General features: G+C 44.7%; 1 protein-coding gene across 1 annotated transcript; it reads right to left on the bottom strand.

Annotated features, from left to right (window-relative positions):
• Window positions 1–14,054: 14,054 nt before the first annotated feature.
• On the bottom strand, window positions 14,055–51,809 carry LOC118626244. Its single transcript, XM_036255641.1, has 5 exons — window positions 51,749–51,809; window positions 49,598–49,715; window positions 17,881–18,094; window positions 16,133–16,212; window positions 14,055–14,325 (listed from the first exon to the last, which is right to left on the bottom strand). Exons 1-5 carry the CDS (start codon window positions 51,807–51,809, stop codon window positions 14,139–14,141), a joined length of 660 nt encoding a protein of 219 aa, XP_036111534.1. The 3' UTR covers window positions 14,055–14,138.
• Between the last annotated feature and the right edge of the window lie 20,280 nt (window positions 51,810–72,089).

The following is a 72,089-nucleotide window of genomic DNA, read 5'->3' as shown; positions in this document are numbered from 1 at the left end:
CTGGGAGCAAAAAGAGAGCAAGTTCTGCGGGATGAGAAAATGAGTTTAGTTTTGGACATGTGTTAGAGTTGCCTGAAAGATCCTGGTGTGATGTGTCCAGCAGGTGCCTGGGAAAAACAGTCTGAGCTCAGGAGAGAAGTCAGGGTGCAGCTATTGGCATAGGGCACGCTGTGGGAACACTCTGAGCCAGTGCTGAGAAAGCAATGAGGCACGGGAGAGGAATGGGACGGAGCAGAGACGTGAGATGGGGACCAGAACAGGGAAGAGGTCAACAGAGGGCACTTCCATGGGGAGGGGGGGGGTTGGGGAGATAAGAAGGAGAAAAACCCTTCAACAAATCATGGCAGGGATCGATTCTGCCTCCTCCTAGATGCTCGAGGCCACCCGCATCTTTAGAGGGGTTAGTTCTCTTATCCATACTTGTCCTGTGACATTCACTCCTCTAAGATCGCCTGAAAAAGTGGGTGAAAGAGAGAAGCATGAGGACGATGGCTGTTGGCTGGCAGAGAGCCCCGGACATGCCTCTCTGCACGGACGAAGCTTCTCTTTGTTTGCCAAAGAAGGAAGAACGAGAGAGCAGGGTAGCTCCTTAGGAGCCCCTTCCCACAAAACCTTACAAAAGCTCTGCGATTACAAACATCAGAAAGAAGTCTAATATCCTTGTTCATGGGTTTCTCAGCAGCGAAGCCTGGCCTATCGAACTCGGATCCTGCCAGGTCTCCTCCCGCCCACACCATCTGCTCCAGTGAACAACCTGGCCACCCCGTGCTCACTCTTCTTGAGTCATCAGAGCTTGGCACAAGCTAAACCACGCACCTGGAGCAGCCCATTCTTTCTGTAAAATTTCTACTGATCTCTTCAAAATCATGCTTAAGTCTTACCCAGTCTATGAAGCCTCCCTTCATTTTCTTAGTAAGAACTCAACATACGGCTCACACCTACTGTCCTCTGACTGTAGACTTGGTCTGTCCCCCCCCCACACACACACACACACACTTTCTTTTTTACAGAAATCACATTATTTGTCATAATGATTTAGGGGAATAGCAGGTTTTTCTGGATAACCAAAGCTCTACCTCTAAGAATCAACATTTTCTTTACGTCATTCAATAGACACTGTTTATTGAGCACTTACTTGTTATGTGCCAACAACTCTGCTACATGAAAGAGATTTTAAGTAAAGGAAAGTAAACAAAGAGAAAGCATTCATTACACAGGCCAAGCAACAAGCCTGGGCCTTCTTCAGGCGACGGCGGTTACATCTTAACTACTCCCCTCCCTGCCTTGTTGGATAGATCTTACTTAAGTAAACTATCTTCCTCCTGCCTTCTTCAACAGAGAGGAATGAACAAAATCTAAAACATTTTTGTTGATTTGGGTGCCTCAGCTTGTACATTCTGTTTTAAAAGAATAGCTTTTTTTTAATTAGAAAAATAATATGTTTCTTATGAAAAGTTGAAAAAATATTCTAATCCTCCGTAGTCATACCATCCAAACAGCAACCACTACTAATACATTTGTGTATCTCTTTCTAGGCTTTTCTCTAAATACCTTTTAGGGAGTTTTGCCTTAATCAATATATAATATATTGTACATAAAAGTTCATAGTTTGCGGTCTTACCAATTCATATTATCGTATAGACATTTTTCTAGTAAATGTGTTTTGTTGAACAACGTCTTCGTGGCAGGGTAAATGAGACGCTCCCTTCCCGGGTCCCTGCTCCATCCTCCCCACACGGCCCTACAACCAGGAGATGCATCCTGGGCCCTCAGTTTCTCCCACTCCTCTTCCCCTTCTTGCCCCAGCGCATCGGAGCAGACCCCACCCCGTTCTCGGCAGACGCTGGAGAGAGCAGGAAAATGGTAGACACGACACAAACGTCTGAGGCTGTAAAATTTGTAGGACTTAAGAATTAATTAAGAGGTAGAGTGTGCTTTATTTCTATAGAAAGAAACTCCAAGTCTCAGAGAGTGGGTAGGACAGGAGGTTCTAGATACTGAAACAGGAAGAAACAAAAGGGTGACGCTGTGAAAAGCGATATCAATGGAGGCGGGGGTTAGAGGTCCAGGTCCCGGGAGGTGCCCACTGATCGGTGGTGGCGTCTGTTTTCCTTCAGTCACTGGCGGAAAGGAGCACCTCTCTGAAGACTGTTACTCAAATGCAGAAGGCTGCAACACGCCCATCTCAGAAGCCCACAGGTTTCTATCTTTCCCATATCCAGGGGTCCCTGGGTACAAACCCTTCGAGACAGAAATGGGACCTTTCATGTGTATGATGTTTGTAGTACAGTGATGCCTCCCAGGACCACCAATGACCGGGAAAGAAAAGCATATTCCTGCTACTGTTCAGAATATCATCTCACCTTCATGCATCCCAAGGAAGACGCAGGCTACGTGTAGAAATGGGAAAGGTGATGCCTCTGCACAAAATAGCTCCAGAGCACCATGCAATTAAATATCTGCTGTTCTTCCTTAATCTTCAGTCCAGTAACTCCCAGCCTTGTCGGCGTACTGGGACCACCTAAGTAGCCCCCGAAACGACCAGAACTGTGTCCCCCCTCTGCAGAGTGTGATTTAGTCCATCTAAACCCAGGCTGGGTTTAGAAATTATTAAAAGATGCCCAGGTGTGTCAGACAAGTTTGAGAACCACTGCTTTAACATCAAGTTCTTGAAAACTACTTCTCCTTATAGGTGGTCTGTAGCCATGGCCTGTAATAGCCCAGCTCAACTCTAATCTGGCATGTCTGGAAAAGCTATCTAGAATATACCCAAAATAAAGGGAAATGAATTTGGATCAATGCAAATAAAGTGCATGCCCTTTAGAATCATAGCTTTTGTGTGTTTTTATTTATTTTATTTTTTTAATTTTTTATTTTTTTATCCTCACCCGAGGATGATTTTCCATTTTTTGTACAGATAGAGTGGGAGGGAGAGAGAGGAAGGGGGAGAGAGAGAGGAAGGGAGAGAGAGAGAGAAACATCGACGTGAAGGGACACATTGAGTGGCTGCCACCCGCACGACCAACCAGGGCCGGAGACAAACTGCAACCGAAGTACGTGCCCTTAGTGGGAACCGAACCTGGGTCTCTCCAGACTGCAGGCCGACGCTCTAACCGCTGAGCCAAACTGGCCAGGGCAGCTTTTGTGTGTTTTTAAAACATGAATATGCCGTCTCAGAAACCTCAGCTCTCTTCCAGATAGCTGAGCTGGCTGAGGGACTGACCCCCGGACAAGCAAAGTTTTATGACATCTCTATATGTGTGATGGATTATGTGTTATATACGCATATGCTCATCAATCTTAAGCTAAACGTGATGAGTTCAAACTATAATGTCTTCCTGGAGAGTTTAAGCAACTCGAGAGCAGGTGTTTCTTTAACGTGTTATTGTGTGGCATCTCGAAGAGAAAGTCCACACCCAGCGAGTCCCCAGCTCACGTTCAGAGGGATCTGTAACATTCCTGTCGCTGATGATCCTCCTGGAGTCGGCTCCTGCGCCACAGGGCACTGCTTATCAAAGTGGTGTCTGGGGTCCTTCTCGGGATATCAAGTAAGACTTCCTCCCAATTAAAATACTACAGATGAAGACTATTACTTGCTCCCCAGGGAGGACACTGACTATTAGAGAGCTAAAAGCCATGAGTTCGCCTCACAGCTTCCCACTCAACTGCCCTTTAATGTGAAAACAATTATTTTAATCATTCTGAGCAGGAAACTGCCCAGAGCTAGAACAGGTTCTCGGAGGATCCCTGAGAGGCAGGGACCAGGGAGAGAGCTACTCCTTGGAGCTGCTGGATGATGCAATGTGAGGACATTCCCCAGAAGACATACTCCTCACTTCTTAGTTTAAGAAAATAAATTAAAAGTTTAAGAAAACAACCTTAAACATCCACACTAATTGACTTCAGAGACAAAAGACAGGTCTAGTCGGTAGTAGCTCGGCTCCGCATCCAACAAACAACAGAGTGGGTGAGAGCCTGGACCCCGCGAGCGGAGAGGAAGTTTGTTCTGCTGGCGCCCCCGCCTCCAGCACACGGCAGAGAAGAGCATTCGGGCCCCGGCCTTGTCTTTCTTTTTTAACCTTCTTTAAAAACCCTTTTTCCTCTTATAGCAGAGCCCTTCACAGAGGCTCTCTCGTGTGTTTAATTAACAGAGTACAGAGTCCAGTCTCAGTTGTGTTGCACCTCCGTGTGCTACAGGGGATCCCCAAAACTCTTTATAATGAAATAACTTAAAATGAATATTTAATATATTGGGGTCACTTTGATCTTAAATAAAATATATCATTTGACACATTTGGGGAGATTGAGCAATTGGTGGAGGAGAAAATGGTTTTCTAAAAAATGAAACAAATAACAGGGTATTGTAAGACTCCGAAGAAATCACAAGTGCGGTGGCACCTGACACAAACTACCTGTAGCCACTTTGTATGGAAAGATCTTCTGAGAGGAGCCACTTTGCAGAAGAAAGAAATCCTCTGACTGTTTTCTTCTGAATCTTCTCTTCTAAGGCCTGTCTAACTGGGCACTAGGAACCACCCTGTCCCCTAATGTTCTTGATTTTCGTAATACCACTCTCTCCTGGTCTTCTCCCTAACTCTCTAGATGCCCCTCCCCTGTCCTGCTCATGGGCACACCAATCTCAGATGCCAGCTCTTTGGGCTCTGTCCTTGATCCTTTCTCTTTTGCTCCCTGAGTGACCTAAAACACTCTCATCTGTTACCTGAAAGGTGATGACTTCCAGATGTATATCTCTAGCCAAGGTCCATATCCCATTATTTCCTGAACATGGATTGGCCATCATCAAGATTCCTCAAACTCAACATGCACAAAATGAAATGTGCACTGGTTCCTGAATCCCTCTTCCATTCTTTGCCTTTGCAACTAGCCCATTATCTACCCCGTCGGTGAAGCAAAAAATCAGTCCTTTCTCAAATCTTTTTGCTCAACCCCTCTATCCAGTTTGTCAACAGTTGTCGTGGTTAGGAATTTTTTTTGGCTACTGAATGGAAATGGATGAAAGTCGAAGTGGCTAAAACAAAGAAAGATTGTTTTATTGTTTTGCATATAGCACGAGGTTCAGAGCTAGACCACCCAAGGTGGTACACGGGGGCCCCCCCACATCATCAGGACCCTGGACTCCTGTCTTCTTTCTCATGCTCTTCACAAGTCTCCCATCCTTAAGAGCACATCACGGATACAAGATGGCTGTTTCCAAGTTCCAGGCAGAAAGAAACATCAGGCGGGAAGAGGCAGTTAAGGCACTTCATTTGGTTTATATCTCATTAGCCATAAAGAGAAAGGGTAGAATGGCTATTATTAAGGCAGGGTAGAAACCAGCGCCGCCCCATTCTACATGGATTCTGCTACATATTTGGTTCAGACCCTCACTACCTCCCCTGCGGATGACTTCAGGAGCCTCCTAATTAGACTCCTTGCCCACTCCCTGTGGCCCTCGCAGCCAACCTTCAAACTGCTGCTGTAATCATCTTTCTTCTGTGTGACTCTGATCCCTGCTTAAAATCTTTCAGGGGATCCCCTTTCGCCTTCGAGAGAAAGCCCAAACTGCTTTGCATGGCTTTAAGCTCTTCTCATCAAAACCAGCTGTGAGACTTCTCTCTCCTCTCGCTCCCCCCCACCCCCCAGCTCCAGGCACACTGACTACGTTCTCATCTCAGAACCTCAGTCATCTCATGCCACCCCGTCTTGGAGTGCCGTCACTCTGTCTACAACAAAGACGTTTCATGTGTAATCAACAAGGAAAGATGTGAAGAAATGCTCACACAGCAAGGCCACCTGTTCATACAGTGAAAAGTAGTCAGCAAAATATGTTCCTTGCTACACGTGTGTAAATATCACTCTTTAAAACCCAACAGACTTGCCTCCTCTGTCTCCAGAAATAATCTAGAGATACCTCCCCAGGAAGAAAGATGTGGGGGACGTTTACCCATCACTTCCTCAGTAGTTTAATTAGTCCGGATTTCCACAGGTCTAAGGAAAGAAGGGAGAAAATGCAACTTCTCACTTGAGTCTACCTTGTCAATCAAGACACCCACCTGTGTAGCTGAGAGCAGACCGAAGAAAAAGTGAATAAGAATTTTTAAAAGGGTCAATAAATTATGAAAGAAGAGCTGTACCCTAAATATATAGAAACTCCTGCAAAACACATTCACCAGCCTGAATTCAGACCTGAGTTCTGTGGCTTGTGGGCAGGAACAGAGGAAATCATGAAAAAGCAAGAGGCTAGTTGAAGCCCGGTGTGATGGTGCTTTTCCTGGTTTTCTCAATACTAAGCTTCTTTCTGAAGATAGCTCTCCAGTCCACTATCATTTGCTTGGAGGCTCTTTGCTGAGTAGTGAAGACTTGGATCCATCTCCATTAATCTTTGGATATGCCACGGTCATCGATGAAACTGCAATAAGAAGGAATGAGGAGCACAGCAGGCAGAGGCATGGTTAATCATGCATGCATCTAACAATTCTGGACCAAGACCAGGTGCAAATCAATACAATAGTAGATCTTGTGGGGTTTTGCTCTCCTCTGCAAGCTAGTCCCTACTGCGTATAGAGGAAATGTTCTGTAAGTGGAATTGTCCAGGGATTGTATGTGTTTGAGAGAAAATTTGTTACACTTTAGGGCTTTCTTAACTTTCAAGTTTCACTTTTGTCTCTTCCACACATTTAATCAAGTAAAAGTAAACTAGACAAATACTACCATCCCCAACTAGACCAGACAAATGGCCCTGCCCGTGTCTGTTTCAAAGTAAAAGTACCCACGAAAGGCCACCATCTCTTGATTCCCAGCTCCGAGGTGACAGGCCAGTGCTAGGTGGCAGACTGGGAGCAGAGGAAGTCACCAGAATAATAGTCTTCCCTACTCAATGGCAAAAAACTGATTATCGTCTTAATTTCTTTGTGCCTCCTTGGAAAGATTACAATCTGCTCACTAAAGTATCTACCTATGGTTTTATTTGCTGTTTTAAAGCAAAGAGTTCATGGGTGAAGGAAAATGGAACATTACATCAGCTATACAATTTTCTTGATTTTCTTTGAAATTGTGGAAAGGAGAGTAGATTTCTACTGGTAAATATGATATCACATCTACACCGTTCCCAGAATTATACATTTCAATTTGTTTTCTAGGGCGGGTTGCACAAACGTCCTCGGGGAGCCATTTATTAATCCTTCATTCACCAGAGAGAATACAGACAAAGCAGGCAAAAGTTGCCATGTCTGATGCAACCTCTTTTAGCACAGAACCAAGCGCTGATGTAAAACTCCGGGGACCCACACAGTTAAAACCACCTAGGAAACCGAAAGAGGGGAGAAGTTCTTCCTTTTCACCACCAGCATTCTGCCTTTACTCGGAAATCCCTAGGCCTTTCTTTGCCTTGGCTGCCTGCTGCTTACCACGCGGAACAAGAACGCCAGAGGAAGAGAGCGTGTGAGCAGCCAGGCTGAGAACCTTTGGGGACAAATGGATGTTTGAAGGGAGTGATCGCATGCCCACCTTTGGAGCCTTCATCTCGGAGCCTTGGGGCGCCACGTCTGCGTGTTTCCAGCTATCTGAGGGTGCCGGGGCACTTTCTCTGAGCCCGTGTGCTACAGGATGGGGACAGTAGACGCAGGGACCATACTCCAGGATACTATTTCAAACTCTTTGGAAATTGCTAAAACTGATTTGCTTTCTTGCACAATCCAATGAGAAAAGTTAGGTGGATTTATTCCCATGCCCACTGACGGAACTGTGGGGAGTTACATAAAGACTCCTGAGATGACTGGACGTCAGTTATGACGCTGCCAATGTTTTCTACAAAGTCTTTTTCCCCATTCTTGGCCACAGTCATTCTGCTGAAAAGTCTGAGAAACAAAGCAACGTCATCACTATATACAAAAGTCACTTATCCTTGACGTCCCCAGGCTTCCCAGTAAGAAAAAACAGCAGCAACCATTCATTCTAAGTATTGCTTTTACTCAGCTACATCTTCTGATGTGGAGCATTAGCATGGAAAGTTTCAGACTTCAGGTTTGTTTTCAGCAGAAACCAGATCTATAGGCTCAGTAGTAAAGTGTTAGGACATAAAATATATCCTCTCCCAGGACAGCCTTAAACTTCAGCAACATTGTTTCTTCATTCCCCTGTGGTATTTCACCAGAACTTGTAATCATCAAAAAGTTTCTAACCAATAGACAAATGTCAGGGTGGACAGAAATGAGAAATTGTTTAAACCTATGTGGCAGGCCAGGTGAATTATGGGTCGTTGTTGTTTTTTGGTTTGTTTGTTTTTTTGTGGTTGTTTCCATAAATTTAGGCAACAGATTATATATTGTTTTTTTCTTTTCCTTTTAGAAGTCAGTTCCAAGTTTAATTTCTATAGCATTCTGTCACTTAAGATTTAAGTGGCAAAATCCACTTCACATTGATTTTTTTTTAATTGGTTTTCTAAATGCAAGTGATAATGACCAAAGACTTAAAAAAAAAAAAAAAAAAAAATCTAAATAATCTTGTCTTCCTACCTTGGACACATTGGCTTCATTCAATACTCCCAACCGGGACCACGTGTTCACATTCCCACATTTCCTCTATTGATTACCATCAGCCATCCTATTAAAGGGAAATGGATGAGCCAGGACATCTCACGTTAATTTTTAAATCATAATAGTTTGTGGTGAGAGTGAAGTGGAGGCCCATCTAAGAAAGGAATGATCCCAGTAAGTGGTAATTAGGAGAAGAGCAAAAAAAAACCAAAAAAGAATTTCTCTTGCTGATCTTATCCCTGTTATGTTGGGAGAGCTCTCTCTCTCTCTCTCCCTCTCGCTCTCTCGCTCTCTCTCTGTCTCTATCCCTCTCTGGACTCAAGATCTAAGAAGGCTGGTAGATAGAAAAGCCAAACAAAGTTAAAACTGCTCATGAATATTTAGCCAAGGACAGCTCTTTTCAATAACCTGTAAGAGTTAGAGGCCAAGATCCCCCCTCTCTTTCCAGGTCTCCCCAGGGGGACATAAAAAGGCCCTTGAGCTCTCCCTGGGTGCCTTCCCACCACATGGCACCAGCCTCCGGGCCGAAGTCATTCTTGGGAGACTTCAGCAGCTTTACATATTGAGAAGTACAACCATTTTGTGCCTCTTTAAAAATGCGGATATGAAAAACAGAGCACAGTCATTCTTTGACGAGTTGTGTAATTTTTCTACACAAATCAGGACTTTAAAACCCTCGGAGGGGATAAACGGGACACGGGGCAGGGGTGACAGGATGCAGTGAGTCATCTCAGCTTCCTGCTAATCACAGGAGCCCGACAAAAGCGCAGTGTGTCTCGGATTTTGCTGTGGGGGTTTCCTTCTCAATTCAGCCTCAGATTTCTATGGTTTGCTCCTTCCTTCTTTTTATTTCTCCTTATGCATCACATTTGTCCAAGATCTTTGTGGGTCTATAAATAATGTCATTGTGTTACGCTGGACATTGGGTTTTTAAATGTCAGCGTCCTGTGCACAGCCTTACGTGGTCAGACAACACCGTTTTTCTAACTGCATTCCTATGACACCGAACTGAGGTGTGCAACTGCTAAAAAAAAATTGTTTAAATGGTGACATTTTCACAACGAGGAGCTGGGAGGAGGGGAAGGGTGGGATTACATTCATGAACAGAATTTTCTCAACTTGAGATTTTTCTCCAGATTAAAAGAAAGAACAAGACGAGAAACTGTGAAGAAACGTGAATCTGTAACACTAACAATCAGGAATAGCACACTTTTTTACTCTTCTGAAGCAAAATGACTGTGTTTCCAGGGTCCACCTGCTCGGCTGGTGGAAAGAGCAGCCTAGTGATCCTGGGTCTTCTCCCCACCTGAGGGCCACACAGAGGCAAGACCCGGAGCAGGGAGGCGGGAAGGACCCCGAGCTGTGCAGACCCTCACGGCCCTCGCTCCGTCCTCCCACTGCAGTGGAGTCCTGGTGCTAACGAGAAGTTATCTGACATTGTCGGGGATGACAAGGAAGGCTTGATTCAAGAGGTGGCTGCAGTGGCGTTTTGCAGCAAGATGGAGCTCAGTTCTGAAGACAAGGATTTACAGCCAAGGAGCAGGGCGCGGGGTCAGTGGATGGAAAATCACTGAGACGTGAAGGGTTAGGGGGCATTCTGGCCAAACCGACTGGACGGGATTCTTGCTGAAGACAGGCCAGGATGCGCAGATACCAAGGGCAGGAATGAGGAATTTGATCAGATACCGAGGATGATTAGATACTGAAGGTGGTAGTTTTCTCTAAACTGACTTAACAGGATTCTTGTTGAAACTGGCTCATGCAGGCCCAACAAGGACAGGCACTAAAGACCAAGGTCAAAGTCTAGTTGGCTTCAGGAGTCCGACTAATGTTTAGTCAAGAAAAGAGCCTTGCCCGGCCGCTGTGACTTAGTGGATTGAGCATCGTCCCGTGGACTGAGAGGTCCCAGTTGGATTCCCGGTCAGGGCACATGCCCGGGTTGTAGGCTCAAGTCCCCAGTAGGGGGCATGGAGGAGGCAGCCTATCGATGTCTCTCTCTCTCTCTCTCCCTTCCTCTCTCTCTAAAAAAATCAATTTAAATATATATATTTAAGAGAGTCTTTGTCACTGGATACCTGGCAAGGTCTAGACATTCTACTCTGAAAGGATTCGGACCTGCCCCTTTATAGTCATTGTGCTCACAGACCCACCCATCAAACTCCAAATGCTGCTCAAGGCAATTGGCCACAATCCTTAGGAGGCACTTGGCACAAGAGGCGCTGGGACCTTCCATGCTTGCGAACCCTCATACCAGCCTCTTTTGTTAGTGTTATGGAATCTCCCACTCCCCACCCACCAAGCCAGTTCAGCTCCTCCACCACATACATTTTCTTCGTGCCTCTCCTCTTCCTCCTCCAGACTCCCAGTTCAGTCCTACTCAAGGGGCCTTTCAAACAAGGCATTAGGTAGGACTATCATCTGGATATCAACAAAGAGTGCTTGGGCTCGTGACACGAAGGTTTGGTTTCTCAGGATGGAGGAAGTGAAAATCCAACAGGGAGAATAAAAATGATCTCAATCAATTGTCCCACACAACTGCCAGCGGAAAGACTTACCAACATGATGGTTCTACTTTGGATGCGCGTGTTTTTCTATTGCAATGCTTTATTGTACACCTGCAAATGTCACTGTCTAGGTGGCTGATGAAATTATTTCAAATTTAGGGTATTCTGCCAAAAACGTCTGCTTTGCAAGTGCCGTACACCTGAAGAGCTTGCAAACCACTGGTGTTTGGTGTGAAAGTGCCTGGTGGCCGGTCAGGAGCAGGCTGCGCGTGCAGCAATTGCTTGTTGATTCTGAATTGCACCGAGGGAAGGAAAAAAGAGAGCAAATTTGGGAAAGGGGCCTCCCAGCTAAGAAAAAGAATGGTCATGGCCCCCGTAGTGATGAAGACAGAAGATTCGTCAGAGGATAGAACTGCCAGATAAAACACAGAATACCTAGTTAAATTTGAATTTCAGATAAACAATAACAATTTTCATCTGAGCATATACTATACAGTATCTGGGACATATTATACCAACAATTTTCCCATTGTTTATCTGAAATTCAAATGTAACTGGGTGTCCTCTATTTTTATTTGCTAATTCTGGCAACCCTAATTACAGGGCCCTTTTTCAAGCATCAGCTTAAGCAATTGATAACATGGATGTCAAGCTTGACAGAGGGTATCATGCTTAAAAATTGTGCCCTAAACTGAGCACCAAAGTGGGCAGGTCAATGATGCAGCAAATCGCCCTCATCCCTCTGGCTTCTGGTCTGCTCTCGGCTGCCCACTGGAACTGCCACTGTCCTGTCGGGACGGACGCCCTGAGCAGCAGGTTGCAAGGCATCTGACGGGACGGAGGAGCCATTGGCTGGAGCAATTTATTTCCTTCATAGTTTCCTCTTCAGCGTCCCATCCCAGGCCCCACCTCAGACTTCTGCTCTTCTTTCTTTTTTTTTTTTATCCTCACCCGAGGACATTTTTCCATTTTTTGTTCAGGTAGAGTGGGAGGGAGAGAGAGGAAGAGAGAGAGAGAAACATCGACGTGAAGGGACACATCGAGTGGCTGCCACCCACACGACCAACCAGGGCCAGGGACAAACTGCAACCGAGGTACGTGCCCTTAGCAGGAACCGAACCCGGGTCTCTCTGTACCGCAGGCCGACACTCTAACTGCTGAGCCAAACAGGCCAGGGCTGCTCTTCTTTCTTTACGTGTTCTTTCAGAGAACGTATTTCCGTGAGCCCGGGTTCGGTCATCACCTCTGAGCAGCTCTCTGCCTCTGGGGTTTAGCAGCAGCCCGTGTTGAGTTCCATTTGGATTTCTCATCATTTTCCGAAGTAACTAAACAAATTTGCAATCCTGCCTCCAGACCACCTCCTCATCCCTGCTTTAACACCGTGGTCTCCACTGGCCCAAATCCTGGTAACGTCTTCACAGTCACTTTCTTTCCCTCCCCGTAACAACCAGTCTCCAAGTCTCAGCACTTCTCTGTAAATTACCCTTCGCACAGAGTCCCTCCCGGTAGGACCACATTCACCTGGCGTAACCTTCCTGTCTCAAATTATCATACCCCTAAACCCAGACTTTCCCTCCCCAAGTCTGTTTCATTATCGTTTCCATGGCCTCCAGCTTCCGGCAGGGTTCATCTGCGCTGCTTCTCCTGGCTTGCACCGCCCTCTGTAATAAAGCCACACTCCGCCTAGGCTCCTATTTCCAACACAGCCAGCACGCACCTTCTCCAGGAGCCCTGACCGCGCTGTCTCGGGCCCATCATTCTCTTTCCCACTCCCACCCCGCTTGTTCCCACTGGGAATGCGCTTGCCCCTGGCTGCCGAATCCTGCCCATCCTTCCACATAAGGGCCATTTCCCTTCCCTGGTGCAGATTTCCTTGTCCGATCCAGCCTGCTTGGATCTGTTTCTACAGTCAAACTTCACCTTCCAACTCAGTACTGTGAGAATCAAATGATGACATTGTTTCTGTTTGACAAGGGGGTGGAGGTGGTTGCCTCTTTTACCCAGATTCCGGCTTCTCTCTCTCTGAACAACACCCTCAGTGGCGCCGTTCAGGACATGCCACCCCAAAATGCGGCCCCTGGGCATACTGAATATTTATTTCTATTTATTTATTTATTTTTAATCTTCACCCAAGGATATTTTTCCATTTTTGTTTGGATAGAGTGGGAGAGAGAGAAACGTCGATGTGAGAGAGACACATCAACTGGTTGCCTCCTACATGACCCCAACCAGGGCCCGGGATGAACCACAACCAAGGTACGTGTCCTTGACCGGAATCAAACCCAAGACTCACTGGTCCGTGGGCCAACGCTCTAACCACTGAGCAAACCAGCCAGGGCCATATTGAATATTTAAAGTTGAAGAATTGTGAGAAAATGACAGTAGCAAGAAGGTCACTGTGACCTTCCCACAGCCTTTTTCCCCTGAAACAGGCCACCCTCCTGTGAGAGGTGCCCCCCCACACCCGGAGGAAAGGAGCATCCTCGTCCCCAAGACAGAGGGACTCTGAGAAGAATGTGAGCGCACAGGCCTTGCTAAGTCTCCCCCAGTTTCCCACCCTCACCTCATGCTCCTGCGCCTGTCCCACCCTCCACTACTGTGCACTCTGCCCGACGTCACATAACAACACTCGGGTCTGTTTCTTCGGGTCTTCATTTCCTCACGGAGCCTCCTGTACCATAAATTTATAAAACTTACATAAATAAATGTACATGCTTTTTTTTCTCTTAATTTCTCTTCATCATTTTAATTTTCAGACCCAACCAGAGGCTCAAACAGGGTCCAGGGAAACTTCCTCCTCCTCTACATCCGTGTCCTCTTGGTTTGGGGGTGACTGACTCAGTGGAAATATTTTCCAGTTCTGCCTGCAAAGTTCCCCCTAGATCTAGGCCTCCAAAATCTGCCACCTGAGTCCCCATGTTTGGTGGAACATATTTTTAGAGTTTCAAGAAGTTGATTTTTCCCTTCCAAATGAAAACAATCAGAAAAAAACTAAATTGCATGCGGTATGATAACATTTTCCCAAATGTTAATTTAACACATAAGAAGTACTTATGACTCTTTCTGGTCTTAGCAAAACATATTTTAAATGCTTTTGTCGTCAGAGTTTCTTGTACTGGTCGATGCTAAAAGCCAACTCTTCGAGAAGCCTCGGTTTCCTGTTGCTTGCACCACGGTTCATTCGGTGCTGCCCAGTGATGACCCGGCCTCCCTGCACCGCGCTTTCTGTTTGTCCTGCGGTTTCCATCGACACACAAACATGATACGCCAGGACGGGATAGCGTTCTCTAGAAATCCATTTCAAATACAGACTGTTAAGCCCACGGTGAATAAAGTTATGGTTGGCCTAAATCCAATCTTTCTTTTTGAAATTTGGTGAGGATCGATTTCTCCATAAGAATTCTAATCCTTTCAAATGTCACAGATATCCAGGTGAAACAAATAAAGATGTTGATTCTAAATGGCCATGTCCCCTTGATACAAATGGTTTGGGAATCACTGGAAGGATTCATGGAAACTATTTCAAATTCTGCTTGAAAGTGGGTAAAGTAAAAACCGTATATGTAAAAATACTTAATAGACCAAGAACTAGCAATGTGATTTTAATGATGTCCTGAGACCTGGCTGTAACTAACAAGAGGAATTATGTGGAAGGCAGATTCTGACTGGACCCTCATCCAAGGACCGTCATCTACTGAAGCAACTTTGGGTACAGGATGGAAGGGAGCAGAGACCAGAGGCGGGGACGCCAATTAAGTAACCATGGCAGCGGCCCGGGGGAGGTAATGAGGGCCCACAGTGAAACAGTGAGAATAGGAGGAGGACACACTTAGGAGGAATTCAGCCTGGGCATGTCTGAGAACCGACGCCCGTCTATTTAAGAGGGGGTTGATACGCGGTGGAGAAGGGGGTGGGAGGAAGAGATCTGTGCAGTGGATGCAGTGGGGCTCTGTCAGCAGGGAGGTGAGCACTGTGTTTGTCAGGGATTTGGGCCCTTTGCCCCGGCCCCATTGACTTAGGCCCAAGTTCTGTGGAAGGAGACGCCACAGACAGAAGCCAAAGCAGCTGTTATCTCAAAAAGACGGTTTGAGACACAGAAGCGCAAGCCACGTTGCTTTGTGCCCGGGCGACAAAATGTGGCCCAAAATAGAGAGTAGTGTTCTCTCTTCTGGAGCCCAGAACACAGGACGCGTGGCTCAGGAAAGTCCCCGAGGAGTGTGGCACCCGTTGGCTGGAACCCGGGGCGCATCAGCGGGCAGAACACAGGTAGTAGGAAGACAAGGTCCAGAAGCAGATCTGGGGGCAAATAAGGGACATCACAGGGGTCCAAGCCAAAGAACATGAGCGAGACCTCAGGGACTCACTGAAATTGGCGGGGGGGGGGGTGGTCTTCATTCTGGGAGAGGGGCACAGACCAGTGAAATTCAAGTCCTGTCAGTGAGTTTGACCTCATCTGTACCCTCAGGCTGGCAGGGCCCGGAAACATTCATGTTACAGACAGACACACCCCTGCACTTATCACATTACAGGGCAATCCACAGCTTACATAACTTCTCCCTCACTGCTCAGGGAGCTGCTCAGGCATCAGGAGCGTGTCATTCATCAGTACCAAGCATGTGTACACAGTAGGTGCTGGTCTGTCCTGGCCTACAAATGGCTGATACCCCAAGAGGGATCTCATGGTAACATGACCACGGAACCTAGTCTCCTCCGATTGTAAAACAGCCTATGGAAAAACTCCAGCATAAGAAATAAAAATCAACGTGCCCCCAGCTACGACTGCCCGGACAGCTCTGGGCGCAGGAAGTATCTGGTCTCTTTAGATACGGCCAGCCAATTGCCTCTTTTTCTCCATTCCTTACACGACAAAGATGCCTTTAAACTTAATTAAATGGGCTGCTTGGCCAAGAGTAGCTGGCAACTTCAGAAAGGCAAAAAAAAAAAAAAAAGTATTTTCCTTTCTGTGTGTGGGAGACACGTTAAGTGTTTTGGAAACCAAAAAGGTAAACAATGCACGCTCACACGTGCGTCCACCCCAATACCTCCCACTTGAGTCCCCATATCTGAGAGGTGGCTCTCTCCAGAGTCACTTACTTGGGCCAGAAAGAGATGACCAGACATTTGTTTAAAATGAGTCTTGAGATGCTCTGCGGGAAGAGCTCGGAAAGGAAGCCCTGCAAGAGAAAGGTCACACGTAAGCAAACAGAGCCACCAACCGAATCTGCGGCCTAAATTCCACTCAGGAAGCAGTTTGACGGGAGGGGGAGGGGGAGGGGCAGACGGCCACGGAGAGGCCGCTCTCCCCTCCAGAAGGTCGCCAAGTGCCCTGAACTAGGAACTCCGGGAGTCACCAAGCAACACAAAAGCTGTGTGCTCTGAAACCTTTGCAGCTGACAAGAGCACGGGACGATTCTAGTGTCCCCGGCACTGGATCCAGACACTGGTCCCCAGTCAGTCTGCTCAGCAGGGTCACAGCGCAGGGTAATCCCATTAAGTTCCAGCTGCTGCCCCCCAGCCCCATGATTTACAGTCTGGCTGGAGCTGGGGGCTGACCAGTTAAGGCCAATTTAAACCGGAGCTTGGTGATGAGCCTGTGTGGGAGCCAGCCTGGGGCCGGGAGGGCGGAGGCAGTGAATTACAGAGATGCTTGCATTTATGATCCATATTGTCCTCCCTCCCGACACTTTTCTTTTCCTGCCAGAGTCATTGATTTTTTGTTAACTGCTCTAAACTCCACATTTCCGCCCCCCCACTATTGATGAGCGGAGACAGAACCACGCCCAGACCCAGGCAGGACGGCTATGCCAACCCTCTCCAGCCAGTGGCCTGAGTCCGAGCCAGGGTCAGGAGGAATTCTTCGGGCTCTGCAGAGGATTGTTTCCAAAACGAGAAAAATAAGAAATATCAAGGATAATGTTTAAGGAATTTTGAAGCAAGCATTTGGCATCCCAGCTTGCTTCTCTAGACTTAGTGTTTGAGGAAAATCCTGTATTTCTAGGTAGGGACCCACCCGGCTTTCGACTTTACAAACGGCCTGGTGATACATTTCCTAGGCTCTACTGCACAAAAAGAGTCAAGAGTCTCTGGTAGCTGGAACGAGAATATCAATTTCAGATCTCAATGAGACTGGCTGAATGAGACTGATCTGGGCCCTGGCCAGTGTGGCTCCGTTGGTTGGGGCTTCATCCTGTACACCGAAAGGCGGCGGGTTCGAATCCCAGTCGGAATGCACTTATTTTCTAGTCACCACTTGGTAGGTTACGGTGAGTGATCTAAAACTAGACCAGGCACGAATCCGCTGCCAAAGCCAAGCCGTCCCGGTCCTGGAGATAACACGCGTGGAAAGGACTGGACTGCGGAGCGGCGGTGACGCGTGTGTTGAGAGGAGTCGGGAGGTGGACATGCTGTAGGCCGTGGAGAGGGCAGGGAGCTCCCAGCAGGCAGGCCTACGCGAGGAGCACCTGCAAAGGACAGGGATCTTCTCTATTTGCAAGAGAAATGGAGACGCTTCATGGGACGGGCAAAGGACTGCCCATCTGGACACCAACGCAAGTCCCTTTGCATGGTCCCTCTCACAGCAGAACAGCATCACTGAAGATCAGCTCTCCCGGGCCAGCTCCTCTGAGACCCCTGCCGGCTTCCTGAGACGGGAAGAGGAACTGAAACACACCCAGGTCAACTGAAAGCTCTCTCGCTGTCCTAATGCAGGGTATGACCCGGCGTGGGGGAAGGGAGGGTGGTAATTCCCCATCCCCTCACCCACCCAGAGCCCGAGGGTGTGGAACTAACGGAGAACCTCACAGGCTCTTCATCCACGGGGCCTCCTTGGAAGAGAGAAGCACCTGGCCAGCCAGAGCAGCTGTGGAGGCTGTTTCCGTAGCTGCAGCGGTACCTCCATCCTTGCCACAGCCATTTGCAAACACTGAGGGGCTCCCCTGGTGCCCAACCCTCCAGCCGCAAGGAGGGCCCAGCAGCACCAGAGCAGCAGTGAGCTGATGGGTGAAACAAGTGCCACTGTGGCTCCTGTCACAGGCCTGCTCTGCACCGGCTGGACGGCTTGGAGAACCCCGTTACCCTCAGTCAGCACGTTACCTAAGCCTGCAAGAAGGAAGTGGCATTGGAGCTGGGCGTGAGAAGGAGGGGCATGTGGACATTTGCATCAAGCAGAAACACGCAGCTAAAGGTTTCACACAAAAGCATTCAGTGAGGGGGGGAAAATGTTTAAGGAGAAGAAAAGGTGCATTTTCAGGAATGAAAACCAGTGAGATCAAAAACACACATACCCATCCTCGTTATGTTCTGCAATTTGCCATACTTTATATCAGCTCAGGGACAGAATCTTGCCCTCCTTCCAAATGTTCCTACATCCCAGTTCTCTAGGGTTCATTCATCATAAATTTCAAAAACCATTAACGTTCTCAAGGCATCCCAAGTAGATGCAACGGCACTCACACACCTGCTCCTGCTGAATACCTATGACTACACCTGTCCTGTTCGTTGTTCTCATTTTTAATTCACCGCCACCCACTTTCTTCCTCTGTGAAGATAAGAATTCCTCCTTGAGTCAGTCCCCTGAGTTAGGACATAGCCCTGACAGGCTGGACAGAGGGGCGGGAACGGCAGCCCAGGAGTCTCTGGCCTCTCGCCGGAGAAGGCAGGAGTTGGAGGCTACAAGGGCTTAGAAGGAAGTCAGTGTCAATGTCAGGTCCTGCTCTTCAAAGTCTGGGGCCCAGCAGCATCAGCTCACCTGGCAGTTTGTTAAACAGATAGAATTTCAGACCCAGCACCAAGTGACTGAATCAGAGCCTGCATTTGAACAACATTGAGTGGATGAATCTGAGAGTATAGTAATAAATAGCAGACCCTCTACCTATGTTCTCTCTCTCAGTCCTCAGAACCACCCCAGGACTTACCTACTGCCTTTTCATAAATAAAGAAACTGCAGCTCAGAGAAGTTAAATAATGTGCCCAATACTACACAGCTACCTTGTGACAAATCATATATTTGAGCCCCAATCTGGTAGATTTCAAAGTTACTGTCTTTCCTACTGCATACCTAAAGTCCCACTGAGAGGGAAGGAAAGGAAAATCTAGCGACAGGTCACACTGGGAAATGTGGGAGGGCAGGCCGTTAGGCCGTCACCTAAATCTCTGTCAGCAGGTATCCAAGCCCAGTGGGTTTGGAACTAGGGGCAGGAATCCATTTCTGAAGGCCGCAAGGAGACTGGCGTGAACAAGCCCACGCCCCAGCTCTCGGGGTTCTGCAGCACTGAGCAGGTCTCCCAAGGACAGGCCTGCCCAGTAACCAGTACTGGGGCCCACGCAGCAGGCAGGCAGCACACTGCAGTCTGGGGCTGCATGCCAGAGCATCAAACTAAAGTCCTTCAGTCCTTCCTGCCTAAAAGCAAACCTGCCAGAAGGAAGAAGCAAGGGATAGCAGCCTGGGGTGAAGATCCTGGGGGGAGGGGTGGTCTGAGAAGATGCTGGCTGGAGTCACTGCCTTGCTGGGGAATGAGAGATTTGCCAACTTACAGGCAACTCTTGAGCCTGTGCTTCTCTGGGGGAAATGGCCTCAGTGTCTGTCCTCACAGGCCAGGAAGGCTGGGTGGGGGTGGACCTAAGGTGCCCTAGGAGCCTCCCCCTCCCATCTCTCCTGCACAGTCTCCATGGAGCCCAACAGCCTCCCCAACTTAATGCAAATGCACAGTCTCAGTTCTAAAGCAAGCCCTCCATGTTTATCTGTTTGTTGTTGAGAAAAGGTTACAGAAAAACTATTTCTTCATTTCTACTAGACTTCCAGAAAGCAACAGAGGAATGGTAGAAAGCCACATGACAGTCATTTGGCCAAGATTCTCAGAAGTGCTGTCCTATTTTTCTCTTTTGCAGGCTCTGGAAGTCCACTGAGACCTCTGCAATCAAGCAAGGATCCCATTTCTTAACATGTTTTAAGTCTTCCTCACAAATGCCAGAAAACACGCCTTGGACAGAGCCATCGCTGTTCCAAAGCTGTTTTCTAAAGCACAGATTGCAACAGCCAGACCTGGTCTTACTGCCCTGCATGTCCTTCCTGTTGTTACCAAACCCGTCTTGCGCTTTCACCCTGTCTCTCCCTGGCCAAGGACTCCTGCTGTCCATGGGAGCGAGCTGGAACTTGAACTTGCATTTGAGCCCCTCCATCAGCAGGCCCACTCCGCCTGTGAATGCGTGTTCTCTCTCCCAGAGCAAAACTGAGCCAGGCCAGTTCCTTGGTGCCATGGCTTGTCCGCTGCCCTTGCTCCCACCAAAGGTGCTCTCTTAGCCAAGCCAAATCGACACAGTGGTGAAGCTAAGCCACGGCCAAGGTCATATTGCAACAGACCCGTGAACTGCCTCTGCTGAGCGGTGGGTGTCGGATGGAGGTTGGGAGAAGTAGTGTGCTGGTCACGGTGCAGCAGCTGGCTCCCCAGAGGAGAAATGTGTGCTTACGTATACGTGCATAAGTTTATCATAGACTTTACCTGTATATAACACATGCAAATAAATTCCACAGAGCCTATTGATTTTCCTAGATGCTTCCATTGATTTTTGACAAACTCTCCTATCTGTAGCCAATCTATAGTTGCCATTGATGAACAAGTACAGTTCTGATCTGAAAATTGGCTGCTATTTTTATTTACATAGACAAGGAAGAAAAAAACTGACAAATACCTATGTCAGAACTTCACTCATTTGTCCATGATAAGAGCAACGTCTTTGCAGAACCAGATAATAGTTTCAAATCCTGGTAGAATATCTTCTCCATTTTTGTGCTATGTCCCAATGTAATGAACACATAAGTTGTATCTGTATTTTTAACATTGTCTCCATTCCTTTCTTAAGTCTAGGCTAAGGGTCAGCAAACTTGCACTCTAAGGGGCTAGATAATAAATATTGTCAGCTGTTCCAGCCCTGCGGTCTCTGTCACAACGACTCGACTTGGCCATTGTAGTGTGAAAGCAGCCATGGACAATCCATTAACTAATGAGCACAGTTGTGTTCCAATAAAACTTTTACAAAAACAGGCAGGGGCCCCGATTAGGTCCATAGGCGGTAGTTGGCCAACCCCTTGTCCAGACAATCACCTAAACAGTAAATCAAGCCCTGATTTGTCATGTTTGTTTACAGATCAGCCCCCGTAGCTGATTTCAAGCTTTCAACAGGAAGTCAAGGCATGAGGAGTGGAAAGGGGGATGTGAGAAGGACATCATAGCACAACATAGCGTTTCCACCTGCTTTTCTTTCTTGGGGCTGCCGTCAAGAAATACCACCGAGCCCTGGCCGGTTTGGCTCAGCGGTTAGAGCGTTGGTCTGCGGTCCGGAGAGACCCGGGTTCGGTTCCCGCTAAGGGCATGTACTTCGGTTGCAGTTTGTCCCCGGCCCTGGTTGGTCGTGTGGGTGGCAGCCACTCGATGTGTCCCTTCACGTCGATGTTTCTCACTCTCTCTCCCTTCCTCTCTCTCCCTCCCATTCTATCTGTACAAAAAATGGAAAAATATCCTCGGGTGAGGATAAAAAAAAAAAAAAAAGAAAGAAATACCACCGAAGGGGAAGTGGGGTGGCGGCTTGTTCTCTCACAGTCTGGGGGCTGGAAGTCCCAGATCAAGGTGTCAGCAGGGCTGGTTCCTTCTGAGGCCCGAGGAAATCTGTCCAGGCCTCTCTCCTAGCTTCTGGTGGCTTGCTGGCCATCTCTGGTGTTTCTTGGCTAATGTAGCGTTGCCCTGATCTGTGCCCCTATTCAAAGGGTGTTCTTCTCCCTGTGTGCATGTGTGTGTCCAAATGGCTACTTTTTAGGAAGGCTCCAGGCATACTGGATGAGGACCCCACGCTAATGACCTTATCTTAACTAATTACCTCTGTAACAACCCTATTTTCATGTAAAGTCACATTCTGAGACTGGGGATTAGAACTTCAAATACAAATAGGAGGGGGTATATAATTCCTCCCATAAGACCACCATACATCTACAATATATGTAAGTAAACACTAGAGTATAGATCATAGATAAATGTAGCAAATACCAGGGAAGTGATAAGTTTTGATGATTGATTATTTTTATTTTTATTAACTTAATTTTTTAATTGTAAGTGCATATGAGACATATACAGTTTAGTTTATTATAATAATAGATATGCTTAACAACTGATTCACAAAACTCATGAAAATTTGTCAATCGACCCTCTCGAGCCAATACAAGCCAACTTCAGCACACCAGGGGTTGAACGGAGTGTGCTAGGGACAGCCCCCTGCCCCCATGCCCCTAGAAGTCATGTGTCTTCCAAGGCCTAGAACAAGAGAAACTTACCACAAGCTACTTCCTCTCCATCCTGTATTCCTCCTCCCAGGAGCCCTGTGAGACAGAGTGTCAATATCAGTCATTTTCTTCACCCCTCTGATCCTCCCCAGTCACCTCAAATCCTCAGCTTTGCTTGGCCAAACCTGATTCCCCTGCTCCAAAGAGGAGAGGATGGGTCCTTCTGCACCGAGCAGAGCACCTGAGACTTTGCATCAGGACCATTCTTACTCATCACACTCAGGTCCCAGACTCTGCCGAGGCCAAATAGAATTCCTATAACTACCAGTGGCTCCTCCCACCAAGCCTGGTCCACGTGCTTCTTTCCCTTTGCTGAAGGCATCAGTTTACGTACGGCACCACATTATCCTCTGGCTGGTTTCCATATAGATCTCTTGCTTCTCTGCTTAATTTATAAAATCTTGGAGAAGAGAAACTGTGTTCTTTGCTATCTCTCTCAGTCCCAGCCCAGAACTAGATAGATAATAGGGCTTAATAAATGCTTGTCACTTACATAGAGGATGACAAATAGTCATCAAAAAGCAATTTTGTCATAGGCCCAGGTTGGAAAGAACCAGACCTTGGTTCAGGAGAAGCCAAAAAGAAACTCACAGGTATCAATCATTTCTACTCACAAGCTTTAGCAAGTTTAAAAAGGAAAGAGCAGCTCAGACCAAGGAGGGATCTCAGTGGGTGCGCCTTCTCAGTGTCCCCCATGGGGTGTGCCCAAGTGGAGGTGATGGCCACCAGCCCATGAAGGACAAGCAATCCCTTGGGTAATAGATCAGCTAATGCTGACTGTCATAACTAGTACACTACACATTCTCAAGGCTGAACAAAATGAGTTATTTCACTTTTCTCACATATAGTCCAGTGGTAGACACAAGTGGTGGGGAGCAGGGGATGTGGTGGGGAACAAAGGGGTCAGAGCTCAGGTCACACAGCACTGTGCACCCAGTTGACAGAGGCACTGCAATCTTCCACATGGTTTCGCACCCTGGCTCTGGGAGGGGACATCAGCTAGCATGGCTGGGGAGAGAATACACATACAGGATCACTCAGGAGAGTTTGGGGGTCAGATCTGGAAGTGGCTTCATCACTTCCGCCCACATGCCATTGGCCAGTCCTCGGCCAGTCGGTCTGATGGCCTCACCTAGATTTATAAGGGCAGGGAAAGCAACAAGTCGACACTGTAGAATAGAAACACAAATTGTTGAAGGACTGGTACAAAACTCTCTATAAAAAGGGGCCTGGCCAGTGCCTCCCACAGTCCCTAACAACAATAGACCAGGATGGAGACTTAATCAACTCTGATATATAAGATTTGGCTTAAATGTCCAAAAAGGATTGTTAAACGCTACCAAAGTTGGAAATCATTCATGGAAATTGCTCTACTCAAGGAAAGAGTATCATTTAGCTGGAAAGCATCATTTAATAAATAAGAATACACTTGATATCTCAAATTGTTTTCTGCCCTGGGAGAGTACATATCCTACTTCCAAGAAACTAAACACCCTTAGATTGCTTTGTTCAAGTGAGGCAAGGCCCTAAATAATTTCACACCATCATGGGATCTTCTACCCTTCCAATGGTTCTCAATTGCACTGAGCCAGAAACCAACAACCTCACTAAGTTTGGTGGCTGTATACAGGTCATTGTAGGCTCAGTCCTTAATGAACACTCAGGAAACACATTCGGTAGACCCAGAGATGCCAAAAGCTATAGGTATTTTAATTTCATTCTCCAAGCATCACTGTCTCAAAAGGGGACTTGATACCTAATTTTTATTTTCTAGAATAGGATGGAAATTTAACTCATCATTTGGAAATTGTCTGGAAATCTACTTGAAGGAGCCATCATTTGACTTCAAAACATTTACCACTGAGCCTCACCAGAAATGTCATGTTCTCAAATGGTTTCTTCTTTATGAGCCATGAAACAAGAGAGAAAACAGCTAAAGTGGGGTGGACAGATCAATAGAATAAGTTCCTCCAAAAATGCCAAGCTAGAAGATAAAAGAGCAAAGCTCAGATATTTGAAATGAGAGGAGATAATAAAACACTAAGCTTCAAACAGCATCCACACGTGGAAAGAAGTGGAATTGAGTTAAGAATTGTGCCATGTCCCTTGGAAGGAAATGGGAAATAAAAATACATATTCACCCCCCCACCAAAAGTATATGATGTTAAGAATATTGGGCTTGACAAACATAACCCTGTAGTTTAGAAACTGAAATACATTTGAGCTGATTTTACATGGGAAGAGGACAAGGAAAGAAATAGATTAAAAAAAGCTTTATAGGAAAAAGATTCCAATGTTGAAGTTGCTATACTTACCAAAGAAGAAATGGAATACCCACAATGGGTCCAAAGCAGGCATATCATCCAGGTCTTTGAGAAAACAGAGGTTTGACATTGAACAGCACATGACAGCCTTAAAGGGGACCACTGGGTGGGTGACAAATGACCTCCCCTCTAAAATACTTTCCTCTTTTTTCCCCCAGCAGAATGCCGGAAGTAAAACATGTGCTTTGGGTATCTGAAAAGATAATGAAATGTATGGCATCCTACCATGGTTTTAGACATATGAAGCTCTCAAAATAAAACCTAAGGGGGAAAAACCCAGGTCAAGCAACATTAACATTCAGCCTATGTTTAAAAAATAAAACTTTGTACTCCAAAGTGCACATCTGAGAAAAAAACTTTTAATACGTTTTTTAATTGATTTTTTTAGAGAGAGAGGAAGGGAGAGATAGAAACATTGATGTGAGAAAAAAACATCAATTGGCTGCCTCCTGCACACATCCCACCAGGGATCGAGCCTATAACCTGGGCATGTGCCCTGACTGGGAATCGAACGGGGACCGCTCAGTCCATGGGATGACCCTCAATCCACGGAGCCACACCGGCCCAGCCATCTGGGAAATTTTATATTGTGAAAGCCAGGATGTAAGGGACACTACAAGGGCCATTAGCTGCAGCCACACACCTCCATGTCCTCAGTAGGTCCATTGATGGGCCCTCCAGTGGAACAATGATTGCATCCTTGATTTGACTAATTAGAAAAGGTAATTTCATTCAAGGAATGGTGAAATTAAATGTTGCTCTTTGTCTTATGAAAATTAGTTTCTACATTGATGGAAGGAGACAAAAATACGCCACTGTGGTCCTTACATGGGGTGGCTTCCAGTAACCCAAACCTTCTGATCATCACAGTCTTGTGTAGATTCTGCCCACACTGACTCTGTGCTTTGCCATGTGACTTGCCTCGACCAGTGAAAACTGACAAAGATGAGATAAGTAGAGGCTTATCCTTTAAAAAGTAATATTAGTTCTGGGAGCCCTGGGCCACCATGTGAAGAAGTCCATCTATTCTACTGGTGAGCCCAGGTGGAGAGATAAACGTCTAACAGCACCCAGATCTCCGAGCCAACCAAGAGGATACCTCATGGGACAGAACAACTGAGCAGGGGAGCTCAGCTCAGACTACTGAGCAACAATTTGTTATTGCTTTAAGCTACAAGGCTTGGGATAGTGTGCAGTGCAGCAAAGATACCAGGAACAGCTTTGTATCAGAGCAATTCTAGTCTAATGGTTATGACTTTGGGGATCAGGTAGATTTTAGTTCAAATCTTATAACCAACATTTACTAGGTGTGTGTTTTGGGGTAATTTCTTTAACCTCTCTTCTTCTTTTTAGTGATAAGTGGATTCCTGGTGGTTTTTTCCCACCCTAGCATCCATGCCTTTCCCTTCCAGGAAAGCGAATTCTACCATAGCACCGGAGGTTGACCAAGTGACCTAGGAAAGGCCAATTAGTGTACTTCATCACCTGACCATTAATTAATTAATTTTAATTTAATTGGTCAAGGCTAGGCTCATGACCCAACACAGTCCACTCAGAATGAATCTCAGGATTTCAACTGAGGACATGAATAATATTTCTTCTTCTGGAAACCAGCTTAAGAACGAACCCAACACATGGAGCAGGAAAAATCCAACAAAAGGAAATCACAAAGAAAAGGAGCTTGAACGTGATCAAAATGCTCCTGAAGCAAGACCCTACCTTGAATCTTTTAAGTAACATGAGTTAACAAATTGCCTTTGTTGTTTAAATTAGTTTGAATCGGGATGTGTTTCTTGCCACCCAAAGCATCTTAGGTAAAACAGGGAATAGCTAGTGTTTTCACCCTTTTCTTCTTCTGGAAGTACTACTCCTTTTCTTTGGGAAAATTGTCCCCCTCCCCAAATAAACAGCTTTAAATAAGGCTGCCAATGAAATCACACCCCTCCATCCCTTCCCAAGCCACAGGGGAATTGGAAGGCCCAACCAGACCGATCAGAGCCCTTCCCTGGTTTGCAGGACTGAGAAAGAGAGACAGTCCCTCTGGTAGTGAAGCTGAGATGCTAAGAGCCACACAGCCCTACTTCCAGCTGTGAAGGAACCTTCTGGGGGAGGGGGGGGAGATCCAACTGAGAGACAAGAGAAGAGTCCTGGAACATTCCAGACCCTGGTCCCAAATGATCCTGATACCACTCCACCCTGACCTTCAACAAGATGACTCTTTGAACCAATGAATTCCCCACTCCTCATCCGTGTGTCTTTGGGTGAGGTTTCTTCATTCTCTTCTCTGACCGAGACTCCTGCTTCTGCTGAGCTGAAGCGTCACTCAGAGGCTCCCAGAGACAAGCCACAGAACCCTCAAGGCCCCTGTGTGCTCGTGTCAAGAATGAAGGGGTTGCCTGCAACTTTCTGTAGAGTTCCTCTCAGCTCTATTCTGTGCCCAAAGCCCGCCTCATCTGTTCTAGGCCTCTATGGCCTCCACTGAGGGCGATAACAGTACCCCCTCCTAATACATGTAACTTTTCACTCATCTTTCTCTTCTTGTTACCATGTCCCACATTTTACACATAAACATTGATTCATAAAGTCACAGTGGCTCTTCAGCCTGTACATAACAATGTACACAATTTCCATTTATTGGGTGTCAACTTGTGCCGGGCTAGGTGTTTCATATATTGTTTCCCTTCCTTATAACCCACACGCAGCAGGTTTCTCCAGGTGGTGACTACAGAGGAAGGCAAATTTACAGTCGCCCCCTCACATGCAGTGCTCCAGGTCCTTGTCTGTGCTTTCCGGTGGTCCTCTCCTCAAAACACTTCTGAGAATCCCTGGTTGTGAGTCCTAAGACAATTATTATAAGAATTTGCCCCCAGTTCCACCAGTAAAAAGTTCTCAACTCTCTCCCTTCTTGTGTCCTTCTATGAGTCTGCAAAGGGTGGGGTCCCAAACGGGAAACCGTGCCCTAATGCTCATCAACAATAGAAGGAATGCCGACATGGCGGAGGGTTTACTCAGTGGAACACAGTGGGGTGGGTGAATGGCATCTACCCACAACGTTATGGATAAAAAGCACAAACATAGGTTTGTGCACAAAATTAAGACATAAAAGAAAATACAAGAACAATGCCATTTATATGAAGCTCAAAATTACCCACTGGTGTGGCTCAGTGGTTGAACGTTGACCCTTGCACCAAAAGGTCCTGGTTTGATTCCTGGTCAGGGCACATGCCCAGGTTGTGGGCCAAATCCCCAGTGGGGGGCATGCAGGAGGCGGCCAATCCATGTTCTCGCTCATCAATGTTTCCATCTCTATCTCTCACTCCCTTCCTCTCTCTCTAAACAATAAAGAAAAATTTTTTTTTAAATGATCAAAATTAATGTGATCCAGCAATCCCGTTTCTGAGTATATATCCAAAGGAAATGAAATCACCATCTCAAAAAGATACCTGCACCTTCTGTGTTCATTGCAGCCTTATTCACAATAGCCAAGACATGGAAACAACCTAAGTGTCCATCGACAGATAAGTGGATTAAGAAAATGTGCAAACGCCCTGGCCTGTTTGGTTCAGCGGTTAGAGCATCGGCCTGCGGTCCGGAGAGACCCGGGTTCGGTTCCCGCTAAGGGCACGTACCTTGGTTGCAGTTTGTCCCCAGCCCTGGTTGGGTCGTGTGGGTGGTAACCACTCGATGTGTCGCTTTCACGTCGATGTTTCTCTCTCTCTCTCTCCCACTCACTCTATCTGAACAAAATATCGAAAAATGTCCTCAGGTGAGGATAAAAACAAAAAAAAAAAGAAAATGTGCAATGAAATATTATTTAGCCATACAAAAGAAGAAAATCCTGCCATCTGGGACAACATGACTGGGCCTTAAGGGCATTATGCTAAGTGAAATAAGTCAAACAGAGAAAGACAGATACTGTATGATCTCACTAATATATGGAATTTTTAAAAGCCAAACTCATAGAACCAAAGAGCAGTGTTTGCCAAGGGCTAGGAGGTGGGGGAAATGAGGTGATGTTGGTCAAGGGGTACAAACTTCCAGTTATAGGAGGAATTATTTCCAGGGACCTAATGTACAGCATGGTGACTATAGTTAACAATATAATATTTTATACTTGAAATTTGATATGAGAGTAGTTTTAAATGTCTTGACCATAATAGCAAAAACAAACGGTACTTATCTGACTGGAAGGATGTGTTAACTAACCTTATTGTGGTAAACATTTCTCAATATATATGTGTATCTACATTATTACATTGTACATTATAAATTCATACAATGTTATGTATGAATTATATCTCAATAAAGCTGGGGGGAGTCCATTAAAGTGGTTACTCCTTAAACGTGATGCATACATTAACATTTTATTTTATATTAAAACCTAAAAATATACATACAGATGCCAATATTTTCATGTTGGGCTAAGTATTTTATCATTTTAAATGTGGATCCCCTCATTGATGGTCTAAGTTATTTTATTTGGGTGTTTTTTTTTTAATTTGTTTGCTTTGGTTTTTCGTTTTGCTTCAACCATAACCATAATGCATTATTTTGGGCTTCTTAAAAGCTGAACAAAAGTTTAAGTATACTTGCAAAGCAATCTTAGCGTAGCATCCCTTGAGATTTTTATTCTTTTTCCCCGATCTCTTATGCTTGTCACACCTACACTTACTTTGACCACAATTTTTTAGCAACTGCCTTTATCTAGTCATTACCAAAGCATTCAGCTTAAATTTCATTAAAAACTGTATCTCTCTCTTGCCTTGGCTGGTTTTCTCAGTGGTTAGAGCATTGGCCTGAGGACCAAAGGGTCTCGGGTTCAATTCCCTATGAAAGACACAAACCTGGGTTGCAGGTTCAATCCCCGGTCCCCATCAAAGGGAACAAATCAATGTGTCTCTCTCACGTCAATATTTCTTTCTCTCCCTCTCCCTCCCTTCCATTCTATCTAAAAATCAATGGGAAAATATCCTTGGGTGAAGATGAACAACAACAACAAAAAACTATATCTTTTCTCTATATATTTCATCAGTTTATAAAAATTTTAACTTAATAGAGGATGACAGGAAAGGAGTAAAAGTAGTACTTCTCGGGCACTGGTTACATTTTGACTCTTGATGCTGGTCATGAATTGGTGTCAGCTGATAAGTGTTCTTTGAATTAGACACCCATGGCTTGTACATTTTCCTGTTCCTTTGATATGCTCCAATTCAGAAGTCAAAAGGAAGAACGGGGATGAGCTGTCCTGGTGTCTGGGCTGCAGTTCTCAGCTGCTGCACCCTGAGTTCCTCACCAGTATCTGCCGGGCTTCAGTAAGGCCACCACCGCATTGGGACCACCTGGTCTGCCCCAGACACAGAGGTGTTGGTGCCCTGTGCCCGGCCCCTCTGCTGCAGCTCTCCAGGACTGACCTCTCTCTGTTCAGTGGGGAGAAATCCCTTTCTCTTCCAGTGTCCACCACTTCTGATATAAGGGAGAGGGCCCCTCATGCTACAGTGACTTCAGTTTTACCACCCAACTCTCTGAGAACGTTTTCCCCAGGAGAGTTTATTATGTTTCCAGTAATAAAGAGCTCCATTTCCACCACGTCTCCTGCCCCAGGTTGTCGGCCCTGCAGCAGGGAGTTAGTTCAATGAGAGCCAGATGGTATAATGGTTAAGAGCATAGCTCCAGACGGCTCGGCTCTCAATCCCAACCCTGCCACTTACTGACTGTGTAACCTTGTACAAGTTACTTCAGTTTTTTGTGTCTCAGTTTCCTAATTGCAAAACGGTCCTCTTTCACAGGGATTAGGAAGATTGAAAGAGTCTATTCACGTTAATTGCTTAGAACATAGTCTGGCATATAGTAACATGATTTACTATTACTATTTTAGCAATAGTAATCATTTGTCCCTACCTGCAACCTAGCTCTTATTGCTTGTCCTGTTCTGCAGTCCATCAGTCATGTCTGTTTGTTTCTGAACCCTGGTTGCAGGCAGAGTTCATGTTCTTTCCCAAGAAACTTCGGGAGCCCATGCAAATCAGAGGATGGAGCTGGACCTCCAGCTAAGTGTCCCAAGCATTCTATGCCAGTTTGCGAGGCTTTATCCACAAAAAGCACATAGACAATCTTCATGAGTGGGCCACCTAACTCTAAATGCTGGCATTGTCACCTGTTAGGTCTGAGCAGCCAGGGTATAAACAAACTTTCAATAACCCTGTGGAATAGGTAATACGAGTTCTATTGTGCAAACATGACAACTGGAGCTCAGAGAGGTTGAGCACCTTGTCCAGGCTGATGTGACAAGATAGCTGAGCCGCCTTCCAGTCTGGCCGTTTCTCACTCTAAGACCCAGACCCTCCCCCTGAATCCATGCTGTCATGTCAGGCACTGTGGGTGCAAAGCAATAAGAGGCGCGATTTACTTCACATGAATTATAATCTAGTGGGAAAGGTAAGACACTGACATGCATAAGTTAACATTAGCCCTGGATAGTGTTGCTCAGCAGTTAGAGAGTGTTGGCTTACAGAACAGACGGTCTCGAGTTTGATTGCCAGTCAAGGGCACATACCTGGGTTGCAAGTTCAATCCCTGGCCCTGGCTGGAGTCATGCAGAAGGCAACCATTCTATGTCTTTCTCACATCGATGTTCCTCTCTCTCTCTCTCTTCACTCTATCTAAAAATCAATAGAGAAATATCTTCAGGTGAGGATTAACCAAAAAAAAAAAAGTTAACATCAGCATAGGTCACAGATGGTTGGGCCTCAGAAAACGGGGACATTCAGGAACACTGTTTTCAGCAAGCCATCGCGGTTGGGTATTTTGTTCTCCAGAACAGTCTCCGGAGAGCAGTCCTTAGTCAAGCAGAGAAAACAACAGCAGTCAGTGGGTCCCAATGGTCATAACAGGGTTGTCAAGAGCGGATAAGCCAAGGATCAAAAGCCAGGCAAAGATGGAACCTAACTTACTCTTTACTAGGTATTCACATTGCAGACTCTATCCCTGTATTGGGGTCCCCACCACCACCCTCAGGTTCAACAAGGCTCCAGAAGGACTCACCAAACTCAGACAAGCTGTTTTACTCACAGTTACAATTAATTCCAGCAAAAGGATACAGATGAGACACACACAGGGTAGAGTCCAGGAGAGACCAGGCACGAGCCTCCAATTGCCCTCTCCCACTGAAATTGTACAGACCATGCTTAATTATCCCAGCCACAGTGGATGAGAACTTGTAGAGCATTATCAGCTAGGGGAGTGACCGCAGCCAGTGTCCAGGGTTCCCATTGGTAGGCAGTAACGTAGGCATGGAAGGCTTGCATGGCTGGCCTCAATGACTCAGGCTCCATTCCCCACAAGGTGTGACCCAGGGCCTCCATCATCAATCACATTGTTAGCACAGACTATCCGGAATGGCCTAAGTCCCCAAATACACAATACTTTTAACAGATAGAATATTCCAAAGGCTTAGAGGTCATCTCCCAAGAGCCGGTGAAGGGCCAGTTTCTTTGAAATGTGCAGTGTTTAAACACTCCAAACCTGCTGACTCAACTCTTTAATGCAAGTCCCATTTAATCCTCACAGATGACACAGGTACTATTATTCCCATTTGACCGATGAGAAAACTGAGGCTGAAACAGTTGCACCAAATGGTAGGGTTACACACTGGTAAAGAGAGGAGCCAGGATTCTACCCCAAGTCCATCTGCTTCAGAGCTCATATCCATGCACCTAACTCCGCTACTGCCCTATGCACATGCCACTGGTCTCTAGAAGGACGTGCTAAAGCTTGTGAATGATTCTGCGCTCCTTCCTCTGGCGAAGCGAGAACTAAAGCCAGGCTGAGTTAAATGGACCTGGACTGTACACCTGGTGCACATCTCTATGCTGCACTCAGCACGTGGCATTGCTGATCTGTCTCTGCCACCAGGACGGCAATGGCATACCTCAAATACCTCAGTGTTCCCTATACTTGGCACGTGCAGTATAAATATAACAGTTATTTTCTAATTACACTGAATGTCTTGTTGACAGTGAGCTTGAAAAACCATCTTCAGAAACACATCAAAATTACAACTAAACTATAGAACAACCATCACTCAAAACTGCCTGAAATTGAGCTGAATGGAAGTCCTCCAACTACAAAATTAAAGAAGCAGCCACATCAAGACTGGTAGGAGGGGCGGAGGCAGACGGGCTGGTCCCACACCCACGTGTGGTGGATACAAATTAGGAGAACACCTTGGCTGGGAAGGTCCTCCCTGAGGATTGAGGGGTCCCCCTCCCACACCAGGTGCCCAGATCAGGGTTCCAATGACAGAAAGAAAAGCCCCCATCACTTCTGGCTGTAAAAACCAGCGGGAACTGAGGCTGAGGGAGGCTGGGGCTGCAGAAGCCCCAGGCAATTCCTCTTAAAGGACCCACACACAGACTTACTCGGACTCACACCCTCCAGGCTCCAGCGTGGGAGAGGCAGCTCGAAAGATACCAGAGACATACGGGGAAGAACTGGAGCGAGGGCTGGAGAGGCAGCTTTCCCCTGGACAGACGTGCTGGCAGAGGCCTTTGTTCCTTTGGTGAGCCCTTCCCCCATCAGGCTGGCAGATGGCAGCCACAACCTGACTCACACTGTTTGTCCCACCCTAGTGATTCCCTGAGGCCCTGCCCCACCCAACTTTCAGGCCCACCCAAGCTGTTCCCAGTTGCTTTACCATAGGATTGACCTGTCTTGGATCCTGCTTCAGATTTTCCTAAATTCTCTCAAACGAGCAGCATCTGGTCTCAGCAAGCCCCATATCGCTCATTGAGTGGCCCCAGGCCTGGCACTAGAAGCAGCCAGCCTTGGTTCACAACTTGGCTTTGCCTGGGCATCTCCAAGCCCAGCACAAGAAGCAGCCATCTGCAGATCACTTTATAGCTCATGCCGGGTGGCCCTGGGTAGAACACAGGCAGTGGCTGACCTTGCCCCAGAGCCAGCACACACAGTGGACAGCTTCAGAACACTGCGAAGCACCACTACCCAACCACCTCCACAAGTGACACACTCAAGGAATGGACTCAGTGGGTACCAGAGCCCTGATGAAGTAAGTCTTGCTCTGTATGGTGAGCTTTTACACAGCTGATCATCCAAGGTAGTCAGAGGTCGGTGGATAATGGGCACACACAGTCCTTGCAGTGGATCAGCCTTAGTAAAACCCTCTCATTGATGTGCCAACAGCAAGCAAGACTCAATTACAATAGAAGGTTGTAAAGTCCACATGAGGGGTGCACCTCGAGGGCCTAGCTGGGAGACCAGGGAAGTTGTGCCACTGGACCCTACAGGATACCTACTACTACAGGACACCTCCTACACCCTAGGAGGCCCAGGAGACACAGCAACTCTACCTAATACATGGGAACAAACACAGGGAGGCAGCCAAAATGAGGAGACAAAGAAACATGTCCCAAATGAAAGAACAGAACAAAACCCCAGGAAAACAACTAAAAGAAATGGAGATAAGCAACCTAAAAGATGCAGAGTTCAAAACACTGCTTATAAGGATGCTCAATGAACTTAGTGAGAACTTCAATGAACTTAGTGAGGGCCTCAAGAGCATAAAAAAGGACCAGTCAGAAATGAAGGATGCACTAACTGAAATAAAGAATAATTTACAGAGATTCAATAGTAGACTAGGCAAAGCCAAGAAGCAAACCATCGATTTGGAATATAAAGAAACAAAAAACACCCAATCAGAACTGCAGAAAGAAAAAAAGAATCCAAAAAAATGAGGATAGTGTAAGGAACCTCTGGTACAGCTTCAAGAGTACCAACATTTACATCATGAGAATGCCAGAAGAAGAAGAGAACAAAAAATTGAAAACTTATTTAAAATAATAATGACAGAAAATTTCTCTAACTTGGTGAAGGAAACAGACATACAAGTCCAGGAAGCACAGAAAGTCCCAAACAAGATGAATCCCAAGAGGCCCACACCAAGACACATCATCATCAAAATGCAAAAGGTTCAAGACAAAGAGAGAATCTTAAAAGCAGCAAGAGAAAAGCAGTTAGTTACCTACAAGCGTGTTTCCATAAGACTGTCAGATGATTTCTCAAAAGAAACTTTGCAGGCCATAAGGAAGTGGCAAGAAATACTCAGTGATGAAAAGCAAGACCCTACAACCAAGATTATTCTATCCTGCAAAACTATCATTTAAAATCGAAGGACATATAAAGAGTTTCCCAGACAAGAAAAAGCTAACCATTACCACCAAACCATTATTATATGAAATGTTGAAGTGTCTTCTTGAAGAAAAAGAAGATCAAAAATATGAACAAACAAAATGGCAATAATTTTGTTTTTAACAATAATTTGTTATCAACAATTGATTTTACAAACAAAATGAACAAGCAGAACAGAAACATTCTCATACATACAGAGAACATTTTGTTAGTTGCCAGATGGGAGGGGGGTAGGGAGAATGGGTGAAAAAGGTGAAGGGATTAAGAAGTACAAATTGGTTGCTAGACTGACAAACCTCAAAGGGAAGGGGGATGGGGGGTGGAAAGAAATAAACCAAAGAATTTACATGCATAACCAATGGACACAGACAACAGTGTAGGAAAGGCAGGAGCGGGGAGGAGGGGGTCAATGGTGAGGAAAGGAGGAACATCTGTAATACATTCAGCAATGAAGATAAGTTAAAAAAAAAAAAGAAAGAAAGAAAAAACATCTTCACAGGTAAAGGACAGAATATTTAATTGATATGACTGACTACTGCAATTAGAATATTGCAGAATGTAGGGCCGAATTCATTTATATACAAAAACAACATAATTAATTCTGCATCACTGAAGAAAAAAGAAACAAGATAGACAACTTTCAAAAAGTTCACTTCTACACAGGTAAGGCATGTGTCAAAAATTTATGTAATCCACTACTATGGATCTAATTCAGCAGGAAGGTCAAGCTGGTCCAGAGGAGAATCTAAGGACCAGAAGGTTATATGGCCCATCCAGAAAGGTGTGCCAAAATAAGTTTTGTGAGTTTGAGATCAAAATGATGAATGACCTACAGGATAATAAAATTATAAGCACTGGGATTATCTTCTATACTAATCAGAAACCATTTGTACCTCTAGTGAACAAAAGTCTTTGTGTTACATGTACCATCACTGCATCTGAGCCCTAATCAAGAGTAAATAGTAATTTAAGACAAAGTACATTCTCTAGAGAATTAAATAACCCATGTGTGGGCTTGTTAGACAATGTCCCAGGCTTAAGTTTTAGATAACTTTTTTTATCTAACTTAAGTTTTAGATGAGATTTTTTTAAATGTAAAACTAGCTTAGAGTCTTACATCAACAAATCACAATGAAATTAATATCTTTAGACTCTCTATCTGAGGACTAAAGCAATTGGCAAGCAACTATTTTGTAATTTCCCAAGCTTACCTGATAGACTTCCATTACAAATAGAATGTTATTTTCTGTACTGTGGGTGTAATGTTAAAATGCAACATATTAAAAGACTATTTCCACTTTCTTTCCAACTTGGGCCCAGCATAATAGTTCCCACAAAGAATGGTGGTAAGAAAAAGGGCCATTTAGCCATCCACGAGGTAGGGACCAGAGAATATGCCATCACCATTCACAAGCACATCCATGGAGTGGGTTTCAAGAAGTGTGCCCCTCAGGCACTCAAGGAGATCCAGAAATGTGCCGTAAAGGAGATGGGAACCCCAGATGTTCACACTGACACCAGGCTCAACAAAGCTGTCTGGGCCGGAGAAATGGAAATGTCCCATACCATATCCGGGGCGACTGTCCAAAAAATGTAAAATGAGGATGAAGAGTCACCAAACAAGCTCTACATGCTGGTTACCTACGTACCTGTCACCACTTTCAAAAATCTATAAACAGTTCATGCGGATAAGAACTAAACTACTGATTGTCAAATACAGTTATAAAACTGCAACAACAAAAAAAAAGATTATTTCCAAAGCAAATAGAGGCATGCCAGCGAAAAACAGGGATTATCATTATCAAAATAATATCAGCTAAAGCGCTATCAAAAATAGAGCCCTCCAAAAATACTAATCCCTTATTATTATAGTTAAGTATTTGTTTAAACACATTTAATCTATCAAAGATACTGTTTTGATTGAGCCACTTGTCCTTATGAATAAATGGTAATGGGCTTGAATTTCCACAACACATTTTAGACTCTTTAAAGTCCAATAATTGGTATTTTTTGAAAATTGAGCAGAGGCTGTTCTGAAGTTAGTTTTCCACTATGCATAAAATAAATAAAATAGTTTGGTAAGAAGCTCAGGAGTAGCAATCAAGTTTAGAGAGAGGCCTTAGGAAAGAGTATTTTAGCTACTTATTAACTTTCAAAATATTGCAAACCCTTTAGAAGCGTCTATTTACATAAAATCAATGCAGTAATTAGAGATTATTCTTCTCTCTTCATTAAGATAAGTCCCTGAGAATCTCTATTCATCGTTTAGTGATAGTACCTCATCTGGCTTCATCTGAAACACCTGGAAAATGCTTTAAAAATAGAAACATATCATCGAGAGATTCTGATGCAGGGTCTGGAGTCCAGGATCACACAGGGGAAAACTCCACCAGTGATTCTGATGCACACCCAAGGGTGGGGACCATAAACCAGCAGGGATACTTTCTTCTGGTGGCCTATTTCATATGAAAGTGCAGCTTTAGCCCTGGCCAGTTTTGCTCAGCGGTTAGAGCGTTAGCCTGCAGCCCAGAGAGACCCGGGTTCGGTTCCCACTGAGGGCACGTACCTTGGTTGCAGTTTGTCCCCGGCCCTGGTTGGGGTCGTGTGGGTGGCAACCAGTCGATGTGTCTCTCTCCCATCGATGTTTCTCTTTCCCTCTCTCTTCCTCCCTCTCTCCCTCCCACTCTATCTGACGATAAATGCAAAAAAATGTCCTCAGGTGAGGATTTAAAAAAAGGAAGTGCAGCCTTAGAATTATTTGGCTTTTGGAGCCCAAAAATAACTTATGAAACATGTAGCCTGATATAGAAATTATCTCTATATTCTACAATTCTGACATTTAAGTGAAGCAGACTGGGCTTAGCCCTTAGACATGTCTCACTCATGAGCATTTATTCTATTTTAATCTTGCATTTCATAGCAGGAACCCAGGTTCAGTCAACTGTATGTAGTGCTACAAACTGAAGCCTAAACCAAGGGTTGGCAAATGATGGCCCATGGGCCAAATCCATCCTTCTTCCTGTTTTATAAATAAACTTTTATTGGAAACAGCCATGCTCATTCATTTGCATATTGTCCATGGCTGCCTTTGCACTACAAGGGCGGCCTTGAGTAGCTGAAACAGACACCATGTAGCCAGTAGGACCTAAAATATTTACTATCTGGCCCTTTACAGAAAATGTTTGCTGACTCCTGGCTTAAGTCTTTACTTAAATTGTCAATATATTATTTTTCTCCACAGTCAAAAATAAAGAAGTTAAATCTAAAATACAATTTTTACAACTCAATTATAAGAAGAGAGCCCAATTTTCTTCAATGGGTGAAAGACTTGAACCCACACTTCATCAAAGAAGATAAAGGAATGGCAAAAGAGAACATGAAAAAACATTCAACATCATTAGTCATTAATTTGCAGAAAAATGCAAATTAAAACGACAATGAGATCCCACTGCACACTTATTTAAATGACTAAAAGTAAAAAAGACTGACCATGTCAAGTGCTGGCAAGGACACAGAGAAACTAGAACTCCCATACATTGATGTGGGAATACAATATAGTACAAGCCCCTGGGAAAACAGTTTGAATGTGTTAAGTTAAACCTACACCTACTATGCAATCCAGTCATTCTTCCCCAAAATATTTACTCATAGGAAGTGAAATCATATGTCCATACAAAGACTTGTACACAAATGTTATGGCAGCTTTATTTTAATAGCCAAAAACTGGAAACAAGCCAAATGTTTATCATCAAGTGAATGGGCAAAAAACTGGTATAGCCCTGGCCAGTTTGGCTCAGTGGTTGGAGCGTTAGCCCATGAACCTCAGGGTCTCGGGTTCAATTCTTGGTCAAGGGCATGTACCTGGGTTGCAGGTTCAATACTTAGCCCTGGTCCCAGTCATGTGGCAGGCAACCAATCAGTGAGGTCTCTCTTGCATCAATATCTTTCTCTTTCTCTCTCCCCCTCCTTCTCTTCCACTCTTGTCTAAAAATCAATGGAAAAATATTCTCAGGTGAGGATTAACAACAGCAACAACAACAAAAAACCTGTAGTATATTCATACCATGTAATACTACTCAGCCATAAACATGAATGAACTATTGATACATGCAACAACATGGGTGAATCTCAAAATAATTATGCTAAGTGAAAGAAGACAAACAAAAATACATTCTGAAAAGGCAAACTTTAGAGACAAAATCGAGCAATGATATCCAGGAACTGGTAGTGAAGAAAGAGATTGATACCAAGAGGCAGGAGAGAACTTTCTTGGGTGTTGCAAACGTTCTATATCTTGATTGTGGTGGTAGTTACACAACTACTTATGTTTCTCTAAATCTATCCAACTGATCTCTTTAAAAAGTTGAATTTTTCTGTATGTAAATTCTACCACACCTGTAGAAGGACATAGGAGCCCATTCGAAGGGACTCCCAGCAGCTAAATCTGGAACAATCTGAACATCAAAGTAAATAATCATAGTAAGAGATAACAACTTATTGAATAAAAAGAGGAATCTCTAGTCCATACTGAGATAAATAAACAAGTAAATAAATAGGAGGAGGGAGGAAACTCATGCTTGTAGGAAAAGGTTAATTCATAAATGTGAACAATAACATTAGAAAATAAGCACTTTGATTACCACTGTAATAATAATTAACACACTCAAGAATCATCCATGGATAAAAGTTTGTCGAGCCCTGGCTGGTTTGGCTCAGTGGTTGGAGCATTGGCCTGAGGACCAAAGAGTCGCAGGTTCAATTCCAGTCAAGGGCACATACCTCAGTTGTGGTTCAGTCCCCGGCCCTGATTGGGGTCATGCAGGAGGCAACCAGTTGATGTGTCTCTCTCACCTCTCTCTTTCTCTCTCCCTCTTTTTCTCTCTCTCTCTTCCCCTCTAGCTGATGATAAATGGAAAAGTATCCTCAAGGGAGGATTAAAAAAAAAAGATTAAGAAATGGAATACTTGTATAGTCTCAATTCTCTCCCCACAAAATACTTATTAATCACAAAGAAAAAATAATAACTTTACATTAGAGAAGCCTGGTAGACAAATACCTTAACAAAGTGATTACAATGTATCACCTATGAGACAAACTGGTATTATCCTCCTCTGATGTAAAATACTAAGAGAATACAACATCACATCTATGGTTTTCCTACCAAGTATGCAACATTCAAATAGAAGCATGAGACATCAGACAAAGGAAAATCAGAGAGCATTCTACACAACAACTGGCCTAACGATTCAAAAATGTTAAAGCAATAAAAGACTTTTTTAACGAGAAATTATTCCAGATTAAAGGATATATGGAGACATGAGCACTTAATGCAATGAGCGATTCCGGATTACATCTTGGACAAGAAAGGACATGATTAGGACAACTGGCAAATTTTAAATAAGATCAGTAATTACATAATAGTTTTGTATTAATGTTTACTTCCTGTGTTTGATGGCTTACTCCAGTTGTTTATGAGAATGTCTTTTCTATTTTTAAGGAAATACATTCTGAAGTATTTAGAAGTAAAGGGGCAATATGTTGCAATATGTTTGCAACTTACCCTTAGAAAAAAATAACACATGTATACAGTACTGTGTTGGTAAGTGCTTAATAACCAATTCTCCAAAAACATGTGCATATATATGTATGCACATAAGGTTAATATAAATTTTACTGATATGAAGATTATGCAATGCACAATTTACAAAATAATTAAATATGCAAAACACTTCATTACAAGTTCCATATAACCAATTGATTCTCACAGAATGCTTTTAGTGATTTTTGCCAAACTCTTCTGTCTGTAGCCAACCTGAGGATACTGTTCACAGTGTAACAGCTGCAGACATAACACCATAATCTGCATTATTAACACAGTCTCATCACTTTCTTAAGTCTAGACCAACAATAAAGCAATAAATCAAGCCCTGATTTGTCTCCATGGGAGGTCACTGAATACGAGTTGAGACAGATGCTGAGTAGCATTCTAGGATATAGTATATCCGTCAGAGATAGAATAGAAGGAAATCACCTCCAGAGCATAAATATTAGTAAAATAATTAGGAAGAGATGAATCTTAAGTATTAAGTATTGATCTGAGTTTGGAATATGGAGGAGGCATTCATCACTGGCATCTGCCTCTTTTAATATAATTTAATTGTAGCTAAAATAATTTCATGTTTAACAACGTCCCAATGAAACAACTAGTTCACAAAGCCCCAGGAATGTTAACAATCGGCTCTAAGCCAGAACAAAACCCAGCCCCCCCTGTGAGGGAGCGAATGAGGACGCCCACATGCTCAAACTCTAAGTCAGGGCAGGCGGGTAGAGGGTATGTAAGTAATCTAGGATTTCTACAACTTCTCTGTGAACCCAAATTTATTTCTAAATTTCAAGGTTTAGAAAATAAATCAACTGAACCCTGATTCATATATTCTTGTCCTCTTCCTGTGCAGACAGGACACAAATTAGATCCGTCTTCAGAGCTCCGCTAAAGAACGGAAGGACAAGTGCGCTGGGAACCGGCGCGCGACACGCAGGGACCGCGTCCGAGTCCCTCGGCTGCTCTGTTAACGGCCTGTTGTTTTACAGTGAAGCCACTGACAACTTGTTGGTGTGTAAGCTCCCCCACGACGCAAGCAAAGTGTAATAAAAACAGATAAGCAGAGCACCATGGGAGCATGGTGCAGATTTCCCACCTTTTCCTGCCCTGCTCCTGCACATGGGCTTTACCTCTTCATCCGGCCCTGTCTTCAGGAAGAAGCAAAAGGAGAAGAAGGCACTCGTGACGGAGACAGTGGGTCAGCAGGCGGCCAGCAGGCCTCATCACCCCACAGGAGTCCATGTTTCATCTGTGAAATTGAAATGCAGGTCTGGTCTCTTCCCAGTCCAACATTTTAATGCCCTGCTTTAGACTGAGTGTCTAGACAGCTCATGAGGTGTCCCTCCATCACTGTGAGCACCAAATGGCACTCCTACTTCACAGCTAGGATCGGCCAGTCCTCCATACAAAGCAGCAGTGTGGGACAGGAAATGAAAGATACCACATCCTCCTGAAACTGCAGGGACATTTTATTAGGTCTATTATCATGGCTTCACAGTTGTTAAGAGGAGGCAGGTGGGCTCTCCTATTATGAAGGAGTTTGGAGGAGGCGTTGGTCACTGTAGCATCTGCCTCTCAACTTCAGTCTGGAGAGAATGTCACTGCCCCCCCCCCCCCCCCCAGTGCCTGACCAGAAAACTTCTAAGACAATCACTCTGAATGCCCCAAGAGGGAGGTAATTGTAAACATCTATTTAATGCCAGAAGCCACTGTGGGCCTAGGTGCAAATAAAGTCACCAAGATTCAGTCAGAGCACTTAAAACACTTAGAATCGGAAACTCTAGAGCTGCTTGGAAGTAGGCTTGGAGCTTATTACACCCAGTCCCACAATCCGGTTGCAGATAAAATACATTCACTGGCAAAGATCCCGCGTGGTTCAGGGCTACAAATGAAAGGTGCCGGATGCACACAGGAGAGGCTAAGTTCAGGAGGCGAGGGGAAGGTGTGATTATTGGAATCTTCAGGACTCCCTGCTCTTCCCAAAAAGAGGAAGCTGAGCAATCTTGCCTCTGAGACCTTAATTTCTAGAACAAGCCCTCCACCTGATGAAACAGGAATTAACAGGCAACAAAGATAAAAGGAGAACTGGGCTCAGGGTCTTAGGGCCAGGGAAAGAGAGGAACAGATGGCAAGTTGAGGGGGAAGGTTTAATAACATGCGATTCCGTTGGTTCAGCAAGGAAGGTCCTAATCTTACAGCTGAATCCTACACATATGGGTTTATAATCAGAGGCCCCAAAATAGTAATCAATCTTCAGCCTCCAGCAACCCATAATAGGTGCATGGGCGGAAGGAAGTAGGAAATAAGTGTTTGTCTTTGTTGTGGGTTTGCGTGTGTGTGTGCGTGTGTGCGTGTGTGTGTGTGTGTTCTTCTAGTCTACCTGACCTGTTTGTGTGTTTAGCCCATCACCCACTGCCTGAGGAATTGTTGGCACGGGCTCTCTCCTTCAGCTTGCCCTCACTACAGTCTCCTTCATGTCGCATCCAGAGCTCTGGACGTGAGGTTCAATAGGTGAACGGCAACCAGCAGCACTTACACTGGATCAGACATAAGGAATAGAGCCTGTTTGGCAAGGCACCAAGCTTGGCTCTCTTGGAGGTTCTGGAAAGGGAGATAAAATGTGCCTTATGCGGTGAAATGTGTGCGGACTTCGTATCAAATTCACGTTGCAAACAGCTCTGTGAAGCAGCCAGACACAAAGCAGAATCCCAAATCCTGCTCCCTGCCAGCCCTGCCTCCCGCTGTGGAGCAAAGAAGGGTGGCACGCTAGTCTCGGTGGTCTCCAGAGAAGGCGACAGTCACCAGGAGGTCTGGAGATGGGGGCTGTTCCCTGCCCACAGTGGTCACATAGGTGACATCTGCCAGAGGTCCTGCAGGCCTCCCGCCTTCGTGCTGCGACAATCGGCCGGTCCAGGCAGCTCGGGGCCCTCTAGTTTCCAGCAGGCCGTGATCTGTAAACAAATCTTCCTCATTTCTGAAGCTTAGCTCACAGACTCTTGCTGGAGCACGCTGAGGTCCCTGCAACCACACAGTTCAAGGGTAAAACCCTCCCAACATCAAGCTTGTAGGAAACTCAAAGGTTAGAAATGGGCCATTAAGAGACCAATATCAATTACAGCTCCAGGCTCCCTGAGACTTTGTGACAATCCACGCAGAGGTGGGGCTGAGGTCAACTCCTTTAGTGTATAGCTGCTCTGCCTCAAAGGCCAGCATGTCACCTGGCCTCCAAGTCGCCTGACCCTGGCTCCTCTGTTCACCGTCAGACCACATTCAGGCCTAGGCAAAAGCCAAGCATCATTTTCCCTCCTGTGGGCTCCTGAAGTCACCAGATTAGACTGATTCATGTCCCCTTGCTCAGATTCAGATGTTGTCATGTTGTAAAATGCAAAGACTTCACCTGTCCTTGCTTTGCAAAGGAGTTCATTTTCAGAAGCATGCTTCTGCCCAGCAAAGACCTGAGGGAATCAGTGGCATAGTTACATTGTGTTAAGGAGGTTGAGGAAATGGGAGTCGGAAAAAAGAGTGAGGCAGGGACATAAACGTGTGAATATAGGGGAAACGAGAAAAGAAGAGCTAGATCAAGGCAGAATTAATGTAAGGAGACGACAGGAATAAGGACATACTGTTTGCTTCTTCCAACTGTTAGTAGAGTCAAACTTTAAAAATTGAATAGCCTCCCAACAGCTGCTACATTTCTCTTCCCCTTGCTCAGAGTAGTATTTGGAAGAAAGTTATGCATACTTGTGGTCCAAATAAAGCACATTAGATAATATGTCTGTAAGGCTCAGACCTTGAACAACCTCAGGTCCACACTAAATCAGCCCCGACTCCTTCCTTCTGAAGATTCAGAATTGTAGCCACTTCCTAGGGCAAAGGTGACCCTCTGGGTGGCCCACACTCATCCTAATTAGTATCAGCCGGTCTTCAGGAAAAGGAGAGTGGAATGGAGGCAGGAGGACCATCATGAAAGGCAAAACTGCCTGCTTTTGTTAAGGAAACAGTTCTATTCACATTAGCACCAAAAAGAATAAAATACTTTAAAAAATATTGGCCCACAAGGTAAAAGAGTTGTATACTTAAAAATTCTAGAACCTTTCTAAAAGAAATTTAATCAGACACAAATAAATGAAAAAATAGCCTGTGTTCATGAATTGTAAGACCTAATATTAAGATACCAATACTATCCAAAGCAATCTATAGATGCAAAGCAATCCTTATCAAATGCTAATAACTTTATTTTGTGCAGAAACAGGAATCTCCTTCCTAAAATTTATGCACAATCTCAAGGGATCCCAAACAGTCAAACAATCCTGAAAAAAAAAAGAACAAAGCTGAGGCCTCATAAGGGACTAATATCCAAAATATGTATTTTTAAAAACTCCTAAAACTCAATGACAACAACAATTAAAAATGGGAAAAGGACTTAAATAGACGTTTCTCCAAAAAAAGATATACAAATAGCCAACAGGCATATACAAATATGATCACTATCACCAGTCTTTAGGGAAATGCAAATCAAAACCACAATGACATGTGACCTCATACACATTGAGAAAGCTACTACAAAATACAATTTAAAATAAAAACAGAAATAACAAGTGTTGGCAAGACTGTGGAGAAATCGAAAACCTTGCATACTATTGGTGGGAATGTAAAAATGCAGCCATTATAGAAATCAGTACGGTGGTTCCTCAAAAAAAAAGAAGAATTAACACATAATGCAGCGATTTCACTTTTGGGTATATATCCAAGAATTGAAGTCAGGGTCTAAAAAGATACCTGTAGCCCTGGCTGGTTTGGCTCAGCGGTTAGAGCGTCGGCCTGCGGTCCTGAGAGACCCCGGTTCGGTTCCCGCTAAGGGCACGTACCTCGGTTGCAGTTTGTCCCCGGCCCTGGTTGGTCGTGCGGGTGGCAGCCACTCGATGTGTTCCTTTCACATTGATGTTTCTCTCTCTCTCTGTTCCTCTCTCTCCCTCCCACTCTACCTGAACAAAAAAATGGAAAAATGTCCTCGGGTGAGGATAAAAAAATAAATAAATAAAAAGATACCTGTACACCCACGTTCATAGCAGCATTATTCACAATAGCTAAGAAGTAGGAAGCAACCCAAACGTCCATTAATAGATGAGTGAATAAACAAATTATGGTATATACATACAAAGGAATACTTTATTCAGCCTTAAAAGGGGAGAAGTTTTTGACACATGCTACAGTGTGAAAGAACCTGAGGACGTTATGCTAAGTGAAAAAGCCATTCACAAAAAGACAAATGCTGTGTGATTCTACTTATATGAGGTGCCTAGAGCAGTAAGATTTACAGAAACAGAAGGTAGGATGGCAGGTGCCAGTGTCCAGGGGAGGGGACGGGGAGCTGCTGTTTAACGGTTATAGAGTTTCAGTTTGGTAAAGTGGCAAGAGTTCTGGAGACGGATGGTGATTGATGATGGTCACGTGTGAATATAGTTAATGTTACTAAATTGCACACTTAAAAAATCGTTAGGATAATAAATTCTGTTATGTGTATTTACCACAATTATAATGTTTTTACTTTAAATGTCTTTTAATTTAAAAAAAATTTTTAACTGTACACCTCACTCATTTTTATTCAAGGCAATGAGTTTTGCTTCATCCTAAAAAAATCAGTATTAGCATGTCATTCTTTCCAATTCACAATAGCTCCTTCATAGCTTTATTAACTTGGCTTAATTCCAGTCTCAATTCTAGCTGATTTTCTACCCCTTCTACAGTTACAGTTGACCCTTGAAAAACACGACTTTGAACTGTATGGGTCCACTTATAAGCAGATTTTTTTCAATGAATACATAAAGTACTGTAAATGTATTTTCTCTTTGTTATGATTTTCATAATAACATTTCCTTTTCTCTAGCTTACTTTATTGTTAAGAATACAGTATTCAATACATATACCCTACCAAATATAACTGACTGTTTATGCTATTGATAAGGCTTCCGGTCAACAGTAGGCTTCTAGTAGTTACATTTTGAGGGAGTCAAAAGTTATACGTGGATTTTTTACTGCATTGGGGTTGGCACCCCTAACTCTTGAGTTGTTCAAGAGTCAACTATAATCTCTTCTAATCTATTACTGGTCCTCATTCAGTGCATATCCTTTGATCTAATCAAGGCATTGTTCCCTGGGTCTTTTCTCCAATTGTCCCAACTACCTAAAATAACCTCATTTTAATCCATTCAACCTCTTTCCACTGTCCTTTCCTACCCGGTTCATGCACATAAACTACAACAACTATTGGCAACACACCTTGTCTCCCCATTCCCTGAAGTCCAATTGCAGTATTGTCTGAGGACTACAATTCAGCACTTTATTTGTCCGACTATCAGCACCTGAGATCTTTTCAATACAGAACACTAAATTAGAGACTAGACTAGGTAGGGTCCATCAAGTATCGCTTCCAATTGACCCATTCATAAGTCTTACCCAGACTACTAGGTGGTAAGTGTCTCAAGAATGAAACCATGCACACCTTTCCATGCTTCTGCTTATGAATAGTGCCAAATCCATTATAAGGATTCACTGGTTGTCATCACAAATTTAATTCACAAACTGAATATAATAATGAAAGGACTTGAAAGTCTTAGAGTTTGAACATAGTTCAAGAGTTTGAGATTTTGTCAAATATTAATTAGACTTATTGTGGTGATCATTTTGGGTTTTTTTGTTTTTGTTTTTGTTGTTTTTTTAATCCTCACCCGAGGACATTTTTCCATTTTTTGTTCAGATAGAATGGGAGGGAGAAAGAGAGAGGAAGAGAGAGAGGGAGAGGGAGAGGGAGAGAGAGAGAGTGAGAGGGAGAGGGAGAGAGAAACATCGACGTGAAAGGGACATGTCAAGTTGCTGCCACCCGCACGACCAAGCAGGGCCGGGGACAAACAGCAACCGAGGTACATGCCCTTAGCGGGAACTGAACCCGGATCTCTCTGAACCACAGGCCAACGCTCTAACTGCTGGGCCAAACCAGCCAGGGCGTGGTGATCATTTTGTGAAACCAATTATGATGTTATATATCAATTATATCTCAACTTTCCAAGAGTTTGAGCATAAGCATTTATTTATACAAAATTCTTCCTGATACTTCTTTTATTCTCTACTCTTTAAAAAAAAAAAAAAAGCAGCCCTGGCCAGTTTGGCTCAGCGTATAGAGTGTCGGCCTGTGGACCAGAGAAGCCCGGGTTGGGTTCCGGCTAAGGGCATGTACCTCGGTTGCAGTTTGTCCCCAGCCCTGGTTGGCAACCACTCAATGTGTCTCTCTCACATGGATGTTTCTCTCTCTCTCCCTCCTCCCCCCTCTCTCCCTCCTGCCCTGTCTGAAGATAAATGCAAAAATGTCCTCGGGTGAGGATAAAAAATAATAATAATAATAAAAATTTCAAAAACCTTAAAGTAGATAATATAGGAGAAAGGCATGGATTCGGGACAAGTGTTTTGGAGGAAAAATTACTTGAAAGTTTGTCATATTTTGTTTGAATTGAATCTGGAGGCAGAATATACATAGTTTTGGCAAAGGAAGAAAGTTTGAGGACAGAAAAACTGGGCTAAGAATTCTTCCTTATAGTTTCCATCACCATATTTCAGCTTTATCCTTGCAATAGTAACTAGACTTGCTGTTTTTAATCAATCAGCCACCAGCCAGCTCACACATGCTTCTTCACAACTAGAAAACCACACCCCAAACCCAATAGGCTTCTGATACCCCACTTGGAACATTGGATTGGATTTGGGGTCCAAGTAGAGCGGCCCCTCTCAATTCCCATGAGTTCATACATTAAGTAGAGTCTGGATAAATACAGTTAAGTGTGATTTAATATTTCATTTTTCAAAAGAAACCAACGCATGAAAATTTCATAAAAAGGAAATAGAAAATCAAGGGCAGGATATAAAAATATGAAGAATCATAGAAATGTGTTAAGTGGAACTTCCTAAATGGTTTTACTGTCTCTGGTTACATATTCTACTTATCCCCAAAGTGGAATCTAACGAGCTTCTGTTTCCCTTAGTAGATCTCCTGGACGAAGGAACCAAAGGGGAGCATGTTCAGTGGGTCCATTCTGGGCACAGTTACCCCTCCCCAGCCCACCTCAAAGTCCAGTGAACACTGGATCAATCCTGAAGGGTCTGGCTCCAACAAGAGGTGTTGACTACTGCAATGAAAGGCCTACTTAACCCAAGCACTATGCACACAGAGATGCTTTTGCCCCTGCTTCTGTTTGCCCGGCATCCACGCCAGGTCAGGCCCTTCAAACAAGCCCCTTATGTCCCCAGGAAAAAAGCAGGGTAGGCCCAGGTGGGAAAGAGCCCACGCTGAGATATCCACAATCCGTCATGCCAAAGGAAAAGCAAAGAAAATATTTAACCAACAACTAAACCAGGGCAACTGGGCCAGAAGGCAAACAGCTGAGGTGTGCGGAGGGATCTGAGGGGCCTTCCTACACTGCAGTAGCTGTGGGAAGATTAACCTTCCTTCTCCGTCTCTGCCCCTCCGAGGCCTGCCTGCTAGCTCCAGCTCAGAGCCAGCCTCTGAAAGCAACCGTGCTGATCAGCGCGTCCGCACAGAGCCCAGAGCCTGTGTACACTGCTGAAAGGCAGATGATCTGCACGTAAAGCCCGATCAAGGCCGTTTCTACAGCACAGGCAGCTTCCGTGGTTTCTATTTTATCTCCCAGGATTTGAAAGAAAAAACAGAATGCACATTCTTATTTTATTTCCTAAAGATGAATGAACTTTTCAACCACGAGGATCCCTTTTAAGTCAAATAATGTCTTCGACTACCATGTGATAGTAATTGTCTTTTAATTTCCTTTGATGGAGAAAACACACGATGACAAAGGCTATTATAAATTATGTAACTCTTTTATAATAAGTATGTATAATATCACAACAGCCTCTGAAGACTTCTGAAAAACGTATGTAGAAGACATTAGTCATTCACCAACCCCCCGTCCCCACACACCAAGGCCTCCCGTCTCCCCCGTCGCCTCACAGGCTGTCCCAGGGCCAGAGCTCACAAGCTCCAGGACTAGTTCTCAGGGCAGACAGAGGCTTGAGGGAAGGGAATATCATCTCACCATAGCTCATCTCCATCCATCGCCTCCTCTCCTGCCCTTAACAGCAGAGACCAAAAGTGCCGCAGACACCAGAGGTGCAGGGCTGGGGGTGTCGGTCCCAAACACACAGGTCTCCAAGCTGTTCGAGAGAGTAAGGGCCAAAGGCCGAGAAAACAAAAGGTTTGGGTTTTCAATGTTGGTTTCTCAAGAACAGAGTGACCCACTAAAATCTGAGACTCTCCATGTATAAAACTAGAACTTATGTGCGATTTTTCTGTGGCAGTCTGGTACAATAGATGGCATCCTCTGTTGAAAACCCAAAGCATGTCCAGCCGGTGTGGCTCAGTGGTTGAGTGTTGACCCATGCACCAAGAGGTCGCTGGTTCGATTCCCGGTCAGGACACATGCCCAGGTTGTGGGCCTGATCCCCAGTGGGGGGCATGCAGGAGGCAGCCAATCAATGTTCTCTCTCATCGATGTTTCCATCTCTCTCTCCCTCTCAGTTCTTCTCTCTCTAAAATCAATAAAGGAAAAAAATTTTTTTTTAAAAAGAAAAACCCAAAGCCTTGGGTTGGATTTTCGCCACCCCTGAAGGCTGAAGTAGACCATTTAAAAAAAAAAAAAACTCCTTTTTTCCCTCCAGAATCAAGCACTATTTTTGACATCCATCAACACTAAGTGTTAGCTATTGAAATAAATAGGTTGATGATGCAGCTTTTTATCCAGCCTTGAGCTGGAAATCAATTAATAGTTAATGAATGCATGAGAAAGCAAAAAGTCACCATGGCCACCACGCAGACGACAGCATGGGGATGCGAGCTTCCTCGCACAGGCTCTGCTTCTCCCTGCTTCGAGGGCCACAGGGCCTCTGGACAAATTAGGTCTGGAGGCTGGGTGAGCAAGGGCCACGCCTACGCTCACTCCCCATCCTTCACCCGGGCAGGTCCCAAAACACTTGTCCAGCCAAGCTGATGGATGGGCCTGGAATGGCCTTGTTTGCCACCGGGGTGAGGGGCAGCAGCTGTTTAACAGCCCTGCAAGTGACCCTGGTCGGCACTTTCAAGGCAGGAAGCGCAGAAGAATAGAGTGTCCACTTAACACTACCACAAAGGCAGTAGGAGGAGGAAGTTCCTCCCCTTGTAAGCAGGCCAGCAGCCTAATTACACACACACAAACGAGGGAGAAGGGGAGCTCGGGGAAGGGAGGGCAAACGGATCAAAATTGCTCCCACGCGATCCTAGCTTGGCCCCGTTCCCTCAGAAGACTTTGGGACCTGTGGCCCCATGTGCTGCACAGAGAGGAGGTGCCATCGAGGCCCCACCCGTGACCTGTGCACCAGGCTTTGCTGGTGTCCGGCTTGGCGAGCCCTCGAAGCTCCCTCAGTAGTCCTCACGCAGCCTGGAACCTCGTCCTGAGCCCTGTTCCTTCTGGATGTCCCCACTCCACCGTTTCTCCTTCCACATCCCAGAGGTCAGTACGAAAGAAGGAAAAAGGAAGCCAAATTCAAGTGGGCTCACACGGCCTTCACTGGTGAGCGGGCGCTTGTTTATCCGGGGTGGGAGGTGAGCAGGTCCCATGCAGAACTGCTCCTGTGGGTGCACGTGTTCTGCTCCCCATCACAGCCCACCTGCCTGCAGGCCCTGCTGAGCCTTGTGCCTTTGCCACCGGGTTGAATGGAAGTGTGAGCTACTGCTCCACCGTTTCCTGTTGCAGAGGAAAGTGGAGACAGTCCACACTTCTTTCGCACAACCTGAAGTACATACAATTTTTAAAATGCAAAGTGTATTCAAAATTTAAATACAAATTAGATATGGAGCGTTAAAGGGGGTCACACAAGTGAAAGGCCCTGAAGCTTCAGTTTCCTTAGCTTCCTGGTAAACTGCACCTAGACAGATGTATGCGCACGAACCCTCTTCTTGAGTTTTGGTTTCCAGAGAAGGGGCGGAGTGAATCGGACCCAAATGCCAGGTGGGTACCAGGGAGCCCCTCGCAGGAGTCAGAAGGAACTACCCTCTGAGTATCTTCCCTCTTTGCTTTGCTTCCTCCCTCCCACCTAAATGCTTCACAGATGGATGCAGATGTGTGTGGAGTCTGAGCCAGGGCTCGCCATCCTGAGGGAAGCTGTCATGGCTCCAGGTTGCCTGGCTGCACGCCTGATGCTGAGTCACTCACCTCGGCCAGCATTAGACAAGCATGTGTCCGGGGAGCTCTGCAGCCCTTGGTCATGCCGCATCGCGCTGGAGGAAGTCAGAGAAAGATGTGGGCTCAGGCCAAACATAACAAGTGACCCGTGTTGGAACTAACTGTGCTGGGAAAAAGTCAGGAGGTTGCCCTGGGCCTGGGTTGCTTCATCTGTGAATTGGGGCTGCAGAAATGAGCATGTTTGAGGTCCCCTCTCACCCTGTGAATCTCCAGGATTTCCACCTCGGATTCACTGTTTATTCAAGTCATTTCACGCCTCATATGGTCACCAAGGCCCCTACCTCACTTGCCCCAGCTCCAGGTTCCCCCCATCCTGTAGCCCCACCTGCCTCAAATAAGACTTCTATCTGCAAGCAAACAATTTTGTAATAAAAGGGGAAAACGACTTTGAGTGCCCTGATTTTCAAAGGGGCAAACTGAGACGTGAGAGGCAAGGATGAAGGAACAGGTGAGAAGAAAAGGCCAAGTGCCCACCTCTTTTAGGGAACATGTGCTACTGGTGTCTTGATGGCTCTGGACAAAAGTAATCTGAGAGCAAAGGAGCCAGCTCCCAAAGAGGCTAGTGCCAAGGGCGAGAGGAGGTGCCCGCCCTTCTCAGGGTGATAACTTCTACCAAACCAGATAGGCAGGCTTATGCGATACCAACCAGCTCGGGGGAAATGTGCAGGGCAGAGCCAGCCACCGATAGTCTCTTTCTTCCAAAATAATGTTAACTTGGGTTGTTCCCAAGTCTCCAGGGCAAGTTCCCAATCGCCCCAGAGTTGTACCTGTGCTTCACCACTGCCCATAAATCATAACAGCAGTAAGGACTCCAGTTCATTTTTGCTCTAAGACTCCTAAAGTCAGCCTCCCTCCCAGAAATCCTATTCTTCCGCCAAGCCCCTTGTGTCTCCTGAGCTCCAGAATGAGCCTCCTGCCATATGACCCCAGTGGGAACCTTCCTTTCCTGCAGCCAGGACATGTAAATCTATCCGGCCCCACTCAGATATCCTTAAATGTTTCTGGCTCCGTTCTCAGGTTCGCTCTAGCTCATCCTTCCACTCTCCTGCTCCTGCCCCCACCCACGCGCCTCCAATAATGCAATTCCTTGCAGAGGACACTTCTCTGACTGTTTAATAAACAATATAGGTCATGACCCTGTCCTGAGGGCCCCGTATGACCAAGCTTTATGCAAATCTGATTTCAGAGGCTAGTATTACGTTGAACCATATAAAATTGTCATTATTTAACCATGTTGACATCCAAAAAAAAAAAAACAATTTCATGAACTTCAATCTAATAAAGGAGCCTGGTAGTCAAATATTAAAAACATATTATCTGACTTCCCACCTGCTCTCTTCCTGAGCAGCGCATATAAATTTACAGGTTGGGTTGGGGAAGAAGGCAGTTCTTTGTAAAATGCATTGCTTCTCAGTTGGGGGTAATTGTCCCCCTCCAGGGGACATTTGCCAATGTCTGGAGGCATTTTTGGTTGTCGCAATGGGATGGGGGGTGCTACTGGCACCTAGGATGCTGCTAAACACTTGACAATGCACAGAAGAGCCCCCATAACAGAGAATTATCCCACTACTCTGGTGGAGAAACCACGGCACCAAGTGTTACTGGGGTCCCCGCGCCTTAGCTGCGCAATTAAGCACTAAAATAGAAAATGCAGCTCTGTGAGCCCTAAAGAGAGCGGTACATTAGCCTCCTTCGTTCTGAGGCAGGTGGAGCGGCAGCTCCCGGCCTCCATGACCTACCTCTGATCTGTAACTACCCCCAACACCAGCCGCCTCTCAGAAAGCTCTTCCTCCGGCTCTCTTCTACCCTGACAAGACGGGCATTTTCCGAGGATTCCCCAAGCCCCAGCCCACATGCCTGAGTCAGAAATTAGACTCGATGCCTGGGCCCTTGATGTTTTCCTGCAAGAGACAGGCCGTTCTTCCCGCCTGCCTCACCCAGCAGCATGCAAAACTCACCACAAGGCTGCTGCAGCCAGGCTGTTAAAACCGCAGCGCAGCCCTCCAGACCAGAAGAGAAAGCTCCCCCTGGCCAGCTGTGGCGGGCTCACGTTGTTTCCTGGAAGAGATTGTGTGTCACTCTCGGTGACGAAGAAGGCAATTTAAGAGGCTCTCCAGTGTAGTATCACTTACCTACCCCAGCTGCTGCTGCCCACTGTTAGGCAGAGAGCTGGAGTCAAAAGAGGCTGAGTAAATACAGCTCATTTTCACTGTACATGAGCTATATTTACCCTTAATATGCAACCACCTCAGCTCTTTCCAGCTATGTCTGTTGGCAGAAAGTCTGTGTGAGGCCGAGGCACACTCACATTTATTTATGAACTTGAACCTAAGCTACAGCCACAAAAATCACCCACTCAAAGAAATGGAAGGAATGCTGAGCGTCATCTAAACAAGGCTAAATCGGAATTTCCAAAAATAACACAGTCGGAATGTTCTGCACCAGAAGATTCCTAATAAAAGAGATTCCTCAATCTCCTTGGAAAACCCATCCTGGTATCACACGAAACTCATAAACAGAGCCATCTTCCTGCTGCCCCAGCCTCTCTCCATCCAGCTGCAACTCAACACTGCAATAATGTGGGATCTTTTTTAAAATAAAAACAGGAGATACATGATCCCGTTCCAACACCGAGCCTGTTCTCTGCTGTGCAGAACTTAAAACCTGCCTGCCGTTCACCAAATGGCACAGTGTGCTGGCAGACAGAGCCGGGAGAGAGGCTAAATGTATTTTAATGGGGCCATTAGGATTATGTCAAAAGGTGAGAAAAAAACATTCGCCAGCCAAGAAAATAAGCATTGGCCTACAAGAACTCTAATGTTTTCCATCTATTTTCCCTCCACTTTCTTGTTTTGCTTTCTGTGAGAATCTAATTCCATAGGAGAGTCCCCAGTTCGTGTGTGGCTGGCAGAGGCACTGTGGGTAGAAATACACGAAGGCAGAAAGAGAAGAACACCTAGCTATGGGTTAAGCCCAATGAGATCTGTACAAATTTCCAACGCAGGTAGATTACAAAGCAATGACCTTCCTTTTGACAAACCAACCCACCATCCATATCTTCAATACTAGCCTTAATAAATAATCTTTTCTCTACGCTTCGTAACACTGGCTATTAAACATGGGGACAACACATCAAAGCTCAGAGCAGGGACAGAGATCATTTGAACCAGAAAATACCCTATTTCTGATAACTTTCTTAGACTTCGCTCAATGCCACTGAAGGAAAGACGAGACTTAAATTTGCTCCTTGATTTGAGCAGGTACAGGTGATCTAGTTATCCGTTCCAGGTAAGAGATAATTCCCAGCACCCTTTGCTGCTGCTTAGACCTTCTTGGTAACAACAAGAGCATCTGACATTTGTACAGCTTTTTACAGCTTACAAGCCAATTTAACACGAGTTCTCGTGAGCTCCTCAGAGGAGAAAAACACCTGTAATTTAAGTGAGCTTAAGCTCCCCATTTTACAGATAAGGAAACAACCCAAGACATTCATGAGGAGCGCGTGTCTGTGACTCACTGGGCTGGTACAAGTCATCAGAGCAAAACTGTGAGGACACCAAGACACCCAGGAGGCACTGCGCCTCTTCCCTCAGTTTTTGGGCAGCTGGAATAGCAGCTAAAACTTAGACATCTGCCTCTGCTGGCCACGGTTTTTAAGTTCAAAATGATTACATTGCCTTTGTGATAATTTACCCTAAATTATTTCAGTATTAACAGTGAATATTTGTGTGTATGTGTTTATTGTAGGGTAGGGGTGGTTAGTGACCATTTGAACTTCCCCAATCAAGAATCTACCAAAAGTGCTTCTGGAGGACATCAAAAACCTAATGAAAATGTTCACCAGAGGGGTCATTATTAGCATGAAAGGTTAAACTGTGTCTTTCTTTTGGTGACATGTTCAGTGTGTAATATATCAGTTGAGAGAAAAATTGCTCAGGTACTATCACCCTGTATGAATAAGGCATAAGAATACTGGAAGCCCTAACCTTTATATTTTAGAAGCAGTACAGGGAGTCTTACCATCTGCTCTGGACTGTGTCCCCCTATTCATCAGGGACACTGTCACCCGACCCCAAAACAAGGCAACTGTCACTTCGGAGTGATCATAGAATAGGAGGTGTTTGTCCACGTACCTGGGCACAGAGTGTACCACTTCACCTGCCCACAGGAACTTGCTAATAAATGTTTGTTCTAAGACTTGGCTTTCAACCTGGTGATGAGGTTGTGGGGAATAAGCTTTCTTTTTTTTTTTTTTTTTTTTTATCCTCACCCCAGGACATTTTTGCATTTATTTCAGATAGCGCTGGAGGGAGAGATGGAGGAAGAGAGAGAGAAACATGGATGTGAGGGAGACACATCGAGTGGCTGCCACCCGCGTGACCCCAACCAGGGCCGGGGAAAAACTGCAACCGAGGTACGTGCCCTTAGCAGAACCGAACCCAGGACTCTCTCGTCCCTGGGCCAATGCTCTAACCGCTGAGCCAAACCAGCCACAGCGGGAATAAGTTTTCTAACCTTCACCTATCACTCACTGTCTGAGGCTGCCCATATCGACCCAATGAGTCTGACAGTTGCTGAAAGGCCGTGTTCGGCTGCCTCCACAATTAGCATCCTCACGTGCTCTGTAGGAGACGCAGAGATGAGTAGAATGGGCCCAAACCTGTAAAGCCAGGCTATCCAGGAAAGAGGATAGGGCAGATCAGTGATCAGTGCCCAACGGGAGCTGCAAAACAACAACACACATCGTTCAGATCAGAGAAAGCGCATGCCTGCCTCCACCGACACTGCTGTCCCTGCTCCCCGTCTGCATTCCACAGCGAACTACGGGAGGAATCGGCACTGACTGCAAAAGGAAAAAAAAAGAACTTTTCCATAAAGTATTAATTCATCTCCTTAAGAAAGAAAATCTCGAAGCAGCAGAAACTGATGGTGGAGAAGAAGCTGGTAGTAGTGAAAAGCAATCCCTTAAGAATAACACAGGGTAGCCCTGGCCGGTTTGGCTCAGCGGTTAGAGCCTCCGCCCACGGACCAGAGAGTCCCGGGTGTGGTTTCCGCTAAGGGCACGTACCTCGGTTGCAGTTTGTCCCCTGCCTGGTTGGGGTCCTGTGGGTGGCAGCCACTTGATGTCTCTCTCTCACATTGATGTTTCTCACTCTCTCTTCCTCTCTTTCTCCCTCCCGTTCTATCTAAAATAAATGCAAAAATGTTCTTGGGTGAGGATAAAAAAATTTTTAAAAAGAGTAAGAGAGGGTAGACAGTTCCAGCCTGGAACAAGAATAGACCCAGGCATCTTCATGCATGTTCCGGAGCTTTGGCCTTAGAGCCGGCAGTTCTACGAGCAGACAGGGCAGGCGGAGGGCCTGAAAGAGTCGCTTCCCTATTAAGCGCTTACATTAGATTGTGAGAAGCCAATTCTAAAACCCATATAATTTCAAAGCCCCTCTGTGCAATCCCTATGTCTCGTATACACACCCATGTGTCCAATGTTGTGGCAATCTGTTAAATATCTCAGAAGTTATAAAACATTATGACCGCTGTCTCCTTGCAAATTGCAAAGCTCTTCCCCATGGACTGTTAGCCTACCTTGAGTTTCTCTAATGGAGTGTTTGATCTGACCCAAATTTATTATTCCTTTTAGGTACAACCTTAAATAAATGGGAAATGCTGAGCGGTCAATTTGAAAGCTGGGTTTCACTTTATTCAAAGAGCTGATTAACTGTACGTTCAGATTAAAGTATTTGACGAAAAGAGTTTTTATTTCCAGTTGTAGCATTTGCAGTGCTTATGCAGAACTATTATTATTGAAAAATACAGGACATGTCCCTAAACCTACTGTGAGGTTTTAAAATTCTCTATGATGTTTAAGAAGAAAATGGCATTTTAAAAATAAAATGCCTTCTTTTCTCCTCTCTTTGGGCTTATAGTCAATATTTAAGCTAAATAATTTTTTGATCAAAACCTCATCTCACGGATGGAAACGGCTCACAGGAGGCTGAAGAAAGCATTCTCACAGTGATGCTGGCCAGTGACCAGCAGGCTGGAATATTACTATTGTGAAAGGTAAGATTGTATTGCTCATCTCTTCTAAGTTACTCTGGGGATATATTTTATTTTGATAAAATTTTGCAAGTAAAAATGCAGCATTTCAAGACTTTTAGATTCTCCTTGAAACCATTAGAGACATCCTTATGTGTGCCAAAACTTGGTTTAGAAATCATTGACTTTGATCATGGTTCTAAGCCTTCAGAAATTGGAAGGGGCTGGTTCACGAAAAGGAACACAGAAGGATTCTCTGCTGTTTCTGGTGCCGCCAGCAGCCACGGGCTTCTTCAGCTCCACAAGCAGTCGCTACCCAGCTTCACATGTGAAGCCTTTTCCAAGTCTTGAAGCTCCTTTCACTGCTGTTTTTAATAAAAAGTAAGTAAGAATAAAAAACTTTGAGAAACAGAAAAAAAAAAAAAGAATAAGAGAGGTTAGGAGATAGGGGATACTACAATCAGAAAAGAACAGAAACAATCTGAGCCACTGTTTCCCATCCACAGTCATCAGATCAGCATAGCACCTTCAAAATTTATGTCACATCCAAGTTCTATCAGTCACTTAATATCGTTCTTTAAAATCAACTCACATTTCATCTTTAAATATATATATATATATATATTTGGAAGGAGAGAGAGAGAGAGAGAAATATCTATGTGAGAGTAAAACATGGATCTGCTGCCTTCTGCATGCCCCCTACCCAGGATAGAGCCCACAGCCCAGGCATGTGCCCTGGCCAGGAACCAAACCAGCAACCTTTCGGTACATGGGATGATGCCCAACCAACTGAGCCACACCAGCCAGGGCTAAATATTCTTTGTTTTTTTTTATCCTCACCCGAGGACATTGTTCCATATTTTGTTCAGATAGAGTGGAAGGGAGAGAGAGGAAGAGAGAGAGAGGGAAACATCGATGTGAAAGGGACACATCGAGTGGTTGCCACCCGCATGACCCAACCAGGGCCGGGGACAAACTGTAACCGAGGTACATGCCCTTAGCGGGAATCGAACCCGGGTATCTCTGGAACACAGGCCGAAGCTCTAACTGCTGAGCCAAACCGGCCAGGGCAGGAATAAATATTATGTTAAGTAAAATTTTGACACACACCCTTGAATTGAAAACCACTATCACTTGCTTAAGCAGAAGAAAACCATGAAAGTAAAATACAATGAATACAATGCTTTTGGATTCCAGCAAGATACTGAAGTCTGGGGGCCTGGGACTGGCTCCCTCTTTGCTTGACAATGATAGTGAGGAAAAAGTAGAAAATGGAGAAGGAGAACTAGAGTTGGGGAAGTGCTCGAGACATTTTAGGACCAAATTGAGACTCTTTGACGTAATAAATAGTCATGAAACAGAATTGAAAAGGCAATGCTTTCTTATCATGCAATTCAAGACGTTATTTCACACCAAATATGGGTGCCCCCTACAACCTTCTCCCCCTCTTAAGGAAACACCTAGTTCCCCTCATTGTCAGGCAGAAAGACTAAACTGTGCTCATGGGAAAGGCAATCCACCCCCAACCCTCCAAGAAGGTGGGTTCCTTGTCACCCACAATAACCACTATAAAGTTTCATTTTCTTATAAAATGCAAGGACGATTTTGAAATACTAAAACGTACTCTTTAAGATAAGTACTGTCAATTTTTAACCCCGGAAATCTCTCTTTCAGATGACCTCCAACCCCTTGCAGCTGTAAATTCTTTGATAATATATCTATTAATTATGCAACCCACAGAAACTCCATTTCTTTAACATGACCTTTTCTCCTTCCTGTCTGTCCACTCCCTGCCTTAATCATTAAGTCCTTTGGACATCAGATTCCAGTCTGCATCATATTGTCTTAAGAACAAAGCCTCAGGTCAGTTGACCACAGAAACGGTTTCGGTCAAGCTGAAGATAACATCTTGATTTCAGTTGTGTTTCAGCCCCAGGCCAATGAAAGCAGAAGGGGCCTATAGACCACACCCTCACGAAACCGGACAGCACAGTGCCATGGACCTGATGCAATGATCAACTACTGCCTACCCTGGCCCCAACCAATCAGCAGAGCCCACGAGCCCCAACCCCTTCAGCCACCGTGATTAATGAGATTTCCCATCTCCTGGAAGTCTCGGAGGCTTCGAGCATGAAGTCACCTGTGACTCCAGGCACGGCACCATTTCCTTAAAAATAAGCTTTTACCATCTTGGCAGCAAACTCCTGTTTGAGTGTGATTGGGCTTTGATACACGCAGGTGAATGAACCCCTTTAGTTTGGTAAGAATTACTTATCACTCGGGGCAGGATAGGAGAAACCCCCATTAAAGTCCCATTTTCCAAAATACCTGAAAGCAAGCATTAACGAGGAGTGGATGCTGGCAGGCAGTTGGGCAGAATAAACCTATAAGGGGAAGTTGGCAGATGAGAACAAAAGCTCACCTTCTGGGCATGGCCAGTGGCAGAACAAATTAAGATCAGAAATAAGATTCAAATCACAGCCGCCCAGAGGTAACTGAATGTCCAAACATTGGGAACTTAGCAGTTGATTTCAAACCCTTCAAATTCGCTGGGCCCAATACAAGAAAAAGGTCTCGTTGCCCTCTGGTTAGCCCACTGAGTGCTGGACCAAGAAATACCAGGTTAGAGGAAGCATGCCTAGAATCACAATGTGAGGTGCATCTCCGATAAACTGCTAACAAATCAAAAAAGCATACAACCTGAGCCTACCCCCATCTTAAGCCCACAGCTCAAGACGTGCACAAAGAGACTGGACCCCTCTCTCCAAATGCCCTTCACCTTCCTCAAAACTCCATCACCCTCTCCACAGTTCTCATGACTAAGACACAAATGGGTTAGAACCATTTCTATTTAAATGCTATCACCCAGAACAACATGGTTTTTAGTCACCGAATCCTTCTGACAGGGCTTTGAGGAACCAGGGGTGGTGCTTGGGGCTGGCTGGTGTCCTCAAAGACTTCCCAGGCTACAGAGAGGTCTTGATAAGGACACAGGTGAAGGGGTCTAGCTAGAGTCAGCCACTGTGGCATAAAAATCACTTTGAGCTGAAATTCTTTATCTACCTAAAAGCAGAGTTTCCCAAGGGACTCAGTGTCATAAATCTCCTCCCTGGAGAAACTCCAATCTTCTCTTCTCGGAAAGAAGTCTGTGTCACACCGAGACAGACTTTGTCACACGTTATCCTATCTCCCATCTATTCTCCTAAGGGCTCATTTATCTAGTCAAAAAGTCATTTGATTTTCCATAAGTGACCTTTCTCCACACCCCCTTCCAAGAAGTTGTTTGTTCTCCCCCAGGAGTGCCCCTCTGCCCGACCCTACCCCCTATTAAGATGGAATGTAAACCCCAAATTCTAACACCCTCCTGAGTCACATTTCTTTGTGAACTCTAATGCTTACATGTACTAAAATTTGTTTTCTTTCCTCTTGTTAACCTGTTTTTTATTTGTTTAATTTGCAGACCCCCAAATACTGAACATAACAGGATGGAGGACGTTTTTCTTCCCCAACACAGGCAACAACAACACAGGGCAGTTAGTACAGGGCAGGCCAGACACAGCACAGCTTCAGTTCCCACGAGCCCCCACCTGGCACCGCACATGGAGAGAACTGCAGGTCACAGCATCTTACAGTAAGTCCAGGCCCATGGAGGCCTCTGGGTCTCACCACCTGAGCTCAACTCAGGCAGGAGAGGATGCAGGTGGAAGAAGGAAAATGGCCCCACTTAAGTCCAACAGACAGAATGTTGGGACAGCCTTCTCCCTCGACAGGTGGTGGCATCGCTGACCACAGCGGCATGCATGACCAGGCAGCCCAGTGGGCCACTAGTCCAGGTGCTGTCAGGCCAGCACCTGTGCCAGCATGTTTAGATCTCTAAAAAGAAAAGAAAAATTAAGAGGCCACATTCACGCCCTCCCACCCAGCCTAAGAAAAATGGGAGCCCTTCGTTCTCCTTTTGCCAAAATTTGTTTTGCTGAGAGAAGAAGCTTCTTTGCACCAAGCCTCCAGGCTCTCTACCGGCCAAGGTTAACCAAAGAATCAACCAAAACTGCCCACTGAGAGCAAGGAAAGGGAAGCCCCCGGTTGCCAATGGAGCCAACGCCCACCCAGCTCAGTCCTGCAGGAGCCCAGCTCAGCGCGCCACGGCAAAGCCAGTGAGGACAGCTCCGTCCCATCCTCATTTGCTTTCGGCATGGACAGGGTCAGGCTAAAAAAGCGGCCCAAAGACATTATCTCTTTTTCCCCCATTCCTTCTTAAATTATTAATATCCACTTAAAAGAAAGGGGTGGGAGTGGGGTACAGAGCTTGCCCTCTGGTCAAATGGCTTGTGAAGGAAGCATTGCTTATTGCAACAGGTGCACCGGCCACTCACAAACACAGAGGCAGTGTGGAGCTGAAAGGCTAAGAGACGACTTGTTGTTTGTCAGCTGCTCCTACAGGCTGTGCAAAGCCTGCTGCTTAGGAGAGAGATTGTGTACCACTGGGGAAAAAAAATAGGGAGAAGAAAGATTTAATGTTGCCGAGGGCTAAGAGAATGGGAGAGCGATGTTGGGGGTTGGAGAGGCAAGAGAGAGGAAGGCTTGATGTTCTGAGACAATTTAGAAAATGCTATGGGGCCTGGTGGCTGGATTAAAAAGCTCTGTCTGGAACTTTCTGGAAAACTCTGGCAGCATATTCTGGGCCCCCTCGGCAGGATTGGGGGAAAAAATGATACTCAGGCTGACTAAAACACATCCAGATGACCAGAGAGCAGCCATGTGTGTAGGTTATGTACATGCTATTTCATAATATATTATTTTATTTAATAAAATTGAATTTAAAATATTGCTCTCAAACTGCCTTGTACAGCAGGCAAGATGGAGCTGATTTAATCACTCCTTGGGAGGGAGTATTTAAAGGTATATTCCAACCAACACTTCAGTTTAGCAGTTTACTTTTAAACTAGACAGTTCCCTGTGTGGTCTTGGCCAGGTGACCTCCAGCTTTTGAGTTTCAGTGTCCTCTAGTATCCTCATCCTATGCTCCCAAACCTGCAAAGGGAACCCAACCCAAGGAGACCCAGAAATGGTGGGAGGGGGTAGGTCTCCCTTATGCCCAAGACTAGATTGAGCTAAGATCTCTAAGAGTTGGATAAAATAAACTTTCTTATGGAAAAATTACCATTATTGTCTGGAAGAGGCTTTTTTTTTTTTTTTTTTTTGCTTAAAAATAAAAATAAGACAGTGGAGATTATAGCCTAAGAATCTGTCCCATTGCTATACAAATGGCCAAGAGACATATGAAGAAATGCTCAACATCACTAACCATCAGAGATGCAAATTAAAACAACAATGAGGTATCACTTCACACTTGTCAGCACTTCACACTTGTCAGAATGGCCGCCATCAACAAATCATCAAACAACAAGTGTTGGCGAGGGTGTGGAGAAAAGGGGACTCTAGTACACTGCTGGTGGGAATGCAGACTGTTGCAGCCACTATGGAAAACACTATGGTGTTACCTCAAAAAGTTAAAAATGGAACTGCCATTTGACCCAGTGATCCCACTTCTAGGAATATACCCTAAGAAACCTGAAACGCCAATCAGAAAGAATATATGTACCCCTATGTTCATAGCAGCACTATTTACAATAGCTAAGATCTGGAAAAAACCCATCAGTAGATGAGCAGATAAAAAAGCAGTGGTACATATACACAATGGAGTACTATGCAGCTGTAAAAAAGAAAGAGCTCTTATCCTTTGAGACGACCTGGAGGGACCTGGAGAGTATTATGCTAAGCGAAACAAGCCAAGCAGAGAAAGACAAATACCACATGATGTTACTTATTTGTGGAACATAATGAACTAAACAAACTGATGAACAAAATTGACCCAGAGAGGTAGGGTACAGATTGACAAGCCTCAGAGAAAAGGGGTTGGGGGGGTGGGGATAAACCACAGAACTTATTTGTATGTATGCATGACCAATGGACATAGACTACAAAACTGGGGATGGGGATGGGGGGTTGGGGAGGAGGGTTTCAATGGGGGGAAAAGGAGAAAAATCTGTAACAAAAACAAATTAATTAAGAAAAAGAATCTGTCCCATTGCCAGTTTGGCCACAAAGAAGTGATCAGAAGACAGAGCCACAGGCCACAAAGCCACTGGGTCTCAAAGTCTTGACATAAAACCGCCATTCGAAGGAATGTGCGGCTCTGAATGTGGACTTGGAAGAGAAGCCATGATGGAGCGTGAAGTGAAGTGAAGTGTGGTAAGCATGAGACCCATTTTTGCTTACTATGTATGGGACATTTTTTTCATTAAATAGTGCAGTAAAATCTGAGAACACAAACCATTTACCCCTACATACACCTTTGGACACTAAGCATTAAAACTATCCCCCAAATACACCCACCATCTAACCTTCTACATCAATTTGATGTCCCTATTCCATTGTCCCCATCAGCGTGGCTTCACAATTCCTGTAGACTCTAGTCAGGAAATTCCTGAAAACCCAGTAACTCTTCAGGGGAAAACAGGCAGCATGAGCCCTAAAATCTTGAACCCCTCACCCCAAAATCCTTACTTGGTCTTTCCACCAACCCTGGACTGTTGGAGCATGAGCCGTACCCAATCCTAATGAAGCCTCCACACTGAAAGATATGCCTTAAACCAAATTTCTCATTCTCAATTCATTTCAACCTTGCAATTCCCTCCAGAGACCCTGCCAAAGCTCTCCGTGGCGTTCCCTTGACCACAGGAAATACAGCTTGTGTTGGTGACTTTTGAGAAGCCTTTATTCTCTGCGTTCTACTGAAGGGGAATACAGCACAGTGAGGAAGGGTTGGGTTTTTTCTTATTGTTGCTTTTCTGAATTCCTTGTATCTGCCTAAAAGAAAAATTCCCCCAAAGAATTCAACTGTCATAAATCCCTTCCCCGAAAGTTTCACAACCAGGCAAAGTTGACTCCTATCACCAGAAACAAGAAGCCTGCAACTCTGATAAGAAATCACCTAAGGAGACATTTCACAACACTCTTCTATCTCCCGTCTCTTCTCCTAAGGGCTCTCTTATCTTTCCTAACAGTCCTTTGTTTTCCCTTGAGCGCCTTTCTGCCCGACCCCTTCTCCTGCTATCACAGCACGTAAGCCCCAAATTGTAACTGCCATTATTAGTCACATTTTTCTGGGAAGCCACTTATGTATATGAATAAAAATCTGTCTTTTCTCTTGCTAATCTGTCCTTTGTCAGTTTCATTTGCAGTACCCCACGCACTACACAAAAGGGTAGAAGTAAAGTTTTTTCTCTCTGACATGACAAATCAGAGAAAGGACATATGTAGAAAAAGCCAGTTTCCATGATTAAAATTAATAAGATACTCATGTGTATTGACTCACTAACATCAAAGTCGCTGAACTTTCACATGAACAGCAAACCCTTGACATCCACAGGGATCTATTCCTAGATATTTATGCCCCCAATACAATCTGTCCCATGAAACTTCTACTATCTACTTAGACCTCTTCACTCTATCGACAGCATTAGCAGTTGCATGTCTTTCTTTCTTTCTTTTTTTTTTAAATTAAGGAACTTTATTTTGTAGGACAGTTTCAGATTTATAAAAATAAATAAATGGTACAGAGAGTTCTATATATCCCCACCCTCAACCCACATAAAGTTTCCCTTATGATTAACATCTTGCTTTAGTATGGTACATTTGTTACAATTAGTGAACCAAGATTGATTCATTATTATTAACTAAAGTCCACATTTATTCAGATTTCCTTAGTTTTCACCAAATGTCCCTTTTTTTGTGCCAGAATCCCATCCAAGAAAGTACATTGCATTTAGCTGTCATGTTTCCTTAGGCTCTTGGCTGTGACAGTTTCTCAGATTCACCTTGTTCTTGATGACCTTGATAGTTTTGAATACCAGTCGGGTATTTGGCAAGACATCCTTTTGTTGGAATGTGTCTGTCATTTTTCTCAAGATTAGACGAGTTATGGGTTGCGAGGAAGAATATCACAGAGGTGAAGTACCACTTCATCACATCATATCATCGTACATACTATTAACATGACTTATTACTGTTGATGTTGACCTTGATTGTCTGCCTAAGGTTGTGTTTGTCAGTCTTCACTGTAAAGTTACTTTTTTCCTTTACTATACTCTTGGGAAGGAAGTCACTATGCCGAGCCCACACTTACGGAATAAGGAATTATGCTCCTCTTCCTAGAGGGTGGAGTATTTATATGAATATTTTGGAATCTTCTGGACTGGAAATTTGTCCCTTCACCCCCATTTATTGATGTATCCCATCATTTGTTTATATCAGTAGGGCCTCATAGATATTTATTTTATATTTTGGGTTATAATTCAATACTACTTCATTATTTTTCTGGACCAAAGTGTTGCAGCTTTGGCCCTTCGACACACCTTATTATTGTGGTGGGTTTTGGTGTTTCATTTTGTTTTTTGGGGTTTTTTTAGCACGTCTTTACTTGTTGACACTACTAGATGCTCCCGGTTCACTCTGTATATTTTCTGCCTCTGGCCCAGAATCAGTCATTTCTCCTAGGAACTCCCAGGCCATTTCCCACAAAGAAACTGAGGTTCCATCGCAACACTAAAAGTAAGAGTACAGGCAAGACCAATACTGATCAAAGCTGAATGGAGAGGCTGATGAAAGCTCGGTGGCCACTCTCCTGGGCACCTCCCATTAGGGTCACTTCTTGCGAGCCACGCCCACTTGCAGCCTGGTGACAAGTAGTTATGTTCATGCCTTAATTTTTAATCTTATAATATTTTATCATTTTTCTGATGAATGCATTTGTACAGAATTATTTTTAAAACGTATGCCTCAGTAAATTACAACATACCACATATCATGGTCCTTCCAGAATTGTTTAGAAATAGCTAAAACCACAAATGATAAATTCAGAGATACAAAAAAGTCATAATGTCCCAGTGGTTGTACCCGGCTCTCCTGTTCTCTATCCCACTAGGAGTCAACGTCCTTGGGCTTGAGGGCGGTACCATGCCTCTCGGGAACCAACTGTTCGGGCTTCATCACAGATATTTTTCTTCTCTCGTTATCATCTCTCCAAGTTCAAAGCTGCTTTCCCAATTGATGGGTTTTAAACATTTCTGATAGTGGAGCCCTTTTTCCATATGAAATCATCATATAGAGAATTTAACACATGGAAGTGATAAAAAGTAGTATTGTTTTAATGGAGATTTGTTTTATAATCAAATTAATGATATTTACCTAACATGAAGTCCACAAGAACAGTGGTGTTTTCAATGGGGAGTTATGGAAAACACTGGCAATCTTCTATAAACCTTATCCAGCTTATTTCTGTATTTTGTTTTAGCTACAGATTTTTTTAATTTACTTAAAATGATTTGTTTCAAAGGAGACACCATTTGCTACTGCTTCTCAATGTGCCTTACCATCTCAGAAATTTTTCAATTAAATAGTAGACCTAGAAGCTGTTTTATAAGGTCTACACAAAAATGCATTAATTTGATAGCAAATGATAACATGTTGGTAATTTCCAATTTTTTAATATTAGGTACTGTGTATATATTATTTTTCAGCCCATATTTTTAATAGCTTAAATTATTTTTAAATGAAATGCAATAAAACATTAATGGAACTCCTTAAGGGCCTTCCCAGAACATAAACTTTATAAAACACTGCTAGAGTCTGGGCAGTTGTATTTTCCATAAGTCCCCTTCCCTCCAGATAAGTGACTTATTTAGCTATACTGTTATTAATTCTCTTGACTTGGCACTATACAGCTCATTTCCCCTGGACTCCATTAGGTAACTGAATTTGTGCAAAAGTGTTAATGACTGATATATACCTACAGTTGGCTTCCTAATTACATATGTATTTTAGTTAAGACCTTTGACTTTTTAAAGAACGCCTAATGGATGAATTTCAGACACAGGGCACGTAAAAAAAAAAGACATTTTTGAGAAGACAGGTTTTTCCCTATTTTGACAGTAAACAAAGTCAGTAATAAATATGATAATAAAAATGATGGAGAAATATAGTGCTTACTATAAAACTACTCTAAATTGTTAATGTTTTGTGCATACTAACTCACTCAATTTAATCCCCATAACAAACGAATGAGGTAGATACTATTGTCTACATTTCACAGGTGAAAAAAACTGAGGTCCAGAGAGGTTAAAAAAGCTTCCCAGGTTGCACAGCTTGTAAATGGCAAAAGTGGGAATTAAACTGAAATCTGTGCTCTCTGGCAATATACTGCCTCTGGCTACCATGATTTCTGTAGTCAGTGGAACCACAGCGCACTGACCGACTTCTACAAACGCGTTGCAGCGCGTCTTTCTGGGCCAGGTCCTACCTCAGGGGATGGCAGAGGAATGCGTCACTGCGGGGCTCTGAGCGTGTCCCGCGGCCCAGGCCCAAAGTGCTCTCCGGTGTCCTGTTCTGCCGAAACCTTCCGTGGGCAGCTTGCAACGGCCTCAGCCACCGTGGCCTCTGGGCCATTCTTTTCATACCCTTGTGCTCTCCTGCCTCTGTTTGCTCTGCTGCTGCTCACAAGCCGTTCTTTCTCCTACTGCTCTGGTGAGATTCTTCCACAGGCCCAGCCCCAATCCTGTCTTCTCCAGAAAGCTTCTCCATGAAACGTCTCGCTCCTTCCCTCATTTGTATATACTTGCTCTCCACTTCTACTACAGCAGTTAGCATCTATGGAGAGCTGCTTAAGAAAAGAAAGTATGGCCCTGACCGTTTTGCTCAGCGGTTAGAGCATCAGCCTTGCCGGACAGATGGATCTCGGGTTCGATTCCCGGTCAAGCCCACGTACCTGGGTTGTACGTTTGAGTCCCCGCCCCGGTTGGGGTTGTGCGGGAAGCAACCAATCTATGGGTCTCTATCACACGGATGTTTCTCTCTCTCCTTCCCTTCCACTCTCTTTAAAAACCAAAGTGAAAAAGAAGTGTCCTTGGGTGAAGATTAACCAAAAAAAAGAAAGTATGTCTTTTTCTTCTTCTATATCCCCAGCACTGTTGTGTGTGTGTGTGTGCATATATACTATATACTCATATGTGTAATATTATATACTATATAGACTATACTGATACTATATACAATGCTATTAGTATATACTATATATGTACACATATTATTTACATATGCATGTAAAATATTAACTCTAATATAATGAATACTCTAAAAATGTTTGTTGAAATGAATAAACAGCAATACTTGGTGCCCAGGAACCTAACATCTCCGAGAGAAGACATAGTTCCTGTTATCAAGGAACTTCTGGGCTAATTATAGAAACACTGGGGAGAAGAACAAGCACAAGTCAGGCTGACAAGTAGACAGTGAGTGGGGTTGGAAGCACAGCACCTAGACATCAAAAGACCCGAATTTTGTCCTGACTCCACCACCAGTTATGTGAACTTGAACAAGTAGTTTTATTCTTCTGAGCCTCAGTTTCATCCTCAGTACTAGGAGGACCGATGCTGCAAAGGTTTCTCCACGTTCTGATAGCTTCAATGAGTCTATGAGCTGACTGGTGAGCACCTGCAGTACTTCCTGAAGGAGTGTGTCCTACAGGAGTGTGTCGAACGCTAACTCATGGGATAAAGGTGTGTCTCTCTTTGCCATCAGAAAGTACCCAATTATGGCGCACAGTGAAATCAATAAAATTCAGAAGAGTATTCCATTGGGAAAGTACTGAAGTAACAAATGATGTTGTGATGACAGATCAAGTAGAGGGGGAAATGTCTAAAAGGAGCCCAGGAGAGCTGCAAAGGAAGAGATGGTTAGAGTTCACCCATCCATGAATCTGGCCACATTCACAGATTGTTCGAGTGACACACTCCAGCATAGCAGAGAAAGTGCCAGGCCTGCCCGTCACTTAGACTGAAATCTCCGAGAGCCACCCAACTATATCCACTCTGACTCCCTGAATACCAAGAGGCATTCTAATGACTAGTTTTGCTTTTCAGCTTCTGATATAATGAGATAGAGGAAAATTTCCTCCTTTAGCAGCTGGGAACAGTGCTATATTTATAGAAAAAAAAATCCATTGATTAAGCACATTGGGTTGAGGAATGAGATCCCAAACAATAAATGCTGATCTGCATTCTAAGAGTGGGTCCCAGTACCTTATGATCCTTTCTTCTGTGAGCTTTTCAACAGATTTGGGTGTGGAAATTTGACTGTGAGTTTGATCACATTTGAATTGCTCTCTGTGATGAAAAAGTGAAGAATTTGCAAATTACAGAGAATTGGGGGTGGGGTGGGTGGGGTGGGAGGTAAAGAAAGCAGCCAAAGATGTTGGGCACTGGGTAGATCAAAGGGACTTCAGAGAACATAGAATATTTAATGGAAATTTTTAATTACTTGCTGTTGAGTAAATGATTTAAGTGTCCTCCTCCATCTCTCCAGAGCACTGGATAAAGTCTTTGCTGCTATTTTGAGGAGACCTAAGGAAGCTCTAAACTCTACATCCAGCTTGGTACAGACACTACATGTGGAGTTATACCATCCAGGGCAGCGAGGCACAGTGGACATTAGTGTTTCAGCAAGAGGAGAGGCAGGGGCTGGGAACCTCTAGGTAGTCATCAGAAATATAGTCCCATCAGGAAGTAACACCTCAGCATTCTGTGACACAAACCACCCTGTTGGGAGTTAGATTAGATTGCATCAGCCCCTCTGAGGATGATCATCCAGATGAAGTCATGAAACAAACTTTCTGCACCGATCCAGCTAGGGAACAGGCAGTGCAATGTAATGGCTCAGTGCAGTACAATCAGTTATCACTGGAAAGACTCCAGGGACCTACACGGTAGTCAGTCGATGCCACACTCAGAACTGCTCCGTCATGACCTTGGTAAACTGAACCACAGACTAATAGAAGGCTTTAACAGACTTTCATAACACCCCATTCACAACTTTTATGTTCCCCAAACTTTCTTGTTCTCATAAAACTTGCCCTTCTGATTCAGAGCAAGGAACCCCTGTAGCTTTCTAACTGGTACTAAATTGACTGGCTCAACAGATCCCCCCGTTGGCATAACCAGCAGCAAAAGGAGAGCGAGCATTCCAAAAAACGAGCAACTCGTCCCCAGAAGTCAACTCAGAATCCCGGAGTCTGCTCTATTGTTTTGCACGTAGACTAGAACATCAAAGAAAGGAAGACAGAGAAAAAGATCAGAGCTGGAAACTCCCCACCTGCACACACTCATATCCTGTCCCACCTAAATTACTAATTACTTTAAAAGATTAAACAAAATGGCACACAGGGAAAAACGGCCAAGAGAAGGCCACTGTCGACACTGGATCCCTCAGAAAATTGAAGTGTCTGGCTGTGTGTGTCCCTTTGGTGAGAGGAGACCACACCCACCCAGGCGGGCAGCACCAGCAGCTGTACAGACAGAAGCCTATTTCAAGGAAATGCAACAGGAAAGAGAGTCGGGAAACATAAATCAAAAAATCTCCAGTAAGGATCAGCTATTGCTTTCCCAAGCGTGCACACATCCCCTGCCCAAATGCCTGTGAACTAGTCCCAAATACAAGTCCTGGTAATGTAAATCGGGTGTTTCTACTTCCCACCACAATGGCTGGCAAGACCATCGATGTAGAATAATAACAACAACAGCAGCATCTGAAGCGCATCTGCATTTAAACACGTAACAAGCATATTTTTCTTTCCTCTCCGAGTAGGTGTCTGCTCTGCATTTATACTGCGACAGCATCAAGGAGACCAGGGACCAAGATCCTTTTTAGAAACAGCTCTTCCGATCTTGAGAGTAACCCTGGTGTTTTGTTTTTTCGTTTTAAAGAGAACACTGATGACAGGAGATGTTGCTTTCGGGAGGCAACTGGAAGTCTTAAACTGTGGGAGATATGGATGCATAAACACGAGAAACTTGGGAAGCACCAGAAATCATCTTTCTCTGATACCTCCTCTCAGGGTGCGCTCTTTCATTTATAAAGGGGGGCGGCGGCACAGAAAATGCCTTCAGGAACACAAGCAACATTTTTCAGAAGTAAGACCTCAGAATTGGATAAAAATCCATTCCTTTTTGAAGCAGTGTCTCCAATAAGATTATACGAGGTTGCAAATTGTTCACGTCGGCTCCGACGAAAGGAGGAAAGGCTGTGGAAGAATTCAGGAGTGAATCACAGCAATTCACATAATGCAGCTAAGGTACAATTCGTCCTCACAGGGACCCAGACTGGGAAGTGGAAAGCAAAGCCACACGTTTCGCCTCCCAGCTGGTCTCTATCCCTTTCTGTT

The sequence above is a fragment of the Molossus molossus genome, unplaced genomic scaffold (assembly GCF_014108415.1).
Source record: "Molossus molossus isolate mMolMol1 unplaced genomic scaffold, mMolMol1.p scaffold_m16_p_12, whole genome shotgun sequence".
Taxonomy (NCBI): domain Eukaryota; kingdom Metazoa; phylum Chordata; class Mammalia; order Chiroptera; family Molossidae; genus Molossus; species Molossus molossus.
This window is presented reverse-complemented; position numbering and strand designations above follow the sequence as displayed.

Excerpts from the sequence above, each read along its gene's own strand:
- LOC118626244 (XM_036255641.1), bottom strand. The coding sequence starts at position 51,809 with ATGCGGCATGACCAAGGGCTGCAGAGCTCCCCGGACACATGCTTGTCT. Across the intron at positions 49,716-51,748 it reads CTTGTCTAATGCTGGCCGAG|CTTGGAGACCTGTGTGTTTG; the intron begins GTGAGTGACTCA and ends TCTCTCGAACAG. Across the intron at positions 16,213-17,880 it reads CAGCTGCTCTGGCTGGCCAG|GGCTTCCTTTCCGAGCTCTT; the intron begins GTGCTTCTCTCT and ends TTTCTCTTGCAG.